The sequence below is a fragment of the Coregonus lavaretus genome (assembly GCF_964263955.1).
Source record: "Coregonus lavaretus genome assembly, chromosome: 9".
In the NCBI taxonomy this organism is placed as follows: Eukaryota; Metazoa; Chordata; class Actinopteri; order Salmoniformes; family Salmonidae; genus Coregonus; species Coregonus lavaretus.
The window spans coordinates 54,997,534-55,066,024 of record NC_139996.1 but is presented as its reverse complement, the minus strand read 5'-3'; the positions used below and the strand labels follow the sequence as shown (position 1 = coordinate 55,066,024).

Below are 68,491 nucleotides of genomic sequence, written 5' to 3'. Positions count from 1 at the left end.
ACAAGAGAGGAGAGGGACATGTTTTCCGGAGGCCTCTTCACATCCTCTACAGTGACAGCATACAGTGCATTCAGAAAGTATTCAGACCCCTTTCCATATACATTAGTCTTATTCTAAAATGGATTAAATAAATACAAATCCTCAATGTACACACTACCCCATAATGACAAAGTGAAAACAGGTTTTTCTAAATGTTTGCAAATGTATTAAAAATAAAAAGCAGAAATACCTTATTTACATAAGTATTCAGACCCTTTGCTATGAGACTCGAAATTGAGCTCAGGTGCATCCTGTTTCCATGGATGTTTCTACAACTGGATTGGAGTCCACCTGTGGTAAATTCAATTATTTGGACATGATTTGGAAAGGCACACACCTGTCTATATTAGGTCTCACAGAGCGAAAACCAAGCCATGAGGTCGAAGGAATTATCCGTAGAGCTCCGAGACAGGATTGTGTCGAGGCACAGATCTGGGGAAGGGTACCAAAACATTTCTGCAGCATTGAAGGTCCCCAAGAACACATTGACCTCCATAATTCTTAAATAGAAGAAGTTTGGAAGCACCAAGTCTTCCTAGAGCTGGCCGCCAGGCCAAACTGAGCAATTGGGGGAGAAGGGCCTAGGTCAGGGAGGTGACCAAGAACCCGATGGTCACTCTCACAGAGCTACCATAAAGGCCTGTGGAGATGGGAGATCCTTCCAGAAGGACAACCATCTCTGCAGCACTCCACCAATCAGGCCTTTATGGTAGAGTGGCCAGATGGAAGCCACTCCTCAGTAAAAGGCACATGACAGCCCGCTTGGAGTTTGCCAAAAGGCAACTAAAGGACCATGAGAAACAAGATTCTCTGGTCTGATGAAACCAAGATTGAACTCTTTGGCCTGAATGCCAAACGTCACGTCTGGAGGAAACCCGGCACCATCCCTACATTTAAGCATGGTGGCAGCATCATGCTGTGGGGATGTTTTTCATCGGCGAAGACTGGGAGACTAGTCAGGATCGAGGGAAAGATGAACGGAGCAATGTACAGAGAGATCCTTGATGAAAACCTGCTCCAGAGCGCTCAGGACCTCAGACTGGGGCGAAGGTTCACCTTCCAACAGGACAATGCAGGAGTGGCTTCGGCACAAGTCTCTGAATGTCCTTGACTTTAACCCGATCAAACATCTCTGGAGAGACCTGAAAATAGCTGTGCAGCGACGCTGCCCATCCAACCTGAAGCTTGAGAGCATCTGCAGAGAAGAATGGGAGAAACTCCCCAAATACAGGTGTGCCAAGCATGTGGCGTCATACCCAAGAAGAGTTGAGGCTGTAATCGCTACCAAATGTGTTTCAACAAAGTACTGAGTAAAGGGTCTGTAAATGTGATTTGTTTTTATTTTTAATAAATGTGCAAAAAAATTCAAAAAAACTGTTTTGGTTTTGTCATTATGGGGTATTGTGTGTAGATTGATGAGGAAAAATAACAATTTCATCCATTTTAGAATAAGGCTGTAGCGTATCAAAATGTGGAAAAAGTCAAGCGGTCTGAATACTTTCCGAATGCACTGTATCTTATTGGAAATAATGACAGAAAATAGCTTCAAGGCACATTAAACTTCTCAAACCATTAATATAGAAATAGCAATTGGATCCACCCATGTTGCAGGAAGAAGAAAAAATGTCACGCTACACTACATTTCAGTAATGCCCACATCTGTAAATTCAACACTGTTACAACAGCAGCCATTTGACTGTAAATATTTATTTGAATGTTGCTGTTTTACATGAATATTTCAGGGTAAAATTTGATTTTGCATATATGTAGATCTATTGCTACAGCAGTATAGAGTGCCAATAGCTATGTAGGTATGAAAACATGTTAAAAAATGTGGGCTAGATTAAATCCGTACTCCGGAAAATCTGCTTTATTGTGCGCTTGAAATGTAAAGGTAATTTCCGATTGACCCGATATATGCAGCGTTTACCGTGAATGATGTCTCCGCGAATGCAGAAACATTGCCTTTAAATGTCAATCACACTATAACTCGGATCTTCTGTGCTCCGGATTGAATCCAGGCTGTAGCCTACATCCACATCCAATCAGTTTACAGTGCATTCAGAAAGTATTCAGACCCCTTGACTTTTTCCACATTTTTCTCTCCACAAAATGGAAGGGGTCTGAATACTTTTCGAATGCACTGTATATTCTCCTTTATATGCCCCACAAGCATAGATTAATTTGCTTAAAACATTATATAGCCTACCTCTTCTTTCTATGCCCAAAAGCTACATTGTGAAAAGGTATTTCCTGTGCAGGAACTAGAGCAGGAATTTGTGGAGGGTGGGGGCTGGAGTGGGGACTGGCAGGCTTCTGAGGGGTTGGGGTGGGAAGGGTATCCTGAGGGGCGGAAAAGAGTGGACTGATATGGAAGGGCCGGAGTTGTGTTTGGGGTTGTTTGGGGGAGGAGGTGGGGTGGAGGCTAGCTGGGTTCTGAGGGGTTGGGGTTAGTGTAACCTGTGGGGCAGGTACAAGCGTGATGTAATGCAAAGGTTGTAGTGGTGGTTGGGGTTGCTTGGGAGGGCAAGGTGGGGTCGGGGCTGGTAGTGTTTTTTTTTCATGTGGCGGGTACGCCTAAATATCATACCCCCCCAAGAAATGCTAACCTCCCCTGTTATTATGGTGGTGAGTGGTTAGCATGTCTTGTGGGTATGATATTTGTGCCTCTGTAACTTTCTCGTTCATCCTTATTCCTAATTCCTTCAGGACTATCCGTAATCATGGTAGCATCCACATAAACGAAGTGTTTAGAGACATATTCTATTCTTATTTACAATAAAAGTGACTCCAAAATGATACAATACATTACTTACCATTCATTTCTATTGGGCACAAAATAATCTGAAACACAACCAAAACAAATAGCAAATGCATCCAACAAGTTTGTAGAGTCACAGGCTTGATGTAATCATTGCATGCTAGGAATATGGGACCAAATAATACACTTTTGACTACTTTAATACACATGTGAATTTGTCCCAATACTTTTGGTCCCCTAAAATGGGGGGACTATGTACAAAAAGTGCTGTAATTTCTAAACGGTTCACCCGATATGGAAAACCTCATATTCATTGTATCATTTCAAGTCATTGTATCATCCAAAGTGCTGGTGTACAGAGACAAAACAACAACAAATGTGTCACTGTTCCAATACTTTTGGAGCTCACTGTATCTATCAGCCAGCTAAGATATAGCTTGCTATATTAGCTCATTGCTCCAGAGAAAATAGCTAGTTAAGCAGTTAGTACAAGTAGTAGCTGTACTTGCTGCATTATGCAGTTAGTTAGCTAGATGAAAAACATTAGCTAGCTAAATAGCCAGCCAATATATGCAGCTAGCTAGCAAGCTAAATTAGCTCCTTTGAAAAGATTACTAACCAGCAAAGCAGTTTAGCTAATCTAGATGTCAGACGGTATAATTTGGAAATAGTCTTGCCATTTCAGTGTTTTAGAGGGTTAGCCAGTGTAATATTTTTTTTTTTTTACAATGTTCTTACCTTTTTGATGTGCTAACGTTAGCTAGCTGTAAAGGTTTATACTAAGGAAAATAGTTGTTCTTGCTCAAGCACGCAATGGCACGTTTTCTGTTTGAATTTTATTGGCTGATGGGGAAGAATGGGCGGAGTTGCTTAAACATCAACCTGTGACGAAGCAGCTCCTCCAAGGCGCCCTATAAGGCATCTAAATCACTTGTGCATAAACCTGTCCATGAATCAGCATATGCGAAAGTGAGTAGATTACCTTGAAAACAACGGTCGGACATCTTGGACGCAGTCTCCTTATTATACCTCAGTAGTTTCAGTTTATCCAGTTAAAACTTTGCACAAGTATAGGGATAAAAAACAATGATTTATACACTAGATGACTAATTGTGGGCGCTGTGTTGAAACCACTGTGCCTCCATTTTGGCACTCCCCCACCGTTGTAAAAAATATTTTGGAAGCTATTTGCCTTATTCTGGAATGTCACAGTGATCGCGGGGAGTTAGTTGCAATTTAGTTTCTATTTCCAGCAACATTTGCGCATGCAAAAGTGGTACTTTTAGTTGAGAGCTTGATAGTTTTACACTGACAGAACCGCACAAAATCCTAAAATCAATCAACATTACAAGCATTATATGTTCAGTACGAGGTTGTCACAATAATTGGATGAAGAGGAGGCAGTTTTTACAACAGCAATGTTTTGAACACCAGCCTCTACGTCGATCTGAATGTACCTGTGGAGCCCCATATGACCTGCATCCACCTCCTAAAGAGTCTTTGCGGCTCTGGCTCAAAGCGTTGAACCTTAAGAAACCACCAAAACGTCCCTTTGTGTGGTCCTACCACTTCGTTGACAAGAAGCCTACAGTGGAGCATCCTTACCCAGAAAAATGGCTTGGTTGCAATGCTCCACTCGTGAAGAAGTGTTGGGTGTTGGTCAGGCAGTCATCAGTGACAGGTAAGCCAAACGCTTGAGCAGTTTGCCTGCTCTCATGTTGGTTCTCCCTCTTACTCTTGTATCTAAGCACAGTCTCATATTAGCAGAATTTATTTCCTCTACAACTCAATAAAAAATAACAATTTTATATATACTTAATTTTTATGACTATTAAATATGATTAGGAGCATTCATGGAGTATGGTGTTTTATTGTATGGTTTTGTTATTAATTTTCCATTGACTTGTTTAATAAGCCATACTGATTTCTTAACAGATGACACAACAGGCTCAAGTGTTCACCAAATTGAAAATGGGGATTGGCCAACACAGATAGGAGGAATGGATATGCCTTCAGAGAAGGATGCCCAAACCCAATGGGAAGACCCATCTCTAAGTGATCACAACTACAGCTCAGGTGATAATGTAAAGCCCACTACCTGTAAGGCAGGGACACAGTGCCCAGCAGCACCTCTCTACAAAACCCTGCTGAGGAACGAAGCACTCTGTACACTGCATACAGGCTTGTCTCTTGCTGCCTTTTCTACCCTGGCGGAACATCTTCTACTTTCAGTTAGACCTGACAGACCAACTCCAAGTGTTTCCCAGAGTATTGTCAGTCGAGTGATTAGTTATTGGATTGACATGATGGAAGATAATCTGAGTGAGTACATTCCATGGCTGCCAAGGGAAACCATCCGTGCTACAATGCCACAATGTTTTAAGGACCACTACCCAGGAACAACCTGCATTATTGACTGCTCAGAAACTGCTTCACAGAAGTGCAAGAATCTGGATTCAAGGGGGAAGTCATTCAGCCATTACTACGCCCAGAACACTATCAAGTACCTGGTGGCCATTGCTCCTTGTGGTCTAGTGATGTTCATCTCCTCAGCATATGGGGTAGATGTAGCGACAAATATATAACATCGGATTCTGGGTTCCTGGAGTACCTCTGTCCAGGTGATGAGGTCATGGCTGACCGGGGCTTCACAATCCGTGATCTGCTACATGAGAGGAAGGTAAATTCCAGACATCACAAAAAGTGGTGCACAGCTGTCAGAGGAGGACACCACATGTACAAGACGGATAGCTAACGTGAGGGTTCATGTGGAACGCGTAATTCAAAGGCTCAAACGGTTTAGAATCATCTCACAGACAGTGCCAATCAACCTCTCATCTAAAATGGACAAAATACTTTGAATCTGTGCTGCCCTGTGTAACCTGCGTGGGGATATCATTCATGAAGATGGTGAATCAACTGACCAGTCAAATGCCATTCACAGGGTCGATTTCCCAATATGAATTAAAGTTGTCAAAATTACGTTAAATACATTTCAATTCATTCTATAACAACGACTTAATTGTTTATTTTACATACTCATTCATATTAATAAAAAACTAAGCCATAAAAACAATTTCCACAATACTGTGACTGTTGATGCATTAAATCAGGCTTTTTAATTGAAAAACAATTTGTTAATAGTAACTGCAAACAGGAGAGACATCTGACTACATACTTCTACAGAGCTGCATGTATTTGTCACTCAGTGACAATCTGCCTGGCTGATGCTCCTCAACAATAAATGGCAGCATGTGTGTAAAGTAGAATGCCTTCAACCTCAGGACAGCCTCTGTACAGAACTGTGCATAACAGGGAACAGGGATGACGACTTGCTGGGACAGAGTCCAGATGAGCACCTTACTTTCTCTCAGTCCTGTGCAAAACATACCAATTAGCACCTGCATTTACTAGCCACGTGGCCCATGTGGTTGCAGTTGGGGTGTGCCCTCCACCAACTTCACATCACAGGCTTTCCCATTGAAGACATCATCCAGAGAATCACAGCCCTTCCCCATGACAGGACACTTGATCTCCAACAGCTCCCTGGAGTTTAGCACTCCGTCAGGGCTTGCTGATAGCCATGGCTCTTCAACCCTGACAACAGTGCCTCTGTGGTCCACAGAGTATCCACAGTCTTCCCACCACTGGGAGGCCATCAGCTCATTATCTTTCCCGTAGCGTGTTGCTGCATTCCCTCGGAACCTGGGATACAGATGCTCCTGGAGAAACTTACCAGGGTTGGTGGATTCCCTGACGGGGACCTTCAAGGCTGAGCTTGCAGTAACTTGAAGCTTCCTCGAGTCATGCCACAAGTGTGAAGCACTCTTCTCCTGTTCCAAAGCAGTAGCCAGGGTTGGGTCAAGTTTCACAAATTCATTGTAGAAGGACAGGCACTTTTAATTTTTTTTATTTAACCTTTATTTAACCAGGTAAGCCAGTTGATAACAAGTTCTCATTTACAACTGCGACCTGGCCAAGATAAAGCAAAGCAGTGCGATAAAAACAACAACACAGAGTTACATATGGGGTAAAACAAAACATAAAGTCAAAAATACAACAGAAAATATATATACAGTGTGTTCAAATGTAGCAAGTTATGGAGGTAAGGCAATAAATAGGCCATAGTGCAAAATAATTACAATTAGTATTAACACTGGAAAGATAGATGTGCAAGAGATGATGTGCAAATAGAGATACTGGGGTGCAAATGAGCAAAATAAATAACAATATGGGGCTGAGGTAGTTGGGTGGGCTAATTTCAGATGGGCTGTGTACAGGTGAAGTGGTCGGTAAGGTGCTCTGACAACTGATGCTTAAAGTTAGTGAGGGAGATAAGAGTCTCCAGCTTCAGAGATTTTTGCAATTCGTTCCAGTCATTGGCAGCAGAGAACTGGAAGGAATGGCGGCCAAAGGAGGTGTTGGCTTTGGGGATGACCAGTGAGATATACCTGCTGGAGCGCATACTACGGGTGGGTGTTGCTATGGTGACTAATGAGCTAAGATAAGGCGGGGATTTGCCTAGCAGTGATTTATAGATGGCCTGGAGCCAGTGGGTTTGGCGACGAATATGTAGTGAGGACCAGCCAACAAGAGCATACAGGTCACAGTGGTGGGTAGTATATGGGGCTTTGGTGACAAAACTGATGGCACTGTGATAGACTACATCCAATTTGCTGAGTAGAGTGTTGGAGGCTATTTTGTAAATGACATCGCCGAAGTCAAGGATCGGTAGGATAGTCAGTTTTACGAGGGCATGTTTGGCAGCATGAGTGAAGGAGGCTTTGTTGCGAAATAGAAAGCCGATTCTAGATTTAACTTTGGATTGGAGATGCTTAATGTGAGTCTGGAAGGAGAGTTTACAGTCTAACCAGACACCTAGGTATTTGTAGTTGTCCATATACTCTAGGTCAGACCCGTCGAGAGTAGTAATTCTAGTCGGGTGGGCGGGTGCCAGCAGCGTTCGATTGAAGAGCATGCATTTAGTTTTACTAGTGTTTAAGAGCAGTTGGAGGCTACTGAAGGAGTGTTGTATGGCATTGAAGCTCGTTTGTGGCAGTTGTAATTGACATGCTCTCCATGTGGCTGGGAAAGAGTAGAGAATCTATATAAAGTTATTATATGGAGTTAGAAAGCATTGAACAGAAGAGACACACATCAGTTCAAATACATTAAAATGGTACAGCCACAAATAAATATTCCTTTCAGTCCAATTTTACCTGGGATGCTACTGGCTGTGATATTATTGTCAGTTCAGCATGAACACATTTATAGAGCAGACTCCCCACAGGCAGATTCAGGTGTCTCAGGCTCCTATTCAATTTCTCCTGTGAGTGGAATGCAGGAGTGGGTGGCAGGGGTGGACATTCTGGACGCTTTTCTGCATATTGGTCACCGGCCTTATGGTGTGTGAAGTCGATGCTGTTTAATCGCTTTGGCTCAAGGTTCCCCCGAGTCCCTGTATTCCATTGGCGCTGCTCATCTGTGCAGGCTATGCCAGTTAGCCCACTGGACACTGCATTCTGCACCTTTGATAGAATGTTTGTTACAAAAAAAGCCATTCAGAGAAAAGCCCATTATTAACAATTGTGTGACTGAGGACAATGTGATCAACCTTGCTATTGTTCCCAATGAGATGAGACCACTTACACTTACCATACTTCAGGCATTACCCCCAACCACAAGGATATTTTACAAACCTTATTCACCCAGAAAAACAATAACACTAAAGAAATTCATGTGATGCTGACATGTTTAAATACATTTTATACCCTACTCACCTGGACTCTTGCTTCACCAACATGAGATTTGACAGGATGCTTACAGATTCCCCACATTAATACAGCAGTTCTGTTGATTCACAAATACATGTTAACATAACCAATAAATCATGACATTCTCAATTCAGCTTTCATCCAACAAAACGTTTGGTCTAACTGCTATGTTAAGCCTGACTATTTTATCATTCTGTGTCTAGATAAGGCAGTATTGCGCACTTTCATCTAGGCTATAAACATCAATTACAAGACCAAGTAATGCGGAGATTGATCATAGATATCATCTCAGAACTCTACCCTATGGATTATAGTAACTGTCACCACAACACATGTAGGCTGCTTGTATGCTGTTATCACTTATGTTAAGTAATGTTAGACATAGAAATGCAAGTGACTTTGCTTATTAGCCTACCTTCCACAAAATTGAGGCTGCATGACTTTCCAAGGCCAGCGATGCAAGCGCATCCAGTCGTCTCTACTGATCCGTTGTTGGATACAAGTACCCAAGCAGAGTGATAAGAGCTGCTTGACTGACTGGGCTGAACATCGGCCTTCAAAAATACCAATCCTTTTCCCTCCTCCTAGTGAGATGAGACCACTTACACTTGGCCGAGGTGGGCCGAGAAGAACTCGGCCCACCTTACCACTGTGGAGGTACTGATAGGCCTCTGTACTCTTGTCATCTTTCATAGTGGAACCATCCACTCCCAAGGAGAGCACGAAGTAATAGAAAATGTCCCCATACGTAATTTCAGGCCATTTTATCATGTCATCCACCCAATTATTAATCAGGGACGGAAGGGGTACGGTGATACCATCCGACCTCCAGAGAGCCATTTGTGTGTGTTCCCAAATGTGAGCCATGTTTTGTTTTTGTTTATGATGCGCGTTTTTTAATTATTAGCTAGCCACCGCTCTGAGGTAATTCGCTAGCGTTGACAGAAGTTGTGAAGCGGAAACACAAACACAATCGCGTTCGAATGGAACTGGGTCAAGTGGGCGGGGCTACATAAGGCGAATAGAAATGCATTTATTAAAGTTGCACAAAGCAGAAAACGCTCTGCCATTTCCTGGTTGCTAAAACACTAATAGTTTGCCTAATTTCAGTTTATGTCACAAAATAAGATAGAATCATTGTACCATCTAAACCGCTGTGAAATATATTTTCCATAACCAAACATATTGTTGTTTCAGCTGTTTGAAGCTGGTGTACAAAACAGAAAGTAAAAGATTAAAAAACAAAACGTAAGAAGGGGAAGTATAGAAATATAGCCTATAGAACATAGCTTATTAGACTTGCTTTTAAGTACAGTCGTGGCAAAAGTGATAACTAAGTGTCTCGGGGAACAAAACATCAACATTTTGGGTCCATGGCCAGGAAACTCCCCAGACCTTAATCCCATTGAGAACTTATGGTCAATCCTCAAGAGGTGGGTGGACAAACAAAAACCCACAAATTCTGACAAACTCCAAGCATTGATTATGCAAGAATGGGCTGCCATCAGTCAGGATGTGGCCCAGAAGTTAATCCAGGGCGGATTGCAGAGGTCTTGAAAAAGAAGGGTCAACACTGCAATTATTGACTCTTTGCATAAACTTAATGTAATTGTCAATAAAAGCCTTTGACACTTATAGAATGCTTGTAATTATACTTCAGTATACCATAGTAACATCTGACAAAAATATCTCATAACACTGAAGCAGCGAACTTTGTGAAGACCAATACTTGTGTCATTCTCAAAACGTTTGACCACGACTGTAGAATTATAGATCTATAACTCATATTTCTATGTGAATTTGGTCGGGTTGCCCAAAAAGTTAAATATTGCCACTTTAAGGTCTTAAGGTCTATACATTCGTTTTTGTCACATTTGTTCTATTACAGACACCTTAATGCATACTTTTAAATTAGATTGTGTGAGCTCAAGTACTTTTTTGAGATGACTAATGTTACTGTCCCCACAAAAAAACACACACTTAAATACATGTAATTTGATCCTTGAAACATTTAATTGAAATACTGTTGAATTCTATTCATTCCTACGGAGGACTGCTCATACTAGAGAGTGTTTCAAAGCCTCTCAATGGCCAATACATAGCATCAGCAATCCAGGGTTTATATACATAATTGAAAACAACAGACATGCAATGGTATAGAGGAGGATAAGGAGAGGTCGTTGGTGAAGATGGTGGGTGAAGAGAGATTTACACAGAGATTTGCACAGATTTGCACATTTGCTGATGTTAGCTAGCTAGCTATGAACATCCATCAACCTAAACATGGGGAGCCACCATTTGAGATAGTGTTAACTAAATTAAATTGTGAAATAGGCTTGCTAACCAAAGGATATAAATCACCAGTAACACACAGTATAAATTAATCAATAAGCATGAATTTTCCATTTAATAAGTAAGATACATAGGCCTGTAATGTGTACTCTGGGTAAAGGACATTGTGGCTTTGACATAAATTGTGTGATTCAATTCAATGTTGTCTACTGAAAAGAAGAGAAAAAATAAACAAGACTTGCCAAAAGAAATGGAAGAATCTGAGGGACACTTTTAGAAAATAAAAAAGAGAAAGAGGTCAGGTCCCTCAGACCATCATCCCTGGAAATTCTCAGCTACAGTGAGGGAAAAAGTATTTGATCCCCTGCTGATTTTGTACGTTTGCCCACTGACAAAGAAATTATCAGTCTATAATTTTAATGGTAGGTTTATTTGAACAGTGAGAGACAGAATAACAACAACAAAATCCAGAAAAACGCATGTCAAAAAAGTTATAAATTGATTTGCATTTTAATGAGGGAAGTAAGTATTTGACCCCCTCTCAATCAGAAATATTTCTGGCTCCCAGGTGTCTTTTATACAGGTAACGAGCTGAGATTAGGAGCACACTCTTAAAGAGTGCTCCTAATCTCAGTTTGTTACCTGTATAAAAGACACCTGTCCACAGAAGCAATCAATCAATCAGATTCCAAACTCTCCACTATGGCCAAGACCAAAGAGCTCTCCAAGGATGTCAGGGACAAGATTGTAGACCTACACAAGGCTGGAATGGGCTACAAGACCATCGTCAAGCAGCTTGGTGAGAAGGTGACAACAGTTGGTGCGATTATTCGCAAATGGAAGAAACCCAAAAGAACTGTCAATCTCCCTCGGCCTGGGGCTCCATGGAAGATCTCACCTCGTGGAGTTGCAATAATCATGAGAACGGTGAGGAATCAGCCCAGAACTACGCGGGTGGATCTTGTCAATGATCTCAAGGCAGCTGGGACCATAGTCACCAAGAAAACAATTGGTAACACACTACGCCGTGAAGGACTGAAATCCTGCAGCGCCCGCAAGGTCCCCCTGCTCAAGAAAGCACATATACAGGCCCGTCTGAAGTTTGCCAATGAACATCTGAATGATTCAGAGGAGAACTGGGTGAAAGTGTTGTGGTCAGATGAGACCAAAATGGAGCTCTTTGGCATCAACTCAACTCGCCATGTTTGGAGGAGGAGGAATGCTGCCTATGACCCCAAGAACACCATCTCCACCGTCAAACATGGAGGTGGAAACATTATGCTTTGGGGGTGTTAAGGGGACAGGACAACTTCACCGCATCAAAGGGACGATGGACGGGGCCATGTACCGTCAAATCTTGGGTGAGAACCTCCTTCCCTCAGCCAGGGCATTGAAAATGGGTCGTGGATGGGTATTCCAGCATGACAATGACCCAAAACACACGGCCAAGGCAACAAAGGAGTGGCTCAAGAAGAAGCACATTAAGGTCCTGGAGTGGCCTAGCCAGTCTCCAGACCTTAATCCCATAGAAAATCTGTGGAGGGAGCTGAAGGTTCGAGTTGCCAAACGTCAGCCTCGAAACCTTAATGACTTGGAGAAGATCTGCAAAGAGGAGTGGAACAAAATCCCTCCTGAGATATGTGCAAACCTGGTGGCCAACTACAAGAAACATCTGACCTCTGTGATTGCCAACAAGGGTTTTGCCACCAAGTACTAAGTAATGTTTTGCAGAGGGGTCAAATACTTATTTCCCTCATTAAAATGCAAATCAATTTATAACATTTTTGACATTCGTTTTTCTGGAATGTTTTGTTGTTATTCTGTCTCTCACTGTTCAAATAAACCTACCATTAAAATTATAGACTGATCATGTCTTTGTCAGTGGGCAAACGTACAAAATCAGCAGGGGATCAAATACTTTTTTCCCTCACTGTATCATGGGGTTCCTCACACCCTTTCTTGAGAACAGGCCAATTACAAGCAATATGCTACCACCTAGATAACCAGCAGCAGTAGCAGCCACCTAGCCAGCAGGTCCAGCTAGCAGGCCAGCAGACAAGCAGCCACCTAGCCAGCAGGTCCAGCTAGCAGGCCAGCAGACAAGCAGCCAGGCAGCCAGACAGAGAGTGATAAGAAGGTGGAGGAGAGAGCAGAGACGGAGATTGAGGATGAAGAGGATGAGGCTGAGCCCCTGAATGTGCCCCCACCAGGAGCTGGTCCCCTACAGCACCTGAATGTGCCCCCTCCTGTAGCAGGCCCCCTACAGCCTCCAAATATGCTCCCAGGTCTCTCACAGCCTAGGTCCTCCAAAAGGCGTTTCAATGATAAACCTATGACGTCTGATGAGGGGTTCATTCGAGCCCTGGAAACTGAGCCCCCAAGACACACACTTTGTCATGCTCTCCCACTGCTGCCATGCTCTCCCACACGCGCATGCACAGCAATGCACACGCATACACACACACACACGTGTGGTACACAGTGTGGTTTAACTCGTTGTAATTTGCTATGCCTGCTATAAAAATAAAGTTTCCATGTTCATTGATTTTGTGTGTAACCATTGATTTTATTCAGTAGCCTCACAGTAAGGCCATATCTAGAGAACATTATAATGCACATGACCAGTGTTTCAGATTTTTATGGACAGAAATGAATTCGCCTAAATTAGAACACTTAATTTAACTACTAGTTTAGTACAATTTCATTCATCTACACAGTACCAGGCATAAGGCCTACTGTTATTCTTAATCTTTCATGGGCTTGGTGTATTTCTCAAATAGTGGCCATTACATAAATTCAATAAAGTTTCATGGTTATGGTCCCTGCTTTCTCCTTCACTGATGACTCTTTCTTGGCAAGAGACTATACTAGGGACAAAAGCTTCTACAAGGAGATGGAGTAGGGAAAATATAGATACAGATCAAATCAGGTTCACACATCCAAAGAGGTTGGGTTTATGGTCTGGGCTACATTTTTGGAGAGAGGTTGGGAATTTAAATGTATTTATGAAATTAGTTATTCATTTATTTCAAATTGGGTGTGATTCTTTTTGTTTTGCAAAGTATGGGTCTACATTAATAATATAAAGCAGAGAGACAATGAATAGGAACTTGATAATTACAAGTGAATACATGTTTTGTTTCAATATCGGGGGGTTAAAATACAATTTTGTGCTTGATGTCAGATATGGTAAAACTCAGGTTCTTCTGTGCCCCAGTGCAATTTCAGGATGGACAACACTATTAAAAAAAAAAATTGAATGGTTTACCGGGACATGCGTCAAATGAAGTCGGCCGTAACACGGATCTCATCCAGGAGTTCTGCGTGGGGCTCTCCTGAATCTCTAAAATTGTGGGGCTCTCCTGAATGTGCAATCCACTGACTGAGCAAAGGAATAAAACCTAGATTATTCTGGGAAATTACGTATTCAGAGATGGAAAAGGAAACGAGACACCCCACTCACAGTTTTTTTCTGGTTCAATGAAAGTCAAAGTAGACCAGACCCAGCTGCTATTGCATTGGTGTCTATGGGAGACACACCCAGTGGTGTAGATCAAATCAAATCAAATCAAATTGTATTGGTCACATGCGCCGAATACAACAGGTGCAGACATTACAGTGAAATGCTTACTTACAGCCCTTAACCAACAGTGCATTTATTTTAAACAAAAAAGTAAGAATAAAACAACAACAAAAAAGTGTTGAGAAAAAAAGAGCAGAAGTAAAATAAAGTGACAGTAGGGAGGCTATATATACAGTAAAATAAAGTGACAGTAGGGAGGCTATATATACAGGGGGGTACCGTTGCATAGTCAATGTGCGGGGGCACCGGCTAGTTGAGGTAGTTGAGGTAATATGTACATGTGGGTAGAGTTAAAGTGACTATGCATAAATACTTAACAGAGTAGCAGCAGCGTAAAAAGGATGGGGTGGGGGGGCAGTGCAAATAGTCCGGGTAGCCATGATTAGCTGTTCAGGAGTCTTATGGTTCGGGGGTAGAAGCTGTTGAGAAGTCTTTTGGACCTAGACTTGGCACTCCGGTACCGCTTGCCGTGCGGTAGCAGAGAGAACAGTCTATGACTAGGGTGGCTGGAGTCTTTGACAATTTTGAGGGCCTTCCTCTGACACCGCCTGGTATAGAGGTCCTGGATGGCAGGGAGCTTTGCCCCAGTGATGTACTGGGCCGTACGCACTACCCTCTGTAGTGCCTTGCGGTCAGAGGCCAAGCAGTTGCCATACCAGGCGGTGATGCAACCAGTCAGGATGCTCTCGATGGTGCAGCTGTAGAATTTTTTGAGGATCTGAGGACCCATGCCAAATCTTTTTAGTCTCCTGAGGGGGAATAGGCTTTGTCGTGCCCTCTTCACGACTGTCTTGGTGTGTTTGGACCATGATAGTTCGTTGGTGATGTGGACACCAAGGAACTTGAAGCTCTCAACCTGTTCCACTACAGCCCCGTCGATGAGAATGGGGGCGTGCTCAGTCCTCTTTTTTTCCCTGTAGTCCACAATCATCTCCTTTGTCTTGGTCACGTTGAGGGAGAGGTTGTTGTCCTGGCACCACACGGCCAGATCTCTGACCTCCTCCCTATAGGCTGTCTCATCGTTGTCGGTGATCAGGCCTACCACTGTTGTGTCGTCGGCAAACTTAATGATGGTGTTGGAGTCGTGCCTGGCCATGCAGTCATGGGTGAACAGAGAGTACAGGAGGGGACTGAGCACGCACCCCTGAGGGGCCCCCGTGTTGAGGATCAGTGTGGCAGATGTGTTGTTACCTACCCTTACCACCTGGGGGCGGCCCGTCAGGAAGTCCAGGATCCAGTTGCAGAGGGAGGTGTTTAGTCCCAGGATCCTTAGCTTAGTGATGAGCTTAGAGGGCACTATGGTGTTGAATGCTGAGCTGTAGTCAATGAATAGCATTCTCACGTAGGTGTTCCTCTTGTCCAGGTGGGAAAGGGCAGTGTGGAGTGCGATAGAGATTGCATCATCTGTGGATCTGTTGGGGCGGTATGCAAATTGGAGTGGGTCTAGGGTTTCTGGGATTATGCTGTTGATGTGAGCCATGACCAGTCTTTCAAAGCACTTCATGGCTACAGACGTCAGTGCTACGGGTCGGTAGTCATTTAGGCAGGTTATCTTAGAGTTCTTGGGCACGGGGACTATGGTGGTCTGCTTGAAACATGTTGGTATTACAGACTCAGTCAGGGACATGTTGAAAATGTCAGTGAAGACACTTGCCAGTTGGTCAGCACATGCTCGGAGTACACGTCCTGGTAATCCGTCTGGCCCTGCGGCCTTGTGAATGTTGACCTGCTTAAAAGTCTTACTCACATCGGCTACGGAGAGCGTGATCACATAGTCGTCCGGAACAGCTGGTGCTCTCGTGCATGCTTCAGTGTTGCTTGCCTCGAAGCGAGCATAGAAGTGGTTTAGCTCGTCTGGTAGGCTTGTGTCACTGGGCAGCTCGCGGCTGTGCTTCCCTTTGTAGTCTGTAATAGTTTTCAAGCCCTGCCACATCCGACGAGCGTCAGAGCCAGTGTAGTATGATTCAATCTTAGACCTGTATTGACTCTTTGCCTGTTTGATGGTTCGTCGGAGGTCATAGCGGGATTTCTTATAAGCGTCCGGGTTAGAGTCCCGTTCCTTGAAAGCGGCAGCTCTACCCTTTAGCTCAGTGCGGATGTTTCCTGTAATCCATGGCTTCTGGTTGGGGTATGTACGTACGGTCACTGTGGGGACGACATCATCGATGCACTTATTGATGAAGCCAGTGACTGATGTGGTGTACTCCTCAATGCTGTCTGAAGAATCCCGGAACACGTTCCAGTCTAGACCGGAACTTACAATTTTTTAAAATGGTAAACAGCATGAGTGAACTATCTTCATTTATCCACCATCTTTGGTATGGGTAGCTGCCCAATATGGCGATCGGAGTATGGGCGAGTCGGTGTGTTGAAAGGAGTGGGTGTATGGAAAGAAAATCAGCTAATTGGGCAGATTTGTTGCCACTCAAGACCGTTTTGCATGGCTGATTGGGCTGCTTGACGAGTTGATAAACCAGTGCGAATGAATAGTGCACTGGCGTTGTATGGAGCTGGTTGCCGACTGGAGGTGCTTCCATAGAGATAGATAGAAGGCTCAACTTTATATCTGTGCCATTATAGCGTCTGTGACAGCATGGGGAGCACCATTGAGGCTAGTACCCATATGAATCTCCACCCAGTTGACTACTTTAAAATGGTGGAAGCATGGTGGAAGCCATCAATAGCACTGCCCATGCTAAAACGGACTTTTGGCAACTAGAGGCCTCTATCATTCTCTATGGGTGCTTCCCACTGGGCAGCTGTATCACAGTATCACAGGCAATAGCTAAAGTGGCCATTTTTTCCCGGCCATTATTTTTTATTTAAAGTAGAATAGCAGCCTACACACTGGGCAAAAAGGGTCCATATCAGGAGATATCTTTACATAACACGTTTTTGATATTCTAGAGAATACAGACCAATTCCAATGCATATTTTGTGGATATGCACCATATCCTGACAAATTCTGAATCCAGATGTGTCTTTTAGAAATTGGGATTACTCCGGATATCACACATGGACATTTCCTATGGACTTGAGATATGCGACATCCTATTTTCTCTCTTCATGTTGACAAATACTGACTGTATACATTGCATATCTGTGTTTCCTCAGTACATTCAAGATAATATGAAAAAGTATGAAAATGTATGCATTCACTAACTGTAAGTCGCTCTGGATAAGAGCGTCTACTAAATGACTAAAATGTACAATGTAAAATAATAAGCTATATTGATTCCAGAAATGCTTCTCTTGACTGAGGTCCATATCAAGATCTTGATATGCTTTTTGAAATCCTGAAAATAGGACAATTTTTGATGCATTTCTGAGTTTTCAGCACACGCTCAATAATGTGACTAATATGAAATCCAGTTTTTAAATGTTTAGGTGTATATTGTATTAGTGGTTAATATAAGATAGCTAGCTAACTAATTTAGGTAGCTAACTTGCAACTTGGCTAGCTAGCTAGCTTGTTCCAGTTAGTTTTCTCATCATGAATGAAGCAGTTAGAGTAGCTACCTTGTGGTATGGTTAGGTGAAATGACAATATTTTATTGCAATGTCGACACAATTTTGATTCTTAATTTATGCACTGACAGTTTGGAGTGGATCACAGACCACGTTGGGTCTGGACTGCGAGGGACCGCCGCTGACGAGCCAATCTGCACCCATCCACCTTAACAAACAGGGCAGGCAGTGGTATTGATGTTGTGCAACTTTTATTTTCCGTTAAATAAATAAAATACATTTTTAGCAAGTATTGGCCTATGTTTGCATCTTTACAGAAAACATGTGTTGAGATTGGAGCTCGGGATTTGCTATTCTGCATTTTTTAAACAGAAATTGCAGAGATGTGCTTTGGAAATAGCAACTTGGATTAAATATGACAATGTTTGCCTTTCCGTGCCTTGTATAGCCTACTACTGAATATGGTGCAAATGGATGCTCAGAGTGGGGAAAAAAGTATTTAGTCAGCAACCAATTGTGCAAGTTCTCCCACTTAAAAAGATGAGAGAGGCCTGTAATTTTCATCATAGGTACACGTCAACTATGACAGACAAACTGAGAATTTATTTCTCCAGAAAATCAAATTGTAGGATTTTTTATGAATTTATTTGCAAATTATGGTGGAAAATAAGTATTTGGTCACCTACAAACAAGCAAGATTTCTGGCTCTCACAGACCTGTAACTTCTTCTTTAAGAGGCTCCTCTGTCCTCCACTCGTTACCTGTATTAATGGCACCTGTTTGAACTTGTTATCAGTATAAAAGACACCTGTCCACAACCTCAAACAGTCACACTCCAAACTCCATTATGGCCAAGACCAAAGAGCTGTCAAAGGACACCAGAAACAAAATTGTAGACCTGCACCAGGCTGGGAAGACTGAATCTGCAATAGGTAAGCAGCTTGGTTTGAAGAAATCAACTGTGGGAGCAATTATTAGGAAATGGAAGACATACAAGACCACTGATAATCTCCCTCGATCTGGGGCTCCACGCAAGATCTCACCCCGTGGGGTCAAAATGATCACAAGAACGGTGAGCAAAAATCCCAGAACCACACGGGGGGACCTAGTGAATGACCTGCAGAGAGCTGGGACCAAAGTAACAAAGCCTACCATCAGTAACACACTACGCCGCCAGGGACTCAAATCCTGCAGTGCGAGACGTGTCCCCCTGCTTAAGCCAGTACATGTCCAGGCCCGTCTGAAGTTTGCTAGAGTGCATTTGGATGATCCAGAAGAGGATTGGGAGAATGTCATATGGTCAGATGAAACCAAAATATAACTTTTTGGTAAAAACTCAACTCGTCGTGTTTGGAGGACAAAGAATGCTGAGTTGCATCCAAAGAACACCATACTTACTGTGAAGCATGGGGGTGGAAACATCATGCTTTGGGGCTGTTTTTCTGCAAAGGGACCAGGACGACTGATCCGTGTAAAGGAAAGAATGAATGGGGCCATGTATCGTGAGATTTTGAGTGAAAACCTCCTTCCATCAGCAAGGGCATTGAAGATGAAACGTGGCTGGGTCTTTCAGCATGACAATGATCCCAAACACACCGCCCGGGCAACGAAGGAGTGGCTTCGTAAGAAGCATTTCAAGGTCCTGGAGTGACCTAGCCAGTCTCCAGATCTCAACCCCATAGAAAATCTTTGGAGGGAGTTGAAAGTCCGTGTTGCCCAGCGACAGCCCCAAAACATCACTACTCTAGAGGAGATCTGCATGGAGGAATGGGCCAAAATACCAGCAACAGTGTGTGAAAACCTTGTGAAGACTTACAGAAAACGTTTGACCTGTGTCATTGCCAACAAAGGGTATATAACAAAGTATTGAGAAACTTTTGTTATTGACCAAATACTTATTTTCCACCATCATTTGCAAATAAATTCATAAAAAATCCTACAATGTGATTTTCTGGAGAAAAAAAATCTCATTTTGTCTGTCATAGTTGACGTGTACCTATGATGAAAATTACAGGCGTCTCATCTTTTTAAGTGGGAGAACTTGCACAATTGGTGGCTGACTAAATACTTTTTTTCCCCACTGTATGTCACCTTCATGTGAAGAAGCACAATGATTTTCGGGCGCCTGAACAGGTAAAATAATTTGTCAGCTGGGCCTTTCATTAGTCGGATTTAGCCCATTTTTGATCAGACATACAAGGATGAATATTACATATCATGTTAGGATATCTATTGAAATTATAAAAATAATAAAAATATGGATACATAAATAATCAGGAAATGACTACAGATATGATACATTTCTGAAAATATGTGGATTCGTTCATGCCTAAGTATAAAGGCTTAGATACTAGTATCTTGCAATTAAAATACTTTTGGTTGGTTGGGATATGTGTTTGGAGGGTGATTGGTAGGAATATGTTTTAGTTCAAAACATTTTAGTGAACAGACTGCAGGCATTAGGCCTATGTTGTGTTGACCATTTTTGTGCTGTAGCTTAACTATTAAAATGGGGCACTGTAGACCAAAAAAGGCTCTTACTGAAGTGATTATAAAGGATCAGCACTGTCCAATTCATTTTAGCCTGATCCTTTTTCTTGACTGACAATCAACATGATGATTCCCTCAATGGGGACTGTCTTGAGCATATTCAAGAGTCTCGAACTTCACGTTGACATGGTAAACTGTCAGGTAGATGTCAGGAAGCAAATTATTTTGAGAGAATCAAGGGATTTATTGTTTGGTCATGGTGGAAAAAATGGATTGAGTTTATATCACCCTGTTTCATTCTACTCTTATCAAAATCACAACACTTTGAAGTTTAAATGTTTATCTTTTAGGATTGCACAATAATAATGGATTGAAAAAATACGATATGTTTAGGCCTAGTTGCATCAACATTTATGGTGATAGTGGAGTGTTTAGAAATTTGGTTTTGGTAGGCCTATAAATTGAAATTATATTGGTAGGCAAAATTGCATTGCTTTACATTAAATGTGTGACAAGTCAGTACCTGACTTCATTAATCCTAGACGAAGCCTGCAGTTGGATTGTGTAATGAATAGTATAATTTGATATAATATATTATACAAATTACAATGCTAGTAGTTAGACAAAAAATTGTATACTCTGCAGTGTGCAATAGTTCCAACACAATTATTGAGAAGCATCTAGGCCTATGCTTTTAATGTTGAAGTTAGTGAAAGTCAATATTGTATTAAAGACGACCATTTCCTAACAACTCCCTATCAATTCTGCGGCAACCCACTGCATTACTTTATTTTAGGCTATAATAAACCGTTATAATGCTTCCGCTTACACAGAGGGCTGATCACTTCATGAATATTTAAACGGTTAAGTATTCCGTAACAATCGGTGTCGAGGAGGAGGGGCAGGCACCAAGAGAGAATGAGCGAACACTATAGATGTGTATTGATCACAGTCACACTTGTAAGCGCCAGAGTCGCCCGATACTTTGTAGTAGAAAGTAGCAGATATAGCAAATATAGCCTTCAAGCTAATGCAACTCTTTATGGGCTAAATTATTAGACGACGAGACTCAGACCATTGAAACCCAAAGGACCTTTCAATAGGTTGAATTTCATAATTTGCTAGTTCAAAGACGTATAGGCTACACATGCTTTATACACGAATTTGAAATTGTCGCCACAAGGACGCCTCTGTGCACTAGACACACGGAAACTGAAGAGTAGTTGAAGTGAGCTTGTAAAAGGTAAGATACGGTTTAAAATATGTTTGTTTACAACATATATTCAAATTAGCCCAGCCTACTTCTAAAGCCATCTTGAAGCTTCTTCCCAAATGCGTGTGCGTGTGTGTGTGTGTCATTGAACGTCTAGACGTTTAGTTCACCCACAGGTAGCAATAAAAACTGCATAAATATGTCGAAAATGAACTCAAACCATTGAATAACATCTCCCACCTGCATTTTGCAGGATTGAGCATGCTGCCTCTTACTCCTTGGTAGTTCAGCCTGGTCTCATAGACTAATAGTGACATAGTAAATGTAAGTCCTCTGTACCTCAATTGGTAGAGTATGGCGCTTGTAACGCCAGTGTAGTGGGTTCGATCCCTGGGACCACCCATACGAAAAAATGTATGCACACATGACTGTAAGTCGCTTTGGATAAAAGCATCTGTTAAATGGAATATTATTAGTATTATGTCCCGGACACCAAATTACTATGAAATGTTACGTTTGGTATAACGTAAATGTCTAGTAACCCAAAAGTTGCGTGTTCAAATCTCATCACGGACAACTTTAGTATTTTAGTTAATTAGCAACTTTGCAACTACTTACTTTTTAGCTACTTTGCAACTATACTGAAGAAAAATAAAAACGCAACATGTAAAGTGTTGGTCCCGTGTTTCATGAACTGAAATAAAAGATCCCAGAAACTTTCCATACGCACAAAAAGCTTATTTCCCTCAAATTGTGTGCACAAATATCATTACATCCCTGTTAGTGAGCAATTCTCATTTGCCAAGATAATGAATCCACCTGACAGGTGTGGCATATCAAGAAATTACACAGGTGCACCTTGTGCTGGGTACAATAAAAGCCCACTCTAAAATGTGCAGTTTTGTCACACAATACAATGCCATAGATGTCTCAAGTTTTGAAGGAGTGTGCAATTGGCATGCTGACTGGAGGACTGAAATGAATTGAATGTTCATTTCTCTACCATAAGCCACCTCCAATGTCATTTTAGAGAATTTGCCAGTATGTCCAACCGGCCTCACAACCACAGACCACGTGTAACCACGCCAGCCCAGGACCTCCACATCCGGCTTCTTCACCTGCGGGATCGTAAGAGATCGGCCACCTGGACAGATGATGAAACTGAGGAGTATTTCTGTCTTTAATAAAGCCCTTTTGTGGGGAAAAACTCATTCTGATTGGCTGGGTCTGGCTCCCAAGAGGGTGGACCTATGCCCTCCCAGGCCCACCCATGTCTGCGTCCCTGCCCAGTCGTGAAATCCATAGATTACGGCCTAATTAATTTATTTCAATTGACTGATTTCCTTATATGAACTGGAACTCAGTAAAAATTTTGAAATTGTTGAATGTTGCGTTTTATATTTTTGTTCAATATATTTAGCATGTTAGCTAACCATTCCCCTAACCCTGACCTTTACCCTAACCTTAACCCCTAACCCCTAGCCTAGCTAATGTTAGCCACAACAAATTGGAATTCATAACATATACGAATTGCAAATTCGTAACATATTGTACGAATTGCAATTCGTAACATATTATATGAATTGTAATTCTCAACATATCATACGAGATGGAAGATGGACCTCCACAAATTAATACATACCATACTAAATGAAGGAGACATATTTACATTTACTATGTTACGTCTACCCCTGAGTCCCGGTTGCAGCAGTTAGATGCACCTTTATAGGAAAGTACAGTAAAGGTGGTTGACACTAAGCTGACAGGCATTGCAACCTGCTTGTGTGTGTGTGACACTCCTCTCAGGAAATAATTGCCTTACTAGTAACTCCTACTGCTGATTAGGCAAGGCATTAGATCTTTAGAAGGTCACTGAAGGCATTACTTAGGCAAAGAGGCAAGGTAAATATCACGTTTTGGTGTCACCAAGCCTGTGGAAATAGAGTGCCGGTGCTGATTCAAAGAGAAAAGCTTTAATGTGTTAACAGTTGATCTAAAACAGTAGTCCCAAACATTCACCCAGCCTAACAACAAACTGCATCTACAAGCAATGATGTTACATCTTGAATTGCATTAACATCACTGAGTAGTTTCCCTTGACTGTGATGGTCTTTTAGATGATAAGAGCTGTGTGTGTCTGTGCATTTGTAACATGTAGCTTACATACTAACACACTAGCCCCATTCAACAAGCCTCTGAGAAACCAACAGATGTTCCTCGATCAATAAATATTTGGCTTTAGTCCAGACTGACTGAAGATCAGCATTATTCCCAGTTTATGTCCATTCTCTGATACACACACTTTTTCATGAGTAAAAGCAATGGATAGGTGTCTCCCATGTCTCTCTCCTTTTCATTAGTTATTTTGGATCAGTGGCGAATGAAGGATATGTGGCAAAGCATTTAAAAGAAAACAGTACATCCCCTTCTTAAAGTGATCACTACTCTTACATAGGGCTGGGCGATATGGTCTAAAAATCATATCTCAATTTTTTCCTAACTTATGGGCGACTCACGATATATATCTCAATTTAAAAACAATTGTTTCTCTAAATAAGTTTTGTTGTCCAATTACAGGTCAAATACACTGCATTTCAGACAGTCAGCAATAATCTCTCTGTACCCCACAATTATCTGTAAGGTCCCTCAGTCGAGCAGTGAATTTCAAACACAGATTCAACCACAAAGGCCAGGGAGGGCACCTATTGGTAGATGGGAGAAGAAAAAATAGAGCAGACACTGAATATCCATTTCAGCATGGTGAAGTTATTAATTACAATATGGATGGTGTATCAATACACCCAGTCACTACAAAGATACAGACGTCCTTGCTAACTCAGTTGCCAGAGAGGAAGGAAACCGCTCAGGGATTTCACCATGAGGCCAATGGTGACTTTAAAACAGTTACAGAGTTTAATGGCTGTGATAGGAGAAACTAATACTAATCTAAATGACAGAGTGAAAAGAAGGAAGCCTGTACAGAATACAAATATTCCAAAACATGTATCCTGTTTGCAATAAGACACTAAAGTAAAACCGCAAATAAATGAATATTGTGTCCTGAATGCAAATCCAACACAACACATCACTGAGTACCAAGCATGTTGTTATTTTTGTGTGTTTTTGGGGGGGATAAAAAGAAACGGAATAGAGCTAAGCACAGGCAAAATCCTAGAGGAAAACCTGGTTCAGTCTGCTTTCCACCAGACACTGGGAGACAAATTCACCTTTCAGTAGGACAATAACCTAAAACACAAGGCCAAATATACACTGGAGTTGCTTACTAAGACGACATTGAGTGTTCCTGAGTGGCCTACTTACAGTTTTTACTTAAATCGGCTTGAAAATCTATGGCAAGACTTGAAAATGGCTGTCTAGCAATGATCAACAACCAACTTGACAGAGCTTGAAGAATTTTTAAAAGAATAATATGCAAATATTGTACAATCCAGGTGTGCAACCTCTTAGAGACTTACCCAGAAATACTCACATCTGTAATCGCTGCCAAAGGTGATTCTAACATGTATTGACTCAGGGGTGTGAATACTTATGTAAATTAGATATTTCTGTATTTTTAATAAAATTCTAAAAGCATGTTTTTACTTTGTCATTATGGGATACTGTGTGTAGATGGGTGAGAAAACACATGCATTTAATCCATTTTGAATTCAGGCTGTAACACAACTAAATGTGGAATAATACTTTCTGAAGGCACTGAATGACTGATTCTGTTGGACCAAACCTCAAATGCAAATAGCGAGTTGAAATCGCTTGTCAGAGAGGAAGAAAATATCTCTCATCTTTGTTTTTGTGAGTGGGAGGGGCTTGATTTGTGTGTGTAAATGGGACGGTGCACACAGCCTACAGTTGTTGCAAACAGAACAGAAGGAGCGAAGGAGACAAGACCAAAAAGACAACACGAGAACATAAACAGACATAAACGCTCATAAAACAAATACAACAACTTGATTCTTGCGATACTGGCATTTGGAATATAGCGCAAAAACAAATTTTAATTAATCAAATGTATTCTATATATCGCCCTAGTCTGACAGGGTTAGATGGATGAGAGGGCCATTGTGTACTGGGCATTTCCATGTAAAAAGCCCAATGAGCACTAACATGTGGAGTTCATTGGAGCACATCAAATTTGGTGTCAAATGAAATAAGCCTTTTTTCCCCTTTTTTTAAAACCATTTTACATCCTAAAAGTTAGGAATAAGCAAAGGCTTTGATTTCTGGTCAAACAGATGGAAAAGGGGTCTTCGAAATTATCTAGCAGAAAAAAATCTGAAAATGTATTAGAAATATATCAAAACACAATAATGTTGAAGTAAAGACCCCTGCCAGGTAATATCAACATTTTATATTTAGTTTTGCAGAAATTAATTGCCTAGTGTCTTGTCATGGTGTTACCAAAACCCACATATTTAAGATATTTTTAAGTTTATCTCCCTCATGAGGAGGGAGGATAATGAAAGTTCACAGATGTAACAAGTAAAGGTAGACCTACCAATTTATAGTGTTTTTACTGATCACAATTACCAAATCGGTAAAAGATTGACAAAAAAACTCTGACTGCAACTGAATGAGCTAAAATGGGAATTCATAGTAGTCACAAACCTCAGTTGCGTCACCTGCTACTGTCCTCCCTTCCACTGGCATACTGTTATGTTCAGCTCATAACTGTTTTCTTTCTCTTTCTGTCACGTGGTGGTCAAAGCTAGAGTGTGAAAACAGTCTGGCCAACCTCTCCCTTTCTCTCCCTCCCTAGTTAACATCACCTCTCCCAGCTCTTACTGACATCTACCCACGAGCCCCCTCTCTTTCCATTTACTGTAACCAGCCCCCTCACCCACTAAGCACCGACCGATACCGGACCTCCATGGACATTGAAAAGTAGTTGAAATTTGGTCAGTCCAAATCTGAACCAATCATAGATGTATTTTTCACAAGTTTGGACAGCACCGTACAGTACAGTACGGTAAAGAAATGTAGAGTGGAGTATAGGTCAGTACAATATATACAGTAGAGTTTGGTACAGTACAGTAGAGCACGATAGAGTAGATTCGGTTACCATCATTCTGTTATGATAACAGAATGATGGTAACAGAATGACGTCATGAGTCCCTGATCTGTACTATACAGAAATACATAATTATGAAAGTCATTCTCTTCATGGTGATGTATCCTGAATAGGTACACAAAGGTAGAACATGTAATATCCACCTTTGCATGTTTGGGTATTATTCTACACACTGGCTATTATTCTAATGAACTCCAGCCCCAAACAAGACCAAATTTGGTTGGTCAGGACCGGAAACAAGTCTGTACCAATCATAGACGTATATGTTTCACAGGTCTAGACATCACAGTACAGCACAGTAGAGCACACTGCAGTACAGTACAGCACAGTAGAGTAGAGTTCAGTACAGCTCAGTACAGCACAGTAGAGTAGAGTAAATTATACTGTACTCTAACTACTCTATTGTACTCTACTGTACTGTACCAAACTCTACTCTATATATTGTACTGACCTATACTCCACTCTACATTTCTTTACCGTACTGTACTGTACTGTACGGTGCTGTCCAAACTTGTGAAAAAGACATCTATGATTGGTTCAGATTTGGACTGACCAAATTTCAACTACTTTTCAATGTCCATGGAGGTCCGGTATCGGTCGGTGCTCAGTGGGTGAGGGGGCTGGTTACAGTAAATGGAAAGAGAGGGGGCTCGTGGGTAGATGTCAGTAAGAGCTGGGAGAGGTGACGTTAACTAGGGAGAGAGAGAAAGGGAAAGGTTGGCCAGACTGTTTTCACACTCTAGCTTTGACCACCACGTGACAGAAAGAGAAAGAAAACCGTTGTGTGCTGAACATAACCCGTAACAGTGGAAATTGTTAAAAGTAGTCCTTGTGCATAGAGTTGTATGGTTTCTTTGACTTTGTAACCAATGGTTTTTGTTTGGCATACTTTTAAAGTGAAAAAAATAATCTCAGCGTCATTCGGTTACAATGGAATTGCCCTACTACCACTACTATCCAGTCACGTACAGATCTGTGATAAACAATGTATTTATGGATGCATTTTGAAAGTATACAGTGGGGAAAAAAAGTATTTAGTCAGCCACCAATTGTGCAAGTTCTCCCACTTAAAAAGATGAGAGAGGCCTGTAATTTTCATCATAGGTACACGTCAGCTATGACAAACAAAATGAGAAAAAAATTTCTCCAGAAAATCACATTGAAGGATTTTTAATGAATTTATTTGCAAATTATGGTGTAAAATAAGTATTTGGTCATCTACAAACAAGCAAGATTTCTGGCTCTCACAGACCTGTAACTTCTTCTTTAAGAGGCTCCTCTGTCCTCCACTCGTTACCTGTATTAATGGCACCTGTTTGAACTTGTTATCAGTATAAAAGACACCTGTCCACAACCTCAAACAGTCACACTCCAAACTCCACTATGGCCAAGACCAAAGAGCTGTCAAAGGACACCAGAAACAAAATTGTAGACCTGCACCAGGCTGGGAAGACTGAATCTGCAATAGGTAAGCAGCTTGGTTTGAAGAAATCAACTGTGGGAGCAATTATTAGGAAATGGAAGACATACAAGACCACTGATAACCTCCCTCGATCTGGGGCTCCACGCAAGATCTCACCCCGTGGGGTCAAAATGATCACAAGAATGGTGAGCAAAAATCCCAGAACCACACAGGGGGACCTAGTGAATGACCTGCAGAGAGCTGGGACCAAAGTAACAAAGCCTACCATCAGTAACACACTACGCCGCCAGGGACTCAAATCCTGCAGTGCCAGACGTGTCCCCCTGCTTAAGCCAGTACATGTCCAGGCCCGTCTGAAGTTTGCTAGAGTGCATTTGGATGATCCAGAAGAGGATTGGGAGCATGTCAGATGAAACCAAAATATAACTTTTTGGTAAAAACTCAACTCGTCGTGTTTGGAAGACAAAGAATGCTGAGTTGCATCCAAAGAACACCATACCTACTGTGAAGCATGGGGGTGGAAACATCATGCTTTGGGGCTGTTTTTCTGCAAAGGGACCAGGACGACTGATCCGTGTAAAGGAAAGAATGAATGGGGCCATGTATCGTGAGATTTTGAGTGAAAACCTCCTTCCATCAGCAAGGGCATTGAAGATGAAACGTGGCTGGGTCTTTCAGCAAGACAATGATCCCAAACACACCGCCCGGGCAACGAAGGAGTGGCTTCGTAAGAAGCATTTCAAGGTCCTGGAGTGGCCTAGCCAGTCTCCTGATCTCAACCCCATAGAAAATCTTTGGAGGGAGTTGAAAGTCTGTGTTGCCCAGCGACAGCCCCAAAACATCACTGCTCTAGAGAAGATCTGCATGGAGGAATGGGCCAAAATACCAGCAACAGTGTGTGAAAACCTTGTGAAGACTTACAGAAAACGTTTGACCTGTGTCATTGCCAACAAAGGGTATATAACAAAGTATTGAGAAACGTTTGTTATTGACCAAATACTTATTTTCCACCATAATTTGCAAATAAATTCATTAAAAATCCTACAATGTGATTTTCTGGATTTTTTTCTCTCATTTTGTCTGTCATAGTTGACGTGTACCTATGATGAAAATTACAGGCCTCTCTCATCTTTTTAAGTGGGAGAACTTGCACAATTGGTGGCTGACTAAATACTTTTTTTCCCCACTGTAGATTCATAGTGCCCACTATCCTAGTCTCAATTAGGGCGACTCAGGTGGCTAATAGCCCTCATGTTGCAGAGTGCCCCACAAACCCTTGCTCTGATTTCTTCTTGGATCAGGGCAAATGGAAGCATCCAGGGTGGGTGCACACAAGCATGCTATTGTTTATTTTCATCTGGTCTGCCAAACAGAGAACAGAGAGAGAGGTGATTGCTAAATACTTATTTAGCGTTGCCAGGCTACCCTCAGTGGAGCGCACAAAGGGACAGCATTAGAGGGGACGCCGAACAGAGCACGAAGGCCAGAGAAAAAAAGCGGGTGCAGAATAATCTTTCATTTTCAGCTTTTCGATGTTCTGTCTAATTTTGGGTCTGCACTTGATGAGGACACGTACACACTCTCTCTTTCTCTCTCGCTCTCATTCTCTCTCTCATTCATTTGTACACAGACAGGCCCAACTGAGCTGGTCATAACACATGCGTAAATCTTAACCAATTTTTTCACGCAAGCAAGGGTTGGCCCACATATATTGAATATTAGGCATTGCCCCTCTTTAAAGGAGTGGTGGGTGCTGTTGCATCTTCTCTCATTCTACAGTAAATTGGGGAGGTAGGGATACTTAGAGATAGAGTAGAGTCAAATGTGTACCGTAGGTGTTTGCCAGCTTGTGTTTGTGCAAGTCTTTGTGTGTTTGTTTGTATACCAGGCCAACTTGTGCATGAGTGCCTTTTCTGTGTGTGGGAAAGAGCGCATGTGCGTTGTTTACAACATTTGGTGGCATTCACCACCCTCCCTTCCCCTTCATGTGGGCTTCCTGCTCTCTCTGACAGTGAGTGACTTGAGTCTAAAAGCTGTGCGATGGCCTGCCTCCTTTCACCTTGTCCCTCATCATCTCATTTTAGTTTACCAAGCTGTCGACACAGTATTATTTTTGGGGCCTGGATCACAAGCTATCCATATAACTGCAGAACACCGAATCCCATTAAACTGCTGTTCTCAGGCGCTTATTACTAGCCTAGTGTAGCCTAGCTTAGCCACTCTTCTCTTACCAAACCAACCCAGGCTGTTGGCGGTTGGCCCTTTCATTAGGGCACAGTTTGCGTTGTAAACAGTACTGAGGTTTGGGTTAGAGCAGTAAGGCAGGAAGCTAATGGACGAGAGGAAGTTGACATGACTGCACATCAGGGGTTCACCACCTCGCTGCTTTCGGAATGATTCAGGCGCTCTCGTATTGAGACAACATAGGCGTCTTCCCCTCAGCCACGGTTTCACTTAGTCAACTCACTCTCTCACCGGAGCGGTTTACTGTACACACACAAACACATTTTGTGTGAGTGTTGTAGCCAAAGTATTTCGGTTTGACTCTTCGGCTACGCCAGTGACTGTTGGTTCTGAAACTTTCACAATGTCACGCCATGTTTCCCTTTCATCCACGGGGTCTGTTCAGTAGAATTAAAGGCTTTAGCATTGGAGGCGGGAATGGACAGTATAGCTCATACACACACTTCTATACCGCAGGATAAATGATACTTTTTGCAATGTCATGAACTTTCAGTTGTGCCCTATTGAATAGCCATTATTAACCACTGACTTGTGTTCTCTGCAGGCCTGGTGCATGATGGGATCTTTTCGGCGGCCCCGCCCTCGCTTCATGAGCTCGCCCGTGCTGACGGACCTCGCACGCTTCCACGCCAGCTCGGCCGGCCTGCAGCTGTCCAACACCAGCGTCTGGAATAGGTGGGTGAGCCTCCTCATCTGTGTGAACCACATCCAACACTGCTTTTAAATGTGTGTGTTTGAGTGTGTGAAACACATTTATCTTTTTAAACATATCTGACAGAGGGTCCATACCATCCATTAGATACTAAACTGACTTCGGTTTGCTTTCAAATGGGAAGCAACTAGATTTGATACAGTTTGACCAAACCATATTATATCTCTTTGTGGCTCACTTTATTTCCCTAAAATGTCCAAAGAGAACATGATAGGAAATGACAGGGAAAATAATGTTGGAATCCCACCAGGAAGTTTATAAAGGATATGGGGTATGAATATGTTAGTAAGTGTCCTGGTTGGAGCAGGAAGCCCTGCGATTATGTCTTTCCTCTCTGACCACCCCATCACTCTTTATCTGCAAAAGGTGTGGATAGTACTGTTAAGCTGGCGTTTTTGAACACATTCACTACGGAAGCGGACGCTAACCCTTTATTTTGGTATGGGAATGTGTCAGACTGCTCTCCCCCCTCCACTTCTCTCAGGAAGTGAATAGAGCATTTGACAGGATGTTTTGTGGGAAGCGGATGGGGCAGCAAACGCTTCGGCTGCTCAGAGGTCACTTCCGCTAAACCCCAGAGGTGCCACTGACGCACTTGGCGTGCTCTTTGTCCACCGAAAGCAGGGGGTCTTTCCGTAGGTCACCTGCTGCCGCCACCTCTTGAACGGCACAGTCCTCCACAGCGAAGGGCTGAAGGCACAATGGCACGCTGCACTGTTTTGATCTGATAGCGGAGTGCCCTAAACTAGAACAAAAGGCCAATGCAAGGTTTTCGCAAGCCCTATTTTCCTATCTAATTCCTTCAGCTCTACAAAAGTGCCCAGAGGGTACGGACTAGGGGTTGATTCTGGACAGTGCCTTTACACAGCTTTGCTGCACAATGAAAGGGTTTATGAAAACACCCAAGGCCATGTTATGACAATATGTTATGTCATGTTATGACAATATTATCAATCTGCATAGGGGCTTCAAATGGATCCCTGGTTTTCACTGTTTACAGTATGTCCATGCCTCCCTGTTGCAAAATGCATCATATTTCACACCTCTTTTCATAAGGAGGCTACATTTGAGAATTCATATTCAGAAAATGTTGCATGGCACTAATTCTCCACGGTAGGTTGTTATCAAAAGAAGTAAAAAAAAAAGAAGTAATTAACATGACTCAAGACATACACTGAGCATACAAAACATTAAGGACACATGCTCTTTCCATGATATAGACTGAACAGGTGAATCCAGGTGAAAGACAAGATCCCTTATTAATGTCACTTGTTCAATCCACTTAAATCAGCGTAGATGAAGGGGATGAGACAGGTTAAAGAAGGATCTTTAAGCCTTGAGACAATTGAGACATGGATTGTGTATGTGTGCCATTCAGAGGGTGAATGGGCAAGACAAAATATTTAAGTGCCTTTAAACGGGTTATGGTAGTAGGTGCTAGGCGCACCAGTTTGTGTCAAGAACTGCAACGCTGCTGGGTTTTTCACACTCAACAGTTTCCCGTGTCTATCAAGAATGGTCCACCATCCAAAGGACATCCAGCCAACTTGACACAACTGTAGGAAGCATTGAAGTCAACATAGGCCATCATCCCTGTGGAATGCTTTCAACACCTTGTAGAGTCCATGCCCCGACGGATTTAGGCTTTTCTGAGGGCAAAGGGATGCAACTCAATATTAGGAAGGTGTTCCTAATGTTTGGTATACTAAGTGTATGATTGACTTATTAGACAAAACAAGGCAACCTAATCACCATCATCTATCACAATCAGCCATCTTTCAGAAAGTTTAAATACTGTCCTGTCGGTCTCAGCCAGAGCTTCCCATTTGCCAGGCAGTTGAGACGCCCTCACCTATGCCCTCTGACCTAACCTATGAGCTCTGACCTGATCCTTGCCTGTGTTTCTGTCCCTTAGCGTCCAAACAGCCGTGATCAAAGTGTTCCAGGGTGGAGGGTTGCAGGCCAATGAGCTTTACACCCTCAATGAGAGCATCAGGTAAGGCTGAATTGACCGTCTAGATAGGCGTACTCTGTACGAGCTTTGTGACTTCACGCAGGAAGCTTTGGGGACCTCCTTGTTTTGCTCTTGTAACCCTTGATAGATAAGGGCCTTAGTGGAGTCAACAGAATGGAAAGGAGATATCAAATTGTTTATACCACCTTTGAGTTAGGGCACCACTGTATGTCAATACTTTTATAAAGTGCGTTTTAAATCAATGTTTTTCTTTCACGTTATTAGCTAATGTCCCATTGTTCTGTGTCCTTTTAGATGGCTCCTGAAGACAGAGTTGGGCTCGTTCATCACAGAGTACTTCCAGGTATGCCCTTTCCCCTCTTGCATGTACTGTAGATTCACCACCCAAAATGATCAAAGGAATAGTTATAATGCACATGAAGGTGCATATATACACTACCGTTCCAAAGTTAGGGGTCACTTAGAAATGTCCTTGTTTACGAAAGTAAAAAGATTATAATGTTGTCCATTAAAATAACATCAAATTGATCAGAAATACAGTGTAGACATTGTTAATGTTGTAAATGGCTATTGTAGCTGGAAACGGCTGATAAAAAAAAAAAAAAAAAAAGGAATATCTACATAGGCGTACATAGAGGCCCATTATCAGCAACCATCAGTCCTGTGTTCCAATGGCATGTTGTGTTTGCTCATCCAAGTTTATCATTTTAAAAGGCTAATTGATCATTAGAAAACCCTTTAGCAATTATGTTAGCACAGCTGAAAACCGTTGTGCTGATTAAAGAAGCAATAAAAACTGGCCTTCTTGAGACTAGTTGAGTATATGGAGCATCAGCAATTGTGGGTTCGATTACAGGCTCAAGATGGCCAGAAACAAATAACTTTCTTCTGAAACTCGTCAGTCGGAGCTCGTTTTTTTCCAGAGTTCCCAGTTGTCTTGAACTCACTGAAGTCTGAGATTTCCCAGTTCCGAGTTTCTAGTTGTTTTGAACTCGGCAGAAGTCATGCTGGATTGACAGCATGGCCAATGTATTCAACCTTTTCTGGCCCATGGTGTTGAATATTTATCCTTTTAAGCTTGGAAAAGAGACCCTTAAACCCAGACTTGGACCACACACCCGCTACACTGAATAGCAGGCTAGTGATTGCTTTGCAATACTTGCAGTTAGCCACTGACTCCTTCCAAACCACTCATTGTTGAATTTGCATTTTCCAACTTGTTGTGTAATGTTTATGTCCAATGACTGATGAGCACCGATACGTTTTATCTGTAATTTCTCTTCATAATTTCTCTTCATATGACAAGGTTTGAAAAGGATTTGCTAGTAGATTGTTGACTTGATTCATGATGATGACTGCTAGCTTGCTAGCTAAGATTTTGAAAGTATCATGTTGACATGATCAGTCCAATCAAAGCTACGGTAGATATAACGTGATTTGACGTCTTTTTATCTGTGGCCAATGACCTTGAGCCTTCTTGGATGGGCACAATGTAACCCCGTAGATTTTGCGGCTACGTAGTGTCCCAATGAGTGACAGAACACTGAACCAATCACGGCGCATCTAGAGAACATTACCAACCCCTACACTCCTTATTTTCCGCTGGCTGCCCCACCACCACAGAAAGCACTGAGCTAGGCTGAAACACCTGCATCAAAAAGAGAACATGTTTGTATGTGGCTTTATTAATTCAAAGATGTTTTAATGTTTTTACATTGTTTGCAAACTGATATGTGACACGTATTAATGCCAAAATAACATACAAAACAGGCTAAACAGTTGGGGCTCAACACAGGTGGGGCTCTGCCACTGAGTTGAGCAATGGTCAAATGACTTTTTTTAATCCATCAAGCCTCCAATCAGAAGTGGAAGTGTGTGTTCCATTGCAGTGTTAGTTGAGGTGTTACGCAACACATTGACTTACCAGCGCCTCTATATGCAATGAGCAGATTTTGTTTTGCTTAGTGCTTTTCTGTGCATTTGTTGATCAATTATTCTATCAGCATAGAACTGACTCTTTTAAGGGGGTTGAAACCTGTTCATTCTGAACGTGGGTTATAAATATCCCCTTTTCTATGTGTTTTGGATAGGACAAAAATGAACACCTCCTCTCAGCAACATTACACCAACTGGCATGTGAGATGCATTTCATTTGCACACCAGATGTCCCTCATGTAGATTTGAATAGAGTCATCGGCCTCAGCCATGTCGCCATGGAAGAAAACTTGAAACTGTTATCGTTTCCTTGAATTTAAAAACATAAGTTTCGAACATGTGCTCTTTCTTTCTTACAATTTGTCCTAGAATCAACTCTTGACCAAAGGCCTGTCACATATTCTGGAGAAGATTAGACTAAATGAGGGTAAGTGTGCCGTCTGCTCCATGAAACGTTGCAAACAATTTGGGTAGAGTGCATTTACATTTAAGGAAGTTACTTTGTTTCCAGCAAAATGGTCAGGGTATTTTCCCAAGGTCTCAGTTGGCAATATGCCCTCCTTTCATATGTCCAATCTCCATGCATCTGAAAGCATTATGTGTAAAAAACAATTAAATAGTAAAAATCCAAGTGCCATATTGCTTTCCGCCTGTCCAATGTTTTCAGACTCAGTGAAAGAACTTAGATCCGTTCCATTTGTCACAGCGTCATCTAATGGTGGTTAATTTGTCCCTCTTTTTCTCCTCAGGTGACAGTCAACTCCTCATCCTGTCCGAGATGTGGGTCAGGTTCTTCACTGGAATCTTGCCCACGCTCCAGGCTATATTCTATCCTGTTCAGGTACTGCCAACATACAGGCCGTCCTTTCGCTGAGACTTTAAACCAACTGCCTGACCCTCAGTGGTCAGTACAAATCCCATGGCACTTGGTTTATACAGTAGGGGTGTTATTAATCCTGCCGTCCTGGCTTAATTCCAAAACTGGCTGCTCTTACTACTGCACATAGCCAGACAGGGACAATCCTCTCGCTGCCCCTGTCAGTGTAGGGTCAGACCTCTCTTTCTCTCTCTCCTTCCCTCTCTCAATTAAAGCCTCTGCCTCTTGCCATACTCTTTCGTTTCTTTGGCATCTTGAAGTCCTACCAGCCCTTTACTGCGATGTTGCCATCAAATCTCATCCCTCATGAACATCATTAGTTTGTGTGTTTTTTTCCCTGTGTGAGTGCAGGGTCAGGAGCTTACTGTCAGACAGATGACTCTACTGGGCTTCAGAGACCTGGTCCTGTTGAAGCTCTCCCTAGAAGACATACTACCCATTGCCACAGTCCCCCAAGCCATCACACAAATGCTGCTGATTCTGCAGGTAAACTTACTTCTACACCAGTCATTATAATCTGGACATGTAGACACTTCCTGTGCCAATTGTCAACACATACAGTATAATAATAGTTAGTACATGTAGCTTCTAAACCCCTGTGGATCAGTTGCAGTGAAAAGCTGAAGTACTACAATGGCAAATCAGAGCCTGGCTCTGTGGCAAATGAACATAACATGATCTCACATCGTAATATGAAGTTAATGCAATAGGGTTCAAAGTGAGGCCTCTGTGTCAACTGTCTGTGTTGAGCACCATCCCATGCTTACTCACAGTGTATCTGTCCATGTTTCTGTCATTGTATCTATCCACAGGGCATCCATGAGCCTAACGGGCCCAGTCAAGAGTACTATCAGCTAGAGGGATTGGTTGAGATAGTCATCTCGCCTTACCTGGGGAACGTCCTCCACGTTAGCAACATCAACTGCTTCGTAGGTGAGTGGCCTGGGTCACAACAAAACATAGTATAAGCTTTGGTCCCACGTATTGTAGATAAGAAGTAAGATGATGTGTTTATTTAAATTTTTAATCCTATCGTATTTTGAACAATAATGAACAGTTTAAAAAAATAGTAAAATAGTACTTGTTTTCAAAAGAAGTAAGCATACACAGCAATTTTACCAGGTTTGTAATAAGAAGGAGAATGTGTGATCCCCTTACCGTGGCCCCCAGGCTCCATGAGGGGAAATAAACCCTGAAAACTCTAACTAGGCTTCTATGGCACGACAAATCCACCACATCAAAAACAACACCAGAGCCTGCAAATCTGCATTTGATCACATTTCTTATCCCACTGGCCTGAAACTGGCTAGCACATACACTCTCTTTCTTGCACTTTCTTCCCTTCCCTTGTGGTTGTTTCTATGATTGCCATTTACAGTCAACCTGATAAATGAAATGGCTTGGCATGGTCGTGACAGCATGCACTAAACTAGAGCATGCAGATATCCCTGAGTAATTAAAGGCCATATGCAGCCGTTTTTATATCAATATCAAATAATTTCAGGGTAACAATTAAGTACCTTACTGTAATAGATTTCCATTAAAATTGGCCAAAATAGCTTTTTAGCAAAAAAACTTTTCGCAAGTAAGTATTTTGCTAGGACTGTGGGAGTGGTCTGAGTGGGAAAGGGAAAACTAGCGGTTATTGGCAGAGAGGTTTGGAACTCTCTTTGTTATTGGTCTGTTAACCAATTTACCTCATGGTGATGTCACCATGAAAAGCCGAAACTCCTGCCCATGCAAACCTGCTGATTAAAAGGTCCTGTGTAAATTATAGTTTCAACCAGCAACTATAGTGCCTTCAGAAAGTATTTACACCCCTTGACTTTTTCCACATTTTGTTGTGTTACAGCCTGAATTTAAATTGAGATTGTTTTGGTCACTGGCCTACACACAATACCCCATAATGTCAAAGTGGAATAATGTTTTTCGGAATTTGTACAAATTAATAAAAAATGTCTTGAGTCAATAAGTATTCAACCACTTTGTTATGGCAGGCCTAAGTAAGTTCAGGAGTAAACATATGCTTAACAAGTCACATAATAAGTTGCATGGACTTTTACATTATTTTTGAATGACTACTCATCTCTGTACCCCACACATGTAATTACCTGTATGGTCTCTCAGTCAAGCAGTGAATTTCAAACACAGATTCAACCACAAAGACCAGGGAGGTTTTCCAATGCCTCACAAAGAAGGGCACCTATTAGTAGATGGGTAAAAATAAAAAGGCAGACATTGAATTTCCCTTTGAGCATGGTGAAGTTATTAATTACACTTTGGATGGTGTATAAATACACCCAGTCACTACAAAGATACAGGCGTCCTTCCTAACTCAGTTGCCGGAGAGGAACGAAACTGCTCAGGGATTGAACCATGATGCCAATGGTGACTTTAAAACAGTTACAGAGTTTAATGGCTGTGATAGGAGAAAACTGAGGACGGATCAACAACATTGTACTTACTTCACAATACTAACCTAATTGACAGAGTGAAAAGAAGGAAGCTTGTACAGACAAAATATATTTCAAAACATGCATCCTGTTTGCAACAAGGCACTAAAGTAATACTGCAAAAAATGTGGCAAAGCACTTTCTGTCCTGAATACAAAGTCTTATGTTTGAGGCAAATCCAATAAAACACATTACTGCGTACCACTCTACATATTTTCAAGCATAGTGGTAGCTGCATCATGTTATGGGTATGCTTGTAATCGTTAAGGACTGGGGAGTTTTTCAGGATAAAAATAAATAGAATTGAGCTAAGCACAGGCAAAATCCTAGAGGAAAACCTGGTTGAGTCTGCTTTCCACCAGACACTGGGAGATGAATTCACCTTTCAGCAGGACAATAACCTAAAACATAATGCCAAATCTACACTGGAGTTGCTTACCAAAAAGACAGTGAATGTTCCTGAGTGGCGAGTTAGGTTTTGACTTAAATCTACTTGAAAATCTATGGCAAGACTGTAAATGGTTGTCTAGCAATGATCAACAACCAATTTGACAGAGCTTGAAGAATTTTGAAAATAATAATGGGCAAATGTTGTACATTCCAGATGTGGAAAGCTCTTAGAGACTTCCCCAGAAAGACTCACAGCTGTATCGCTGCCTAAGGTGCTTCTACAAAGTATTGACTCAGGGGTGTGAATACTTACAGTACCAGTTAAAAGTTTGGACACCTACTCATTCAAGGGTTTTTCTTAATTTTTTACTATTTTCTACATTGTAGAATAATAGTGAAGACATCAAAACTATGAAATAACACATATGGAATCTTGTAGTAACCAAAAAAGTGTTAAACAAATCAAAACATATTTTATATTTGAGATTCTTCAAATAGCCACCATTTGCCTTGATGACAGCTTTGCACACTCTTTGCATTCTCTCAACCAGCTTCACCTGGAATGCTTTTCCAACAGTCTTGAAGGAGTTTCCACATATGCTGAGCACTTGTTGGCTGCTTTTCCTTCACTCTGCTGTCCGACTCATCCCAAACCATCTCAATGTGGTTGAGGTCGGGGGATTGGTAAAATAGCCCTTACACAGCCTGGAGGTGTGTTGGGTCATTGTCCTGTTGAAAAACAAATGATAGTCCCACTAAGCCCAAACCAGATGGGATGGCATATCGCTACAGAATACTGTGGTAGCCATGCTGGTTAAGTGTGCCATGAATTCTAAATCAATCACAGACAGTGTCACCAGCAAAGCACCCCCACACCATAACACCTCCTCCTCCATGCTTTACGGTGGGAACTACACATGCGGAGATCATCCATTCACCCACACCGCGTTTCACAAAGACACAGCGGTTGGAACCAAAAATCTCCAATTTGGACTCCAGACCAAAGGACAAATGTCAACCGGTCTAATGTCCATTGCTCATGTTTCTTGGCCCAAGCAGGTCTCTTCTTCTTATTGGTGTCCTTTAGTAGTGGTTTCTTTGCAGCAATTCAACCATGAAGGCCTGATTCACACAGTCCCCTCTGAACAGTTGATGTTCAGATGTGTCTGTGACTTGAACTCTGTGAAGCATTTATTTGGGCTGCAATTTCTGAGGCTGGTAACTCTAATGAACTTATCCTCTGCAGCAGAGGTAACTCTGGGTCTTCCATTCCTGTGGCCGTCCTCATGAGAGCCAGTTTCATCATAGCGCTTGATGGTTTTTGCGACTGCACTTGAAGAAACTTTCAAAGTTCTTGATATTTTCCGTATTGACTGACCTTCATGTCTTAAAGTAATGATGGACTGTCGTTTCTCTTTGCTTATTTGAGCTGTTCTTGACATAATATGGACTTGGTCTTTTACCAAATAGGGCTATCTTCTGTATACCACCCCTACCTTGTCACAACACAACTGATTGGCTCATACGCATCTTTGTCATTATGGGATTTTGTGTGTAGATGGGAGAGAAAAATTACATATTTAATCCATTTTGAATTCACGCTGTAACACAACAAAATGGGAAATAAGTCAGGGGGTATGAATACTTTCTGAAGGCACTGTATCAGGAAATAACATTGATAAAAATAATATGTTGCAGTGTTAGTTTCATCAGCTGTTGTGCAATATGATAGAAGAAAACAGGAAAAACATAATTTTGACTGCACTGGGCCTTTAACAATTGTTCTTGAATTAGGACTGGTGAACTACATTGCATTGCATTTATCCAATGCGTACTCATCAGGAGTTGACTGTATTACTTTCAACAACAGCAGAGAAATGCTCAAACAGTTGACTGTATTACTTTTCAAACAGGTGTTTCCCTCTTCCTCTATCCCTAGAATCCCGTGCACCACTTTCCAGGTTAGGAGGTGTGGCACAACCAGAGATCACTGTTACTCATCATCATGCCTCAGACTCCTCCTCTCTAGCGCCCCTAGTGGAGCAGGAGGGGGAAGCCTACCTGGAGAAGGGGGGAGGAGTCCGACGCCACACAGTGGCCAACGCACACTCCGACATACGGCTGCTCTCGGCTTCTGGCAGGATGCACCCTGGGATGGAGGAGGACAGTGGTGGCGGTGGTGGGAACGGGATGGCAGGCAACGGCATGCAGCCCAGGCCTTTCTCCAGCCATCCAGACATCCTGGAATCCCCACTGGGAGTGGTGGGGCCCTTTAGATGGCAGAGCTCGGCTGAAATCAGCGGCTTTCCTCCCAGCTAACTAGTGGTAGCGGCTGGAGATCATTGGTGTTATTGATTCCTGGAAGCTCTGAGGGGATAAAAAACATATCTGAGAGAGAGTGGGTGGGTGGAGTCTCTGCCACCAAAGGGCTTTCCTTCCCCTGTGCTCAGAGGAACAGTTGATTGTCTCCGTACAGCTGTTTCCCTACGTGCCAACACGTCATAACTGATTGATGACAGGTAGTTACTGTAACCGTTCGTGTTTTTACCCTGTTAAACCTCTTATAAGGACACGGAGGAATGAGAGTGAGATCTGAGCCTCATGTAAAGAGAGTCTATTTGTGACTGACCGCCTTGATTCGGTCTTATGTAGCAACATTTGAAATTGTGTTTTTTACATTGGATAAAAGTAGACTCAGTAGACTCAGAGCTAGACAAAATCATACACTGCAGTTGAGGAACAAATGGGAAAGTAATTCTGCTTTGAAAGTTGATAAACTTTTGAGAAAATGGCCCTTGAATGTTTTGGGACACCTACTGGAGAGCTCTTTTTTGTCTACACCCATTCAGCATCGTTCACACCCTCTTAAGCCTTAGCCCCACCCATCTCTTTCACGTGTGAGGCCATGTGCGAAACAGTGAGTATGGTAGTGTACAACCAAAGATTTCAAGACTAAACGCTGGTTTATACTATTTCTATCGACATGTCTGTATACAGTAGTCACAGTGACATCATGAACATTCTATTGTCGTCCGACATCGTTATGAAAAAGTATAAACACAAAAACAACAGGCTGCATGACATCAGCAGCCTGGAGGTCCAAAATAGCGTAACTGGTGCATTTTAACACCAATACATCCATCCGTTTAAAAATTAATTTAGTATATGTCAATCTAGCAAACCAGGCAACTAAAAGCAGGTGTAAACGATACAGTGAAATGGTTACTTGCATAATGGAGTCTTTTGTTTAGACATGTAGCTAGCTAGCTAGCTAAACAATGAACCATAATCCCAACTCATAACGTTACTACCCTGCATGAATCTACAGGTAGCTAAGGCTAACCAACTAGCTAGGTTCAATGTTAGCTAGCTAGCTAACATTAGGCTATAACTAGCAATGCAAATGGCTCTGAGATACGAATAACATTACTACACAGATCATACACGTAATGTTAGCTAGTGAGCCAACCAGCGAGCTAACGTTAGCTAGCTAGCTAACAGTACACTTTAACTTTATGCAATGAAAATGACTTTCTGACAAAATTTGAAACGTATAATATCTGAAAATGTAGCTAGCCAGACTCTCTTAACCATATGCATGGAGGAACGCTTCTCCATCTCTGTCACGGATGCCATGGTTGCCCTTAGTTTGAAGATGTAATCCAGACAGGTGTTTTATACAACAGCCTTCTGTGTTCTCTTTTCGACCGCCTCCGCATTTGCAATCAAACGCCTGAATCTCCTTAGCTATAATACTCTGCTTCCACTGGGCATTCCACTGATTTCAAAACTCGGTCCTCCAGAAAGTGGAGAGCCTTGGCAACACTTGTGCAGTTCTTTGTGATATATTTTTAAAAAAGCCACTAGAAAGGATTACCTACACATACTAAGCATCTCATGTTATAGACAGAAGGGTGCTACATGGCAGACCAATCTGAACTCATCGCTCGGCATGTCCAGCCCATCCAATATCTCAGCCAATCATGGCTAGCGGGAAGGTTCCTGTCTTTTTCCGTGGCTAAACCAACTAGGCTCGTAATTTAACAATTTTATTCGTATTTACAGATGGCATACAAGTTCGTTTTTAAGGCACATAAAAGTTCACATGTTCCAGAAGGCATTTCTGCCCAAAAACACATTTTTATAAAATAAATAAAATAATGTTCAAATGCCTCTCCTGTGAAGTAGTGACGCGCGACATACGCCTAGTTTCCTGAAACAAGTCACATTTCACTGTGTAAGAGTCACCATCGCGAGGAATGTCTATGCTGCTGAGTTAACATAAAAGACAAACTCTTCGATAACATGGGGTGTAAGGGATTAGGGACTGAAACCGCAAAGCCCTTTCTGCCAGTGTTGTAGTACTCAAGACCGGTCTGGAGACCACATACTCCAGACGACATATTGAGTGTCTCTGTCTTGTCTCGGATACATTTTTACTCTGTCTTGACTCAGTCTCGGACAGTGAGGACTCGTAATTTCTTCCCGAGACCGCTCCAGCCATTACCACGAGCCCATCCTCCCCATTTAAGGTGCCACCAACCTCCTGTGGCACTCACTAGCATTGCATATACTCACTTTCTAATCCACACAGATGCGTATCAAAGTAGTGTACTGGAAGTATACGACTTACCAATTATGTAGTACAATAGAGAAATCATGCACAATGTAGCCTACACAATCGCAAAGCGAGTGAAATATATTCACTTGCACGCCGCACACATAGCCTTGCTTCAGCGGAATATCATCTGCAGGCAGCAAGAGCACGCAGCTCTTAACTGGTTGTTGCATGGAGCAGCTCACAGAAGAATGACATCGGTGGCCGATAGGGTAGGTAGGAAAGACGTTTCAACTTATGATATATACCAGTAAATGCTAACTAAGGCAACAATGGGTATTCAAACCAGGTAATGAAAATGTTTAGTCCAAAGTCTTGGTTAGTAGGCTATTTGCGATATGCAATTCAGTCATCTTGCGCTGTTTGCATGGACATTTCTAAAGGCCTTACCAAAAAAAACGTCCCAATTAAATGTTTACTGCAAAGTAGGCCTACCTGACAGAATGATACACTACATAACCAAAAGTATGTGGACACGTGCTTGTCGAACATCTCATTCCAAAATCCTTGGAATTAATATGGAGTTGGTCCGCCCTTTGCTGCTATAACAGCCTCCACTCTTCTGGGAAGGCTTTCCACTAGATGTTGGAACATTGCTGCGGGGACTTGCTTCCATTCAGCCACAAGAGCATTAGTGAGGTCGGGCACTGATGTTGGGCGATTAGGCCTGGATCGCAGTCGGCGTTCCATTCATCCCAAAGGTGTTCGATGGGGTTGAGGTCAGAGCTCTGTGCAGGCCAGTCAAGTTCTTCCACACCGATCTCAACAAACAATTTCTGTATAGACCTCGCTTCGTGCACGGGGGCATTGTCATGCTGAAACAGGAAAGGGCCTTCCCCAAACTGTTGCCACAAAGTTGGAAGCACAGAATCGTCTAGAATGTCATTGTATGCTGTAGCGTTAAGATTTCCCTTCACTGGAACTGACGGGTCTAGCCCGAACCATGAAAAACAGCCCAAGACCATTATTCCTCCTCCACCAAACTTTACAGTTGGCACTATGCATTGGGGCAGGTAGCGTTCTCCTGGCATCCGCCAAACCCAGATTTGTCCGTCGGACTGCCAGATGGTGAAGCGTGATTCATCACTCCAGAGAACGCATTTCCACTGCTCCAGAGTCCAATGGCGGCGAGATTTACACCACTCCAGCCGACGCTCGGCATTGCGCATGGTGATCTTAGGCTTGTGTGCGTCTTCTCTGCCATGGAAACCCATTTCATGAAGCTCCAGATGAACAGTTCTTGTGCTGACGTTGCTTCCAGAGGCAGTTTGGAACTCGGTAGTGAGTGTTGCAACCGAGGACAGATGATTTTTATGCACTATGCGCTTCAGCACTCGGCGGTCCCGTTCTGGGAGCTTGTGTGGCCTACCACTTCGCGGCTGAGCTGTTGTTGCTCCTAGACATTTCCACTTCACAATAACAGCACTTACAGTTGACCGGGGAAGCTCTAACAGGCAGAAATTTGATGAACTGACTTGTTGGAATGGCGGCATCCTATGATGGCCCCACGTTGAATGTCACTGAGCTCTTCAGTAAGGTAATTCTACTGCAAATGTTTGTCTATGGAGATTGCATGGCTGTGTGCTTGATTTTATACACAGGTGTGGCTGAAATAGACGAATCCACTAATTTGATGGGGTGTCCACATACTTTTGTATATATAGTGTATCATGCTGATTTTGTATCAATGGGGAGTGCAATTGTTTTGCTCAATTGAATTAAGGGGCAACTACAACCTCCAAAAATATATTTTTTTATTTTTTATTTTTTCCCAGAACTCAAAAATGGTCTCCCGATGTGGTTTAAGCCTGGTTGTGGACTTACATCACATTCTTGTCATTTTTCAAAATGAAAAAGTGTGATTTTGAGAGTGAAAATCTGAAAAATCTATAGGAAAAGTTATCCAGGCACTACTACACCACTGATGTTAAAGGACATAATAAGCCAGTAGGTACCAATCATAAGAATACAAAAATACAACCTTAGGCTAAGCATTTCCCCATCGAAATGTACAACTATTACTACCCATTGCAAAAAACATTTCACGTTTAACACATAAAATAACCAGTGATCAAAATTAAATGCAACAATGTTTCACACAGGTCATTTTCAAAGAGATGGCTAACAACCACAAGCGAGCTGCAATAAAAAAAATATAGTTCCACTCACCAGATGACGATAATTTGAAACGTAACTTCTTGTTGAAAGTTATTCTTGAAAAGTGAGAAGCTAACAAACTAGCAACAACTTCCTCTTCGATAACACCTGCTGCAGCCACTGCAAACTAGCCTACAACAAAAGCTAGCTAGCTAGACCGTGGGAAAACTACTGCTTGCTATTGCGCAGTGACCTGTTGGCCTTCGAGAAGGCAGAAGTTTCTATACGTTTTTGTAAAAATGGGCCAACCCATTACAAGTCATAATGTGATTGGTTCATCTGTCTCTCCAAACTTCTGCCCTAATACAGTTGAACGGCAGATGACTTCTATCTAGCTTCTGATGGCCTAGCCAATGGCTGATTTAGCCAGCTAGATTTATCTCCACTGAGACCACCAAAGAAAAATCCTGATTAGATATTTTAGTCTCTTCAGTGTTAACACTTTTCTTTCCAACAAAAACTGAAGCGATTAAATTATAACATCACTGAAAATAATAATATAATTAGAATTGTAGAAGGTGTAGAAGGTCCTCATTGTTCCCCATTCTGTTTGGGTTGGTAATCATTTGTAGAGTGGCTCTACTTGCCCTCAGCACGCATTTTCTCACCATTCTGAATGTCTAAAGAATCCATATGTTCTTCTTAAATATGAACATAGAAATACTGAACATTCTGAACTCTGATTATGGTGGTGATTTGACAAAATTACAATCATGGTCTCAGTCTTGACCCCTTGTCCCCCTCCCGGTCTCGGTCTTGACTCGGTCTCGCCCCCCCCCTCTCCGGTCTTGGTCTTGACTCGGACTCGATTTGCTCTGGTCTTGGTCTTGAATCGGTCTCGCTTTAGGTGGTCTTCAACACAACACTACTTTCTGCCTATTCGAAGTTCAATGTACAATGTGACTGACAATTTTTACCAGCAAGCTACACTTTACATATGAGGTAACAGTGGTATTTTCTGGTGGCAAGGCCTAACAGAGTGGCTACTTTATCCAGGCGTCGGGTGGAACTGGTACGCTCATACTGTCAATCCAGCTTGCTATACTGGATGCATGAGCAGCATGTGAATGAAGTTATGAGTGAAATTATGCTTCTGGTCTATTTTATACACACCGGCATGCATCTCCTGCCCATCAAACACTTGATAAAGTGGCTTGCACTACCTATGTGATACGCTGACAGTGTAGAAGCTCCAAAGCATACAATGATGGGATGCTTACTATACACCTGTCATGAAGCAGCTTTGTAAGGTACGAAGTTTGGTCAGGTTTTAAACTGGCATCTCATTGTTCATACAATTTTGTGTCAATTTGTTTGTTTCATCAAAATATATTTTTACTAATAAAAGTCATACCTATGTACATGTCAGCACATGCTTTTATTGTACAACATACCTATACATCAGGGATCCTCAACTAGATTCAGCCACGGGCCGATTTTTTTCTGGAGCGGATGGTCAGGGGGCCGGAACATAATTACAAATAATTTGTAGACTGCAAATTGACCGCAAGAAGCCTAAACAGATATAATGTTTGACTAAAACATAATAATTTCAAACCTTGCTTACATTTGTATACGATCACGTCTCTCTATTATGTGTGGGAATACTTGGGAACAGATTTCTTAAATGAAAATCTGAGCAGATTTCCTGGTGTTTTTACAGTCTTTTATACTGAACAAAAATATAAATGCAACATGCAACAATTTCATTGATTTTACTGAGTTAGAGTTCATATGAAGAAATCAGTCAATTGAAATAAATTAATTACGCCCTAATCTATCGATTCCACGACTGGGAATACAGATATGCATCTATTGGTCACAGATACCTTTTAAAAAATGGGCCTCACAATGGGCCTCAGGATCTCATCACGGTATTTTTGTGCATTCAAATTGCTTTCAAATTGTTTGTTGTCTGTAGATTATGCCTGCCCTTACCATAACCAAATCGCCACCATGGGGCACTCTGTTCACAACATTGACATCAGCAAACCACTTGCCCACATGACGCCATACACATGTTCTGCGGTTGGACGTACTGACAAATTCTCTAAAATGACGTTGGAGGCGGCTTATGGTAGAGAAATGAACATTCAATTCTCTGGCAACAGCTCTGGTGGACATTCCTGCATTCCAATTGCACACTCCCTCAAAATGTGATACATCTGTGGCATTGTGTTGTGTAACAAAACTGCACATTTTAGTGGCCTTTTATTGTTCCTAGCACAAGGTGCACCTGTGTAATGATCATGCTGTTTAATCAGATTATTGATATGCCACACCTGTCAGGTGGATGGATTATTTTATCAAAGGAGAAATGCTCACTAACAGGGATGTAAACTAATTTGTGCACAACATTTGAGAGAAATAAGCGTTTTGTGCTAATGGAACATTTGTGGGATCTTTTATTTCCGCTCATGAAACATGGGACCAACAGTTTCCATGTTGCGTTTATATTTTTGTTCAGTGTATGTCCAACAATGAAAATTCCACACCATTTTTGTTTTATTAAAAATTATATAAAATAAACTTGGGGGGCCAAATAAAACCACCCGTGGGCCGCCAGTTGGGAAACCTCATATACATCATCCCTGAGTTGATAAAAGATCTCATTTAATTGACCTCATCTGCGGTCATAAAAAGTCCACTTGATTTTCACTACAGAGGAGCAAGCAAGCGCATGACAAGACATTTTGCCTGGACTGCGACCAACCTCCGATCTATTCAGGGTTCATAGAGTAAATAAGGAGCTTTGGCAGCCTTACTTGATCCCCTCCTGGGAAAACCTGAGCCAAACCTCTGCAAGGAATGCCAGTCATGTTGTAATGTGCTTTCAGGAGCAGACTGGTAGGCCTGAGCTTCTCTCAATAAGGTGAGAGTATTTGACCTGTATAGCTGAAGGTTAGAGAAAGCTCCCCCCCCCCCCCAAGAGGTGGGTGCAAATGTTCCTGGAGAAAGTATACTACTACATTACTCATAAAGATAATGTTAAGAGATCATAATGTGTAGAAAAAGCAGATGAATTTTAAAGTGCATTCGGAAAGTATTCAGACCCCTAGACTTTTTCCACATTTTGTTATGTTACAGCCTTATTCTAAAATTGATTAAATACACACAATATCCCCATAATGACAGAGCAAAAACAGGTTTGTAGAAATGTTGGCACATAAAAAATACAAAATAATACAAAATGAAATATCACATTTACATAAGTATTCAGACCCTTTACTCAGTACTTTGTTGAAGCACCTTTGGCAGCGATTACAGCCTTGATTCTTCTTGGGCATGATGCTACGAGCTTGGCACACCTGTATTTGGGGAGTTTCTCCCATTCTTCTCTGCAGATCCTCTCAAGCTCTGTCAGGTTGGATGGGGAGCGTTGCTCAGTAAAAGGCACATGACAGCCCGCTTGGAGTTTGCCAAAAGGCAACTAAAGGACTCTCAGACCATGAGAAACGAGTTTCTATGGTCTGATGAAACCAAGATTGAACTCTTGGCCTGAATGCAAAGCGTCACGTCTGGAGGAAACCTGGCACCATCCCTACGGTGAAGCATGGTGGTGGCAGCATCATGCTGTGGGGACGTTTTTCAGTGGCAGGGACTGGGAGACTAGTCAGGATCGAGGGAAAGATGAACGGAGAAAAGTACAGAAAGAGATCCTTGATGAAAACCTGCTCCAGAGCGCTCAGGACCGCAGACTGGGGCGAAGGTTCACTTTCCAACAGGACAACGACCCTAAGCACACAGCCAAGACAACGCAGGAGTGGCTTCGGAACAAGTCTCAGAATGTCCTTGAGTGGCCCAGCCAGAGCCCGGACATGAACCCGATCGAACATCTCTGGAGAGACCTGAAAATAGCTGTGCAGCGACGCTCCCCATCCAACCTGACAGAGCTTGAGAGGATCTGCCGAGAAGAATGAGAGAAACTCCCCAAATACATTTTACATTTACATTTTAGTCATTTAGCAGACGCTCTTATCTAGAGCGACTTACAGTTAGTGAAGTGTTTTCTATTTTTATTTATTTTTATACTGGCCCCCCGTGGGAAACGAACCCACATCCCTGCCGGCCAAACCCTCCCCTACCTTGGACGACGCTGGACCAATTGTGCGCCGCCCATGGGTCTCCCGGATGCGGCCGGCTGCGACAGAGCCTGGACTCAAACCAGGATCTCTAGTGGCACAGCTAGCACTGCGATGCAGTGCCTTAGACCACTGTGCCACTCGGGAGAAACTCCCCAAATACAGGTGTGCCAAGCTTGTAGCATCATACCCAAGAAGACTTGAGGCTGTAATCGCTGCCAAAGGTGCTTCAACAAAGTACTGAGTAAAGGGTCTGAGTACTTATGTAAATATAATATTTACGTTTTTTTATTTTTAATACATTTGCAAACATTTCTAAAAAAAACTGTTTTTGCTTTGTCATTATGGGGTATTGTGTGTACATTGATGAGGGGAAAAAACGATTGAATCAATTTTAGAATAAGGCTGTATGTGGAAAAATGTGGGGGATTTTTTTTTTGAAAAAGTCAAGGGGTCTGAATACTTTCTGAACGCACTGCAATTCCCTCATTACACCACCTTTTAAGCGCGAGGAAACCATGAAAAAGGTCGAGCAAACCTGTCGGTTGCAGGTGGAAAAACATTTACTTTTTCCCCCGAATAGAAATAACATCATTCTCCATGCACTGTAATGTAGACATTGAGAAGAGCTATTGATAATAACTAGGTCAATTAGTAATCCATTTTGAGAAAGGGGATTGTACATACAGATAGCAATTGTTTTAGATTATTATTCCTTTTGATCACTGAAAACGAGTGTGAAACCAGTCATGGAAGCAAACTGAAAAGCATAACATGACTGGCAATTTTTCTAAAAGTTTCTGTTGATCAAAACGTCTGCCCTAATGACTGTGAACGTCTCACATAGCTCTAGCTTGGCTTTCTGAACTCGTTAGGAACTCGCCTTTCATCTCATATTAACCTTGTCCGTCTATGACAAACAGAAAGTGTTTTTTGTTCAAAATCAATTAATTATTTTAGATTACTGGCTGTTAGTGGCTGTGATGTAAGGTTCAACCAGGAGTTTATGGACAGTCGGAAGAGCGAATCAAATGGTAGGAGGGACATCCCAGCTTCAAATGGTGTCAGATTTCACATCCTGCTTCACACAGGCAGGCAGATTAGACATACTCCTTCTCCTTTAGAATCAGAGCTACAGCTCAACGCAAGCCATTTCGATCCACCGATCTATTTATAAGTGAAAATGTTAGTCGTAACCGGTACCAGAATCACGCAGGTTCCCTAAAAAGGAGACTTTACATTTAAGAGGTTTAAATATTAGCCACTATCAGTATCGACCGTCCGTCAGTAATAACCACACATTTTTAACTCCCAATTTACTGTTAGTTCCATTGTTGGTATACGGTTTGTATCATTTCATTTCATTAGGTTGTTTTTCGTTTAACCACGTCCGTGTGGGTGTTGCTGAGGATCACTAGTAATATATATATATATATATATATATATATATATATATATATATATATATATATATATATATATATATATATATATATATATATATATATACATGTATATTTACATGTAGGCTAATTAAATCATTATGACCAAGCCCACAACAGTTTGACTTGATGCATGACGCAATACTTTGCCCGTGTTATCACACAGTTCCAGGGTCAGTGCAGGCAACAGGCCAGGGTATACTATTGTACATTATTGTCCCTATTATAATTCTATGTGCACTAATCTTCCAACATTACCATGGCTTGAAGAACTGAATGTGGCAATTTTCTCAATTAATCAAACCACAGTTGTTGTTTTTTTCGTGCGTAAATGCTCTCTAAACCCTATTTTTCCACGAAGTAGCCTAGGGTTCATTAAAACTTACCTAAACATACAGTACATATTGTCAAATATCAGTGTTTTGAAATCCATGCATGGGTTCTGAAACGGAGATAAATATGCATTTGTTTTTATCGCTATCTTTCATTGATCTCCATTCTGAACTCATTCTCCATAGGTTACGTTCTAATGTTGTGCTGATCAAATTCAAATTAAAGGTACAGTACACAGTATTTAAAGGGATTGCTTTAGATAAATGAACAGATAAACAAATTGAATAAATACTCCCTGATCAAATTGGTAGGCCACGTAGTGGGTGTGTTTACTTTGCCTGAAGACTCAAACTGAATTATTCAGCTGCTGTATGTTCGATGAATACTTCAGTCTGAGACTGCTATCGTTGAAGTCATTTGTGGTGACATCAAAATGAGGGATGTTGTACAAAACAAAGTAATCAGCGATTGGATAATTTCTAACCAATCCATATCAAAGCCAATGATTAATTTTCAAAATGCCGCTTTACTAACGTGTGTTCTGGCTCTGGCCCAACCCATCGGTTTCTGGGACCAATCAGAACCGTTAGAATGTGTGTGCGTTCTAGTAATTGTTGGGGAGGTACTCAGTTCCAGCCTCACTTCGGTGAAGAAACTAACATCCGTGGGCGTGGCGTAGTGTTTGGCCAGAGCAAGGAGTTTGGTTAGCCAGGGAAGTGTTTTCTGGGATTTCATTAGATTTATTCAGTGCACACAAGGAAGCCACACCCGCAAACCTTTTTGCACAAGTGTATAGGGTAAGTCAATACCAAATACTGAGAAGTGTTTAAATCAAAACGTGTAAAAAACGCATACATTTCCTAAGTCTGCATCGGCTCCTATTTGAATTCATCCTCCCTATATAAAGCGAAGCCAGTTCAGAAAGGGAACCCAAGTGCCCGCATCAGCTGAGATTGCACTAATTAGATGCTAGTAACAATCACACCTACCTTATTTGGTGGTCTATTTAAGGTGACCGGTTCTGTTCACACATGTTATACTTTTCTAATTTTGTCAGAAAGTTGTTTTTATTGCAAGTTAAAGCATACTGTTCGCTAGTTAGCGAACGTTAGATTGCTGGCTGGCTCGCTAGCTATCGCTACGCATCTGATCTGTGTAGTAATATTATTTGTATCTCAGAAATCCATTTGCATTGCTAGTTATAGCCTAATGTTAGCTAGCTAACATTGAACCTAGTTGGTTAGCTTTAGCAACCAGCAGGTTCAAACTCCAGCATTTCATGCATAGTGGCTACCTATGACAATATGTTTATACTAGCTATGGGTTGGGATTATGGTTCATTGTTTAGCTAGCTAACTAGCTAGCTATTGTATTTCATGAACATGTGTACATGTCCATCCACTTACCTATATATGTCTGGGGGGTAGTCTGGGTAAGCATCATCTAATAATAACAATACTTTTTATCTGGACACTTTCAAAGTCAGATTACGATATAGATCAAGGACTAGATAAAGTGTTGTAAAGATATGGGTGGGGCTAAGGCTTAAGAGGGTGTGAACGATGCTGAATGGGTGTAAACAAAGAAGAGCTCTCCAATAGGTGTACCAAAACATTCAAGGGCCATTTTCTCTAAAGTGTGGTTACAAGTTTATCAACTTTCAAAGCAGAATTACTTTCCCATACACTGCAGTGAATGAAATACCATGTTGTAGCTCTGAGTCTCTACTTTTATCTAATGTAAAAAACACAATTTCAAATTTTGCTACATAAGACCGAATCAAGGCGGTGGGTCACATATGTATATTTTCCTACATTCAATTACAATCTTTGTATCCAGATGTATATTTTTTTATACCCCAAAGCATCTATTTTTGTAGGCTTTACTGTGCAATAGGAAGTAACTAAATGCGGCAATATTCCTACATGTTATCATGATGCTATTTATCGAGTTTATTCTGCTGATCTGTGTATTTGTATATGTATTTGTATGTATACTGAACAAAAATATAAACACAACATGCAACAATTTCAACGATTTTACTGAGTTACAGTTCATATAAGGAAATCAGTCAATTGAGCCCTAATCTATGGATTTCACATGACTGGGCAGGGGCATAGGCCCACCCACTTGGGAGCCAGGCCGACCCACTGGGGAGCCAGGCACAGCCAATCAGAATTCGTTTTTCCCCACAAAAGAGGTTTATTACAGACAGAAAATACTCCTCAGTTTCATCAGCTGTCCAGGTGGCTGGTCTCAGCAATCCCACAGGCATGGTTACACGTGGTCTGCGGTTGTGAGTCAGGTTGGACGTACTGCCAAATTCTCTAAAACGATGTTGGAGGTGGTTTACGGTAGATAAATTAACATTCATTTCTCTGGCAACAGCTCTGGTGGACATTCCTGCAGTCAGCATGCCAATTGCACGCTCCCTCAAAATTTGAGACATCTGTGACAAAACTGCACATTTCAGAGTGGCCTTTTATTTTCCCCAGCACAAGGTGCACCTGTGTAATGATCAAGCTGTTTAATCAGCTTCTTCATATGCCACACCTGTCAGGTGGATGGATTATCTTGGCAAATGAGAAATGCTCACTAACACAGATGTAAACAAATGTGTGCACAACATTTGTGAGAAATACGTTTTTGTGCATATGGAACATTTCTGGGATCTTTTATTTCAGCTGATGAAACATGGGACCAACACTTACATGTTACATTCATATTTTTGTTCAGTATATATTCTAACAATTGTTGGTTTAGTAATTTTTTTATTACCACTATGTTCCGCCCTCACACAGATGTGTGCAATTGTAATTATCACCTAGGCACCTGCATATATACACTGCTCAAAAAAATTAAGGGAACACTTAAACAACACAATGTAACTCCAAGTCAATCACACTTCTGTGAAATCAAACTGTCCACTTAGGAAGCAACACTGATTGACAATACATTTCACATGCTGTTGTGCAAATGGAATAGACAACAGGTGGAAATTATAGGCAATTAGCAAGACACCCCCAATAAAGAAGTGGTTCTGCAGGTGGTGACCACAGACCACTTCTCAGTTCCTATGCTTCCTCGCTGATGTTTTGGTCACTTTTGAATGCTGGCGGTGCTTTCACTCTAGTGGTAGCATGAGACGGAGTCTACAACCCACACAAGTGGCTCAGGTAGTGCAGCTCGTCCAGGATGGCACATCAATGCGAGCTGTGGCAAGAAGGTTTGCTGTGTCTGTCAGCGTAGTGTCCAGAGCATGGAGGCCCTACCAGGAGACAGGCCAGTACATCAGGAGACGTGGAGGAGGCCGTAGGAGGGCAACAACCCAGCAGCAGGACCGCTACCTCCGCCTTTGTGCAAGGAGGAGCAGGAGGAGCACTGCCAGAGCCCTGCAAAATGACCTCCAGCAGGACACAAATGTGCATATGTCTGCTCAAACGGTCAGAAACAGACTCCATGAGGGTGGTATGAGGGCCCGACGTCCACAGGTGGGGGTTGTGCTTACAGCCCAACACCGTGCAGGACGTTTGGCATTTGCCAGAGAACACCAAGATTGGCAAATTCGCCACTGGTGCCCTGTGCTCTTCACAGATGAAAGCAGGTTCACACTGAGCACATGTGACAGACGTGACAGAGTCTGGAGACGCCGTGGAGAACGTTCTGCTGCCTGCAACATCCTCCAGCATGATCGGTTTGGCGGTGGGTCAGTCATGGTGTGGGGTGGCATTTCTTTGGGGGGGCCGCACAGCCCTCCATGTGCTCGCCAGTGGTAGCCTGACTGCCATTAGGTACCGAGATGAGATCCTCAGACCCCTTGTGAGACCATATGCTGGTGCGATTGGCCCTGGGTTCCTCCTAATGCAAGACAATGCTAGACCTCATGTGGCTGGAGTGTGTCAGCAGTTCCTGCAAGAGGAAGGCATTGATGCTATGGACTGGCCCGCCCGTTCCCCAGACCCTAATCCAATTGAGCTCATCTGGGACATCATGTCTCGCTCCATTCACCAACGCCACGTTGCACCACAGACTGTCCAGGAGTTGGTGGATGCTTTAGTCCAGGTCTGGGAGGAGATCCCTCAGGAGACCATCTGCCACCTCATGAGGAGCATGCCCAGGCGTTGTAGGGAGGTCATACAGGCACGTGGAGGCCACACACACTACTGAGCCTCATTTTGACTTGTTTTAAGGACATTACATCAAAGTTGGATCAGCCTGTAGAGTGGTTTTCCACTTTAATTTTGAGTGTGACTCCAAATCCAGACCTCCATGGGTTGATACATTTGATTTCCATTGATAATTTTTGTGTGATTTTGTTGTCAACACATTCAACTATGTAAAGAAAAAAGTATTTAATAAGATTATTTCATTCATTCAGATCTAGGATGTGTTGTTTAAGTGTTCACTTCATTTTTTTGAGCAGTGTATATAAAAAAACAAAAACAACAACAACAACAATGGCTTTGGCACATCTCTTGATCGTCTGATGAAGGCATAACTTCTGAAACGCGTAAGCCAGCCCAGTCAAAAATAAAAAGGTGAAATGAGGTGACGTCTTTTTGTCCTTAAAAAAAAATCATTTTGGTGTGCCGCCGTTTGACATCAGTCATCATCACCAGAACTAACACTGCTTTGTCCTCTCTTTCATGTTATGCTGCCTGCATGCTGAGCTTGGGCGGCACCTGGTGAATCTCTGTTCAACATTGATGCTGGCAAACAATGACAAGATAATGGAACTCATCACGGCTCTGGTTCCTTCGTAAACACTGCGGGCTAGCTCTGAGCTAAGGGCCGCCCAATTCTTCATCGGCGCTGCTACTGCTTTTCAGTTGATCCCGGCTTCACCCTCAAGATCATGGGCCCATGATCCTCTGCTGCTACGATGTTACATTTGATTGATTCTGAGATTGTGGAGCCTACATGAGTTCCTGCAGTATTGCTATATGATCATGATTGTGTCAGCCCTGTGGTCCAGTAGCTATGTCGCATAGATAGAATATCCTCATATACCAAGATAACAGCTCATCCTGTCTCAGCGAAGCCACCCGGCGGTGCATCTATATTGCAGGCGGTTGGCTAGGTTTCTGGCAGGCGCGTTCACAATATTTACGGTTGCCTGATTAGATAGGTAGAATATTTCCCATTTACCAAGATGACAGCTCATGTTGCCTCATCGAGGGTACCTGGCGGTGTGTCATATGAGAAATAGACACCGTAAAACTTCAATTAAACTCAGTCTCAAATATCCGGGCAACGGCACACATTTCAGCAGATAAATGCCTGTTTCAAATAAACGCCGGGTATAAATGAATTATTTACGAGGTTACCATGAATTACCATGAATTGTTTACGAGGTTTAATGTTTTTTTTGACAATAAATAATTCATTAATGACTAAAAATTTTTTGGTGCAATCATCTGTTTTTATCGCCAGTAAGAAACTGCTAGTCATTGGCTGCTAACAGCTGAGAACTGCTAGCTAACTGGCAAGCACAAAAACAGTCAACAACTTCGGGAGTACAGACCCCTAGAAATCGGCAAGCCATCTAGTGGCGAAAGTAAGAACTGCCGAAAATGCACAGTCAAAGAGGAGAATAATTATTCGGTCAATATATTTTTTTTTGGGGGGGGGCATACCAAGAAAAAAAAAACATGACACAGTGTGTAAATTATAACACATTAGTGCAGGAAATGAAGAAATTGATTAAAATGCTGGAAGTTAATGATAGAATCAAACAATTAACTATGCAAATGATCAAAAGATGTGTGCATTAAGGAAATAGACGCCTGTCTCAAATAAAAGCCTGCCTCTAATAAGCGCCTGTTGTATTCAGTGATTTAAGCAAATAAATGCCCGGGCTATTAATTGAAGTTTTACGGTACTGCTGCATTAGCTCATGCTACACATAGTTAGTATTGACACATAGGCCTAGTAGACAGTCATGTAATGGTAGAATGACCTTCGCTGGTCTATTGAGAGCTCATAAACAGCGATGAGTTTACCTGCCAGTACCATGTTTCATTAAGTTTGCTATGATGGCGTCAGCGGTGGTTAATAGCCTACATGTTGCTGTCTTTGCTGGCTACTTGATATAAAATACATTGCATTTGGAAAGTATTCAGACCCCTTGACTTTTCCACATTTTGTTATGTTACAGCCTTATTCTAAAATGTATTAAATTGTTGTTTTTCCTCATCAATCTACACACAATGCCCCATAATGACAAAGCAAAAACCGTTTTTTTGAACTTTTGCAAATTTATAAAAAATAAAAATCTGAAATATTACATTTACATAAGTATTCAGACCCTTTACTCAGTACTTTGTTGAAGCACCTTTGGCAGCGATTACAGCCTCGAGTCTTCTTGGGTATGACGCTACAAGCTTGGCAGACCTGTATTTGGGGAGTTCCTCCTATTCTTCTCTGCAGATCCTCTCAAGCTCTGTCAGGTTGAATGGGGAGCATCGTTGCACAGCTATTTTCAGGTCTCTCCAGAGATGGTCGATCGGGTTCAAGTCCGGTCTCTGGCTGGGCCACTCAAGGACATTCAGAGAATTGTCCCGAAGCCACTCCTGTGTTGTCTTGGCGGTGTGCTTAGGTTCGTTGTCCTGTTGGAAGGAGAACCTTTGCCCCAGTCTGAGGTCCTGAGCGCTCTGGAGTAAGCTTTCATCAAGGATCTCTCTGTACTTTGCTCCGTTCATCGTTGCCTCGATCCTGACTAGTCTTCCAGTCCCTGCCACTGAAAAACATACCCACAGCATGATGCTGCCACCACCATGCTTCACCGTACGGATGGTGCCAGGTTTCCTCCAGACGTGATGCTTGGCATTCAGGCCAAAGAGTTAAATCTTGGTTTCATCAGACCAGAGAATCTAGTTTCTCATGGTCTGAGAGTCCTTTAGTTGCCTTTTGGCAAACTCCAAGCAAGCTGTCATGTGCCTTTTACTGAGAAGTGGCTTCCGTCTGGCCACTCTACCATAAAGGTCTGATTGGTGGAGTGCTGCAGAGATGGTTGTCCTTCTGGAAGGTTCTCCCATCTCAACAGAGGAACTCTGGAGCTCTGTCAGAGTGACCATCGGGTTCTTGGTCACCTCCTTGACCAAGACCCTTCTCCCCCGATTGCTCAGTTTGGCTAGGCGGCCTGCTCTCGGAAGAGTCTTGGTGGTTCTAAACTTCTTCTATTTAAGAATGATGGAGGCTAATGTGTTCTTGGGGACCTTCAATGCTGCAGAAATGTTTTGGTACCCTTCCCCAGATCTGTGCCTCGACACAATCCTGTCTCGGAGCGCTACGGACAATTCCTTCGAACTCATGGCTTGGTTTTTGCTCTGACATGCACTGTCAACTGTGGGATCTTATATAGACAGGTGTGTGCCTTTCCAAATCATGTCCAATCAATTGAAATTACCACAGGTGGACTCCAATCAAGTTGTAGAAACATCTTAAGGATGATCAATGGAAAGAGGATGCACCTGAGCTCAATTTCGAGTCTCATAGCAAAGGGTCTGAATACTTATGTAAATAAGGTATTTCTGTTTTTTATTTATAATACATTTGCAAAAATTTATGAAACCTGTTTTTGCTCTGTCATTATGGGGTATTATGTTTAGATTGATGAAGGGAAAAAACAATTTAATCAATTTTAGAATAAGGCTGTAATGTAACAAAATGTGGAAAAAGTCAAGGGGTGTGTATACTTTCCGAATGCACTGTAGCTGCAGGTGGTTGGCTGAATCATATTTCTTAAGGTTGCTTGTTAGATAAGGATACATTTTAATGTAGACCCACCAGATGATTACTCATTTAGTTTCAGCGAGAACACCCGGCGGTGCGTCTCCAGGGCGGCTGGGTTCGTACTGCTTATGGTTGCTAGTCAGATAGGTAGAATATTCCCATATATCAAGATGGCAGCTCATCTTGCCTCAAGCGACGGTATTCACACATAGTATACAGTCTTGTAATGGTAGGATTACTTTAGCTGGTCTATTTGATTAAGGGAAAGGGGATACCTTGTCAGTTGCACAACTGAATGCATTCAACCGCAATGTATCTCTGAATCAGAGAGGTGCGGGGGCTGCCTTAATCAACATAATTGGGACCCGGGGAGCAGTTGTTGTTGGGGGTTACTCATGGGCAGAACTGCCTTACTCAAGGGATTTGAACCTTTTAATTACTGGCCCAACACTTTTAACCCTTTGACACGTACCAACACACGGTTGTGATCATTCTACAGTGGTCCCTGCAGCGTACGCTCAAACCGGTGTGATTAGAATGCTTATTTAGAACATCCAGTTACGATTGACGCAACAGTCAGCGCTTGAGTTGACCATACTGCTTTTTCACAGAAACATTTTGCACAAACACAGTCCTTACAACATTATGTCCTGAATGTGACCAGTTTATTTTGGGATGCAATGTTCAGACATTCACAGAAGTAGCGACAGCATAACACAGTCATCCAAACTGGAAAATGTAGGCTACATTAGTTCTAGGGAAGATTCATGTAACACAAGCGGTCAATATTTAGCTAACTCTCGGCTGACAGAAACCATAACATGAATTAGCTAATAGCAATTATTATTTACAATTCATCACATCATGGTTGAGCTCACCATTGATCGAAATAATTGAGTAAAACACTTTCTAAAGATCTAAAGTAATCCAACGATGGGTAGTTTGTGTGCTCCGCCATGTTTTTTTTTTTTCGTCAACCAAAGATAAGAGGAGGAGACAAGATGGGTTTGGTTTGTTTGCAGTATATAGTCATGGTCAAAAGTTTTGAGAATGACACAAATATTAATTTTCACAAAGTCTGCTGCCTCAGTTTTTATGATGGCAATTTGCATATACTCCAGAATGTTATGAAGAGTGATCAGATGAATTGCAATTAATTGCAAAGTCCCTCTTTGCCATGAAAAAACATTTCCACTGCATTTCAGCCCTGCCACAAAAGGACCAGCTAACATCATGTCAGTGATTCTCTCGTTAACACAGGTGAGAGTGTTGACGAGGACAAGGCTGGAGATCACTCTGTCATGCTGATTGAGTTAGAATAACAGACTGGAAGCTTTAAAAGGAGGGTGGTGCTTGAAATCATTGTTCTTCCTCTGTTAACCATGGTTACCTGCAAGGAAACACATGCCGTCATCACTGCTTTGCACAAAAAGGGCTTCACAGGCAAGGATATTGCTGCTAGTAAGACTGCACCTAAATCAACCATTTATCGGATCATCAAGAACTTCAAGGAGAGAGGTTCAATTGTTGTGAAGAAGGCTTCAGGGCGCCCAAGAAAGTCCAGCAAGCGCCAGGACCATCTCCTAAAGTTGATTCAGCTGCGGGGCACCACCAGTGCAGAGCTTGCTTTTTCCAGCATGATGGAGCACCTTGCCATAAGGCAAAAGTGATAACTAAGTGGCTCGGGGAACAAAACATCGACATTTTGGGTCCATGGCCAGGAAACTCCGCAGACCTTAATCCCATTGAGAATTTGTGATCAATCCTCAAGAGGCGGGTAGACAAACAAAAACCCACTAATTCTGACAAACTCCAAGCATTGATTTTGCAAGAATGGGCTGCCATCAGTCAGGATGCGGCCCAGAAGTTAATTGACAGCATGCCAGGGCAGATTGCAGAGGTCTTGAAAAAGAAGGGTCAACGCTGCAAATGTTGACTCTTTGCATAAACTTAATGTAAATGTAAATAAAAGCCTTTGACACTTATGGAATGCTTGTAATTATACTTCAGTATACCATAGTAACATCTGACAAAAATATCTAAAAACAATGAAGCAGCAAACTTTATGAAGACCAATACTTGTCAACATTTTTGACTACGACTGTACATGTTGAAGGGGTGTGTCGTCTACCATCATTCACTTCCCATTATTCACTTCCGGAAGTTTATTCGAAAGATGAGTGAACTATCCCTTCACCTCATTTTCTTATAACATCTTTGGTCTGACAGACGTTTATGTGAAACCCAGAATGCATTGTATGACGTCAACAAACATGGCTCCACACAAAGCTGGCAATTAGCTTAGCATTAGCTCATCATGATCAGTACAACCTTCAAAAAAGTATTTTACACACATCATATGTGTCCATTACAATCTATGCAAGAATCAGAATGCATGATTTGTCACCAGTACTTGAAAACGTGATTAAAACAGTAAATAAATACATAATTACCACACAAACCATTTTCTGATGATGATTTATTGATATACAATACCAGTCAAAAGTTTGGACACGCTTACTCATTCAAGGGTTTTTCTTTATTTTTACTATTTTCTACATTGTAGAATAATAGTGAAGACATCAAAACTATGAAATAACACATATGGAATCATGTAGTAACCAAAAAAGTGTTAAACAAATCAAAATATATTTTATATTTGAGATTCTTCAAAGTAGCCATCCTTTGCCTTGATGACAGCTTTGCACACTCTTGGCATTCCCTCAACCAGCTTCATGAGGTAATCACCTGGAATGCATTTCAATAAACAGGTGTGCCTTCTTAAAAGTTAATTTGTGGAATTAATTTGTTTGAACCAATCAGTTGTGTTGAGACAAGGTAGGGGGGGAATACAGAAGATAGCCCTATTTGGTAAAAGACCAAGTCCATATTATGGCAAGAACAGCTCAAATAAACAAAAGTCCATCATTTTTTTACCTTTATTTAACTAGGCAAGTCAGTTAAGAACAAATTCTTATTTACAATGACGGCCTACAACAGCCAAACTCGGACGACGCTGGGCCGCCCTATGGGACTCCCAATCACGGCCAGTTGGGATACAGCCTGGAATCGAACCAGGGGGTCTGTAGTGACGCCTCAAGCACTGAGACGCAGTGCCTTAGACCACTGCGCCACTCGGGAGCCCATTACTTTAAGACATGAAGGTCAGTCAATATGGAACATTTCAATAACTTTTAAAGTTTCTTCAACTGCAGTTGCAAAAACCATCAAGCGCTATGATGAAACTGTCTTTCATGAGGACCACCACAGGAATGGAAGACCCAGAGTTACCTCTGCTGCAGAAGATCAGTTCATTAGAGTTACCAGCCTCAGGAATTGCAGCCCAAATAAATGCTTCACAGAGTTCAAGTCACGGACACATCTCAACATCAACTGTTCAGAGGGGACTGTGTTTATCATGCCTTCATGGTCGAATTGCTGCAAAGAAACCACTACTAAAGGACACCAATAAGAAGATGAGACCTGCTTGGGCCAAGAAATACGAGCAATGGACATTAGACCAGTAGAAATGTGTCCTTTGGTCTGGAGTCCAAATTTGAGATTTTTGGTTCCAACCACCGTGTCTTTGTGAGACGCGGTGTGGGTGAACGGATGATCTCTACATGTGTAGTTCCCACCGTAAAGCATGGAGGAGGAGGTGTTATGGTTTGGGGGTGCTTTGCTGGTGTCTGTGATTTATTTAGAATTCAAGGCATACTTAACCAGCATGGCTACCACAGCATTCTGCAGCGATATGCCATCCCATCTGGTTTGGGCTTAGTGGGACTATCATTTGTTTTTCAACAGGACAATGACCCAACACACCACCAGGCTGTATAAGGGCTATTTTACCAAGAAGGAGAGTGATGGAGTGCTGCATCAGATGACCTGGCCTCCACAATTCCCCGACCTCAACCCAATTGAGACGGTTTTGGATGAGTCGGACCACAGAGTGAAGGAAAAGCAGCCAACAAGTCCTAAGCATATGTGGGAACTCCTTCAAGACTGTTGGAAAAGCATTCCAGGTGAAGCTTGTTGAGAGAATGCAAAGAGTGTGCAAAGCTGTCATCAATGCAAACGGAGGCTATTTGAAGAATCTCAAATATAAAATATATTTTGATTTGTTTAACACTTTTTTGGTTACTTCATGATTCCATATGTGTTATTTCATAGTTTTGATGTCTTCACTATTATTCTACAATGTAGAAAATAGTAAAGATAAAGAAAAACCCTTGAATGAGTAGGTGTGTCCAAACTTCTGACTGGTACTGTAAGTGGTGCGTGCCGGCAGTCTATCACGTAACCTCTGACAATCACTCAGAGCCATTCAGTGTTGTTGTTTATGTATGTAGCTAGTGGGTTAAGCTATAGCATTAGCAATGTCTTTCGAAAGGAGACAACTCACAAATGCGGAAATTTGGGAGATTTTTGTAAATTCAGACAATGAGTCAGAGTATGAAAGTCAGGAATCAGATTTTGACAGTGACAGTGAGTAGCTGCCCCCCAACCTTGTAGCCATTGATAACCCTGAATCTGAGGACCCCTTGCCCACTGATGAAGTCCCAGTGGATGTACAGGAGGTTGTGGTAGCTGGAAGGCCGGCAGCCATTTCATCCCTCCTGGCCCTGCTGTTTGCGTTGATGAGTCCCAGTCTGGAGTGCAAAGCCCCTTGGCATTTCCCTCTGAGGCAGAGTGCTTCAAGCTGTTTCTGACAGAGGAGCTGGTGTGAGACACAGTGGAGGAGACCAATCACTATGCCTTGGAGCTACAGGAGAAGAGAGAGCCAGGAGTGAGGGGGAAACTCGCTAAATGGGTGACAACCACAATTAGTGAAATGTAAACCTTCCTGGTGACAGTCCTTCTCATGTGAATAGTGAAGAAGAACTCCCTAAGAGAATACTGGAGCACAGATCCTATGTTTGCAATTCCCTTCTTTGCCACCCTCTTTTCCTCTTTTCTGCTGCGATGCCTGCATTTCATCAACAATGCTACTGCCAACCTAAATGGCCCATTTACACAAAATAAGAAATGTTCTTACCAGCCTGACTGACATCAGCATTTGAGTCCCTGATGTTATGGAAGGGTAGACTGGCGTTCTGTCAATATATTCCCTCCAAAAAGCACAGGTTTGGGTTCAAGTTATTTTATGTGCTATGTAAAGACAGGATTTGTCCAGGATATTATAGTCTACACAGGGTCCACCACTGACATCCAACAGAATGAGGGGCTTGGGGTGTCCGGGTCTGTGATGATGACCATGCTGGCTCCTCATCTCGGGAAGGGACACACTTTGTATGTGGACAATTGGTACAGCAGGCCCACACTCTTCCAGCATCTGCTCTCCAACAGCACAGGAGCCTATGGCACAGTCAGGTCGAACAGGAAAGGGATGCAGGCATTCGGAAGCAGGGAGATGCAGAGGGTGAGGTGGAGTTCAAGGAGAACGGTCAACAGCTGGCAGTAAAGTGGCACGACAAACAAGACGTCCATGTCCTCTCCACTGTCCATACAGCAACCATGTCGGTCACACAGTAGGTGGACCCCCTGACGGGAGAGAGAAAGCAGACTGTGTGCTTGACCATAATCTCAAAATGGGGGCAGTGGATAAGGCGGACATGATAACCAGCTTTGTGGAATGCGATCGGAAAACTACCAAGTGGTATAAGAATATATTTTTCCATCTGATCGACACTGCTGTCCTCAATGGCCACATAGTTCACCACCAGCTAACAGGTGAGATGATTACTGAACAAGATTTATTTTGTAATTGGACGTACAGTTCACATACAAATCACATACAGTTCCATTATGCAATTATATTGACTATATCTCACCCACCTACCCACTGCCTCATCATCCTCTCCCCTCCCTCATCCTCCCCACTCCCTCTCCCCCATAGGTAAAGTAATTACCTACCAAAAGTAGAGAGAAAACCTCATGAGAGAGCTGCTGGGGGAGTACCACATCCCTCAGTGTCCGTCCACTGGGGGCTGTCCTGCTGCAAACAATCCCTTACGTCTCACTGCACTGCATTTTCCCTGTGAAGTCCCTCAAACTTCTGCTCAAGGCAATCACACACGGAGGCACTGCAAAGTCTGCCTGTCTGGCACCAGGAGAAGGAAGCAGAGGAGGTTGAAAAAGTACTTATGTTTAGCTTGTGACACACCCTTGTGTGTTTCACCATGCTTTGGGGAGTACCATACGCTCAAGCACTATTGAGCACATCTGCAGCAAGTACTGACTGACTGACTTGACAAGTGACCTGCCATGATGCTATGCCTTTAGTTGTTGTTCAATCACTGCATACATATTGAAATATGGATTATGCATATTCATAAGTTGTCCGTTTTTTCTTGATTTTTTTTTTTCCTCTAGTAAAACGAGTTGGTTGTTGTTCAACCACCACCAATACTTTAATAAAATAGACAACCAATACATATAGGCCTATATGTTTTCTTCTTGTGTTTTCATCAAGTAAAACTGTTAAGGAGAGTATGTTCAAACAGTATTGTAACGACGGCACAGGGAGTCAAGAAGTAGGTGCAGATGGTGAGTTTAATAATAATGAACACAGAGAGTTCCAAAACCAGAGACGCGTCTGGACATGAAAACAAAACAAATACTGCCTGATGATTGAGGCTTACTGAGGGCTATATGAAGGGAGAGTAATCAGGGTGGTGATGAAGTCCAGGTGTGCTTAACGATGGGGAGCAGGTGTGCGCAATGATGGTTGCCAGGTGTGCGCAATTTGGGTTGCCAGGACCGGTGGTTAGTAGACCGGCGACGTCGAGCGCTGGAGGGAGGGAGCAGGGGTAGGTGGAGCGGGAGGTTCCTGGTGGAGAGCCAGATGCAATCACCAGAATGGAACACGGGGGCCTCACTGTGGTAGCGGTCAGCCTGATCCTTCTGACAGCGGACGGACGCGCTGGAGCCTCACGTGGGCGGCGTTCCACACCTCTTCTGCACGCCAGAACCACTCGTCAACTGCAGGGGCCTCGGTCTGGCTCGGAGTCCACAGAGCCAGGGCCGGCTGATATCCCAGGACGCACTGGAAGGGAGTCAGCCCGGTGGAGGTTTGACAAAGTGAGTCCTGGGCATATTCCGCCCAGGGAAGGAACTGGGCCCACTCCCCCAGCCGGGCCTGGCAGTGACTCCTTAGGAACCTCCCCAGCTCCTGGTTGGTCCTCTCCACCTGACCATTAGACTGAGGCCAGTACCCGGATGTGAGGCTGACCGTGGCCCCCAGCTTCTCCTTAAAGGCTTTTTTTTGGGGGGGAGGGGGGGTAGATCAGCTTAATATTGCAGATAGATTGTAACTTCCATCAATGTAATTGTCTGCATCACTTCCAATCCCCCATGTTATATACATATATACATACATATACAGTGGGGGAAAAAAGTATTTAGTCAGCCACCAATTGTGCAAGTTCTCCCACTTAAAAAGATGAGAGAGGCCTGTAATTTTCATCATAGGTACACGTCAACTATGACAGACAAAATTAGGAAAAAATATCCAGAAAATCACATTGTAGGATTTTTTATGAATTTATTTGCAAATTATGGTGGAAAATAAGTATTTGGTCACCTACAAACAAGCAAGATTTCTGGCTCTCACAGACCTGTAACTTCTTCTTTAAAAGGCTCCTCTGTCCTCCACTCGTTACCTGTATTAATGGCACCTGTTTGAACTTGTTATCAGTATAAAAGACACCTGTCCACAACCTCAAACAGTCACACTCCAAACTCCACTATGGCCAAGACCAAAGAGCTGTCAAAGGACACCAGAAACAAAATTGTAGACCTGCACCAGGCTGGAAAGACTGAATCTGCAATAGGTAAGCAGCTTGGTTTGAAGAAATCAACTGTGGGAGCAATTATTAGGAAATGGAAGACATACAAGACCACTGATAATCTCCCTCGATCTGGGGCTCCACGCAAGATCTCACCCCGTGGGGTCAAAATTATCACAAGAACGGTGAGCAAAAATCCCAGAACCACACGGGGGAACCTAGTGAATGACCTGCAGAGAGCTGGGACCAAAGTAACAAAGCCTACCATCAGTAACACACTACGCCGCCAGGGACTTAAATCCTGCACTGCCAGACGTGTCCCCTTGCTTAAGCCAGTACATGTCCAGGCCCGTCTGAAGTTTGCTAGAGTGCATTTGGATGATCCAGAAGAGGATTGGGAGAATGTCATATGGTCAGATGAAACCAAAATAGAACTTTTTGGTAAAAACTCAACTCGTCGTGTTTGGAGGACAAAGAATGCTGAGTTGCATCCAAAGAACACCATACCTACTGTGAAGCATGGGGGTGGAAACATCATGTTTTGGGGCTGTTTTTCTGCAAAGGGACCAGGACGACTGATCCGTGGAAAGCAAAGAATGAATGGGGCCATGTATCGTCAGATTTTGAGTGAAAACCTCCTTCCATCAGCAAGGGCATTGAAGATGAAACGTGGCTGGGTCTTTCAGCATGACAATGATCCCAAACACACCGCCCGGGCAACGAAGGAATGGCTTCATAAGAAGCATTTCAAGGTCCTGGAGTGGCTTAGCCAGTCTCCAGATCTCAACCCCATAGAAAATCTTTGGAGGGAGTTGAAAGTCTGTGTTGCCCAGCGACAGCCCCAAAACATCACTGCTCTAGAGGAGATCTGCATGGAGGAATGGGCCAAAATACCAGCAACAGTGTGTGAAAACCTTGTGAAGACTTACAGAAAACGTTTGACCTGTGTCATTGCCAACAAAGGGTATATAACAAAGTATTGAGAAACCTTTGTTATTGACCAAAAACTTATTTTCCACCATAATTTGCAAATAAATTCATAAGAAATCCTACAATGTGATTTTCTGGATTTTTTCCCCTCATTTTGTCTGTCATAGTTGACGTGTACCTATGATGAAAATTACAGGCCTCTCTCATCTTTTTAAGTGGGAGAACTTGCACAATTGGTGGCTGACTAAATACTTTTTTCCCCCACTGTACATATACAGTGCTATGAAAAAGTATTTGCCCCCTTTCTAATTTTCTCTACTTTTGCATATTTGTGATACTGAATATTATCAGATCTTCAACCAAAACCTAATATTAGATAAAGGGAACATAAGTGAACAAATAACACAACAATTACATATTTATTTCATAAACAAAGTTATGCAACACCCAAACTCTGCATTCCACAGTAAGAACATCATACGAAAGGTCAAGCATGGTGGTGGTGGTGTGATGTTTTGGGGATGTTTTGCTGCCTCAGGACCTGGACGACTTGCCTTAATAGAAGGAACCATGAATTCTGCTCTGTATCAGAGAATTCTACAGGAGAATGTCAGACCATCCATCTGTGAGCTGAAGCTGAAGCGCAGCTGGGTCATGCAGCAAGACAAGGATTCCAAACACACAATCAAG

General features: G+C 42.4%; 2 protein-coding genes across 2 annotated transcripts in view; one reads left to right on the top strand and one right to left on the bottom strand.

Annotated features, from left to right (window-relative positions):
* The first annotated feature begins 21,335 nt into the window (after positions 1 to 21,335).
* prr5l (proline rich 5 like) lies at positions 21,336 to 41,530 on the top strand. Its single transcript, XM_084168253.1, has 9 exons — positions 21,336 to 21,650; positions 30,918 to 31,048; positions 33,001 to 33,081; positions 33,355 to 33,403; positions 35,365 to 35,422; positions 35,745 to 35,836; positions 36,224 to 36,358; positions 36,685 to 36,805; positions 40,655 to 41,530. The coding sequence occupies exons 2-9, from the start codon at positions 30,927 to 30,929 to the stop codon at positions 41,032 to 41,034; spliced, it is 1,038 nt and encodes a 345-aa protein (XP_084024379.1). The 5' UTR covers positions 21,336 to 21,650; positions 30,918 to 30,926; the 3' UTR covers positions 41,035 to 41,530.
* Positions 41,531 to 65,973: 24,443 nt separating this feature from the next.
* th (tyrosine hydroxylase) overlaps positions 65,974 to 68,491 on the bottom strand; it is a gene marked incomplete at both ends in the record, with an annotated part of 24,414 nt that continues 21,896 nt past the window's right edge. Inside the window, one exon of the mRNA XM_084169331.1 lies at positions 65,974 to 66,341. Within this exon, the coding sequence (XP_084025457.1) occupies positions 65,974 to 66,341 (368 nt within the window). The remainder of the gene's footprint in view (positions 66,342 to 68,491) is intronic.

Excerpts from the sequence above, each read along its gene's own strand:
- prr5l (XM_084168253.1), top strand. The coding sequence starts at position 30,927 with ATGATGGGATCTTTTCGGCGGCCCCGCCCTCGCTTCATGAGCTCGCCC. Across the intron at positions 33,404-35,364 it reads TCATCACAGAGTACTTCCAG|AATCAACTCTTGACCAAAGG; the intron begins GTATGCCCTTTC and ends AATTTGTCCTAG. Across the intron at positions 36,359-36,684 it reads AAATGCTGCTGATTCTGCAG|GGCATCCATGAGCCTAACGG; the intron begins GTAAACTTACTT and ends ATCTATCCACAG.